General features: G+C 37.9%; 1 protein-coding gene across 1 annotated transcript; it reads right to left on the bottom strand.

Annotated features, from left to right (window-relative positions):
* Positions 1–1,711: 1,711 nt before the first annotated feature.
* Positions 1,712–33,464, bottom strand: LOC103780411 (dedicator of cytokinesis protein 9-like; the record flags this gene model as incomplete). Its single annotated transcript, XM_008948081.1, has 13 exons — positions 33,351–33,464; positions 24,981–25,097; positions 18,887–18,976; positions 17,153–17,235; positions 15,961–16,030; positions 11,314–11,409; positions 10,579–10,713; positions 7,932–8,106; positions 6,615–6,682; positions 2,794–2,868; positions 2,546–2,686; positions 1,995–2,195; positions 1,712–1,834 (listed from the first exon to the last, which is right to left on the bottom strand). Coding segments are annotated over exons 1-13 (1,488 nt in total), but the record flags the coding sequence as incomplete, so codon positions are not given.
* Between the last annotated feature and the right edge of the window lie 21,167 nt (positions 33,465–54,631).

Raw genomic sequence — 54,631 nt, 5'->3', positions numbered from 1 at the left:
AAGCTCCTGACAGAGCAGTAGGCTCTTCTTTTCCAGAAATCAGCTTCTTGTATGTGCCTACACAGGGCAAAATTATTTGCCAGAGGCAGAAAAACAAAGAGTAAACTGACTGAATAATATCCCTGACCTATGCTGTTGACATTATAAAGAGCTGTTTCTATTAGTGTGTTCTTTGAGACAACTCTCCATTATCCTTTCCTGTAAAAAGGGAGATATTGCTCTCAGAAGCATGATAAGTAACCAACATTAATTCACTGTATTCAGTGTTTAAAGGGAGAACAAGTGATATCTTGGCCATAGAATTTGCTTCTTCCATTTTCCATTTTCCTGGTCCAGAGTAGTAATGCTGCAGGGAACTGGAATTTGCTCATTGCACTGACAACACAGAGATTTAAATGGCTGATACTGTTCTGTTTTGTTTTAAATGAATACAGCATAATTCCAGAGAACAAAAGCAGAAAAAAAAATCAACTAAGTGTTTAACTGTATAACATTATATGCAAATGAATACCAGATATGGACAGCATAAGTTAATATAACTGTGAACGTTCTATTGGCTCCTCTTGCAGCACAGGGCAACCCAGGCCAAGCAGTCAGCATCAAATTTGGGAACACTTGGGCTTACTTAACCTTTCCATGTGGCTCAGGCCCAAGACCACCAGAATCAGTTACTCAGCTCAGGTTTGTTTTAACTCGGTAATGGTCAGAATAAACTTCAAAACCAGACTCCTAAAATATAAAGCTGCTGTTTTCCAATGATAGCTGAAAAAAAAAAAAAATCTCAAGTATTCCTGAAAAAGCAAATCAGTAGTCTGATCTATATTAAGACCAAGTGAAAACTGCAGGGTTTTCTGTGTAGCTTAGCCAGCATTAAATCAGTAGGAAAGAACACTGTTCCTGTGCAGAGACTGAAAGTTAACCCCTCTTTACTTCCTTTCACCAACTGAAAACAGGAAGAATGTCAACAGTAGCTGACACTGCTTACAAAAACACCTTTTCTCCTAGTATCCTGGTCCTACTTAAGACTTCACTATTTAAGAGTAACTGTAAATCAGCAATACTAAAATTCTTTTTCTTCAATGACAGACAAGAAGCAGCAACTGACAAAGGTTCTTGTAGCTATCTATGTTTCCAAAAACATTAAAATGTTATGTCATTCTAGACTCCTGTAAACTTAAGATGTTTCAGTAGTTTATTTCCTAAAAGTGGTTGGGAGTTCTGTCAAATCTGCAAAGCATGTTATACACAAAACAGAGGTTTAATGAGCGTGATGGTTCTGAATGAAAAAACAGCAAGAGGGCAAACAGGGTTACAGTAAACTATGGTCACCAAAAAGGGACACAAAAGAAGTCACACAGTAAATAAGGCGCATTGAGCCATACAGTTCATTTCTGACCTATATTTAAAATTTCTTTTTTTCAATAATTCTCATCTAAACTTCCACATTGAAGTCTAATATTCTTTGGATAAACCACTTTAAGGCCATTATAAAAATTATATAACAATTGTAAAAAGCTAAATGTTTCCCAATAATGCCTTAGACTTTATCTATAATGATTCAATTCATAATAGTTACTAGCAATAACTACAACTCACTAAATCATCCAATTATCTGAATTTCCTACTAAAGAGCTAAACTTTTTATGAATATTTCTTCATTTCAAATCTTGCCCCCAGCATTTTTTCCATGCCACAAAAGAAGACAACATACCTTTGAAGAATCTGAACTTTTCATATATGGTTCAGCACAATGTGCAATACTTCCCTGTAATACTTTTTCTATTCTAGCCACTAGGAAAATATCAGTATGAGGACACGTGACTGAGAATATTCCCTAGGAAAGAAAACACAAACAAAAAAACCAACAAGAGATAAATATAAAGGAAAAATGCACACAGATTTCAGATTATATGATTGAAAGACATCTGAAGCATGCAGGAAAAGTCTCTACCTCTATCAAAATGCTACTAATTCTTTAGGTTACTAGTTCTTACCTGCTTTGGATATTGTAACACAGTTTCATGAATGTCTTGGATTCTGTGTAAGCTGTCACCACTGCCATTCATCATCTGTTGAGATGCACTGGATATCATGTGCCTTACTGAAGCATGGTTCAAATCAACATGGAAATCTGCCGAAATCTTTCGGTTGTTTTTAATATCAAAGAGTGACAACGTGACAAAGAAAGGTTCTACCTAGACATTTGAAAAAAGAATCAAGTGTCACTGTGGGCATCTGTGTTACTGTAAAAATGTGTATGAAAGGAACATAAGTAACACTTTTATGAGTAGTTACACATGGCTATCACTCCAGATACTACTGACAAGATGTAAAAGAAAAATTCCACTTTCTACAACATAACAAAAGGATAGTAGCAAAGTTATTTCTTAAAGGATTGAGAATCTCATTTTGATTTAAAGGAGTAGGAAAAATGCCACAATATGTTTTGCAATCGCAGCAAGGAATTCTTGCCGTTAAGAATAATGCCAACAAAATATTAAGACCTTCATTACAATTAACATAAAATAATTAGATTATTATTTACATTTGTCGTTGGTCCTTCTTCATTTTCCGCAATGCAACTTTGCAAATTAAAAGATAAATCGTTACACTTGACAAGAATTTTTTTTCCAAATTTCTCTTCAAATGGTTTCAGTTCTGGTTCAATACCAGAAAAGTCAAGTTTCTTTAAAAAGAGAAAAAAAGAGAAATAACCATTAAGTTAAGTTGTTTCTCATTTCAAAAGGATCAACATAAAAGAAAATAACATGCTTGCTTGTAAAAAAGTCTAACCTGTGCATCTGGATCCAAGGCAAAAAGTTTAACTCTGCTTTCACTTTTCAGCTTGATTTCTGCCTCTCTGGTACTCTGTTAAAGTAAGAAAAAAGTCTCAGTATCACACTATTAAAAGAAAGTAGTTTTCAATTCTGTTTCTTTTTCTGTGGTGTTCAAAAGTTTACACTGTTTCAATTCATGGACGCTTCTCCCCCTAACTGAGCTTTGCAACTCCCTAGTTTAAATCACTCCATCATGTTTGAGTAAAAGACTGTGAGAAGGCTACTCTCTTCTAAAGGCTTTTCCAGGCCTCAAAACACAAAAAACCTTCCAAGCTCCTGGGAAGTAAATTCCAGTGTAGCTCATACAGCACATTGCCTCCTTGAATAATAAAGAACTTTCATAACAGTATTTTATTATACAACAAAAATGAAGTATGAGTGTAGGTTAGAGCTCAGAGCTATCCTGAGACCATAAGATTGCTCAGGAAACAACAGGTTACCTAAATTAACACACACCATCAGAGCTCTTTTTCTTGGTTTGTTTTGGGACTGGTTGTTGTTGGTTTTTGGGTTTTTTGTTTTTTTTTTTTCCTTTCTTTCCTTTTCTTGAGCTCTACTGCCAAAGAAGTGGTTTTCCTGTGGGTAGATGGAAAAACCCCTAAAACCTCCAGAAGACAAAACCCTCACACTTAGAAGTACACTGTACACTGATCCTGCCTGGGATTTGTGGATACCTACCTATTGACAGCAAAACAAAAGTAAAGTGGAACAAAATAGAATGTGAAAACTGGTGGTATGCATAGGTTACTTTTTCTGAAAAAGGTATTATTTAAAGAGTGTTCTATGATTTTTAAAGTCACAGGACAGAACAAATGCACATATGCATGCACCAAAATTAGCCATGTAGGAGAGTTGCCATTCCCAAAGTAGTAGCTAGCTAAACAGGGATACAGAGTATTACATTACAGACAGGTGTCTAATTTTGGATCAGCCCATACAGGTTAAAAGAAGATACCAACCCAAAATGCCCATCACTGACCACCAGCTGGAACTGATTTACTGTCTACATCTGCTTTGCTGGAGGTTGAAGAAACTCCTGCTATGTCTTAAGAAAACAAAACAAAACAAAAACTCTAAGAGCTCAAAATCCTATTTTAGGTTAATAATAATAATAAAAAAGATTTTGACTTAAAGGATGTATTACAGAAGAGGAACTCCTGAGATGTGATTTTGAGTGTAGATGCTCTAATGGATTTCATTCTCTTACTTTGTTGTCTTTAACACACAGAGGAGGAAAGAGGAGTTGCTGTGGAAGCCACCACCCTGACAGTGGCTACCAGCAGCATATTGGCAGACTCTGTGTGTTCAACAGCTGCTAGGATTGAGAAATAAAGGACTTAACTCTGAACAAGTTTAAAGATGGCAAGAAGGTTGCATGTACATTTTAGAAAGGGCAGAGCCAGTGGCAAGAACTGAAGAGGAAGATGATGTAGTCACAGGAAGAAGACAAAGTGTTTCAGCTAAAAGATCTTGAATAAGTTTATATTCTTCAGTGGTTTGCACACTAAAGACAAGTCAAAAATATGCATTTTTGACTGACAGATCAGGGCCAGTCGGTCAGAAGTCAGGAACTGAAAATGTATGTGGTCATCAACCCTGTCTACAGTATAGCAGTGACTCTGTAATTCCATTTCCTCATCAGCAAAACAGGGACAATGTTTTCCTACCTTGAGGAATACTGGGGCTCATAACGTTTAAGGAGGTGCTTGTGCAGACTGATCATAGCAGTCACATTATTTAAGGTAGAGGTCTAATTTGGTTTCTCTGAAGATTAAAAAAACAACCAACGAACAAAAAACCCCACAAAACCCTACGTTCACTCCAGGTACTTAAGTTACAGGTGTAACATGAAATAGGCATGACAGACATTGAGATGTAGGTGCACTTCTGTGCACTGAAGCACACAGCACCATCTTATTTAGTTTATGTTAGAAATTAACAGCTGTTCATAGAAAAATGAAGGCTTAAAGGTGTACTCACAAGGGTTAAACCCTTCCTTGGAAGACTGTTTTGTCCCCTATTGCCAGGTGCTCTGCAATCACCCCTGAAGGAATTTCTCTTTCCTCATAAGGATATGAGGTCAGCTATTCTGAAAATCTCATCCTAGAACTAACAAAAAATAATAGAGCAACTATAAACTCTTCTAAAAGAAGGCTCAATGCCTTGTAAAGTCTTCCACTGGGGAAATAAAGAATGAAACCCAAACAACAGCTGAAAAGGCAATGCAGAAAGGAACAGAGGGGAAAGAAAAACCTCAAAACAAACAGCATTTATATAAAGCAATCAAGTTAAAGACACAAACTGTGTGAATGGAAGTGGGCCAATTTTTCCATATACTTTTCCACATAGAAAAAGAGGCTAGAAAAATACATTAGAGCAAATTATTTTGAAACGTAGTAAAGATGAATTAGAAGGGGAAAATGTAAAAACCATGTGCTTAAAATGCTGAGAAAAATAACACACAAAAAAACCCCTAAAGAACTGCTTGCTTCCAATCAGCAGGTTATGGAATCAGGGAGCAGCATTTGTAGCACTAAAACTATATGCAGGTGCTGCAGCCCTGAATAAAAGTCAAAAGTTCCCTCTGGAAGTCATATGGAACGTAAGCATTCCAGTAACTCTGACTATAAAGAAAGAAAAACCTTACTTACAATAAGAGCATCTAATTCTATACTTGCTTCTGAAAGAACTATTCAGACCCTCATGTAAGTATGCTGTTTGATGCTTACAGCTCGCCCAAGGAAAACCTCATTCATTGTATGCACCACAATCCAAATTAATTTCCAAATACAGCCGTAGCTAGAGTTGGATTATCACATAATAGCTTCTTGTGTACATGTGCTAAATTGATTACAAGGCAGTAACAGAAAAAATTAAATCAGCCAACCAATTTAGGTGCTAAAAGCCTGTTAATGTATTCTGACTGGATCTTTTGATATGCTAGCTGTTGTAATAAACAGAATTTGTTTTACTACTTGTTCTCCATTTATAAGCTGCAATTCCTTCAGGAGTAGTTACTAGGTAACTACTTTCCTCAGAAAAGAAGGGAAGAACATTCCAGAGCATGGTCAAGCAGGAAAGTTTCAAGACTGAAGGCTATGCTACACAGAAGAAAGAGTAAGGAAGTCACAGGAATAAGGTTGGATTCCGCAACTTCAGTAGAGGGCCACCAGCTCCAGTCCTTATGTGAATTAACAAAAATTTCTCCCTTCGAGAGCTCTCAAAACTTACTGCAACACACACACAAGTTGCTGATTTAACAGAAATAATGTCTGCAAATGGGCTGAGGAAGAGCTACTGTTACTATGTCAACACAGGAACCACCCATGAACTTGCCAGCTCACTACAAACACAAGCATCTTAAAATACTTTTGCATCATCACTACCATTAAGCTCCACTGCCTTCTAACTATCAAAATAAAACTTGACTATAGTGTAACTAGATTTCTACAGAGATACTTTAGCACTTGCCTGCAAGCAATAATGCAATACAAAAAAATGCAGACTACAGTAAATTAATGTAAGAATAAAACAAACTGCTTTTAAACAGCATGTCACGATTTATATTACCACCTTTAAGACAATAGCTGATTTGCTTCCAAAAGCAGAAAATGAAGCTCAATAACCATGTTTATTCACAAAAGAACTTCTGAGCTTTCAAAGCACCACAATCTGACTGGAAGCTAGAAGCCAATACCTTACCTTTATTGACAGTTCATGTGGCTAAGTTATGGTTAGTACTTTATATGCTGAGTTGGCATTTACAGTATACATTACCTTGGCAATTTCAGGATAGTAGTTATCAAAACTACTTGATGAGCTTTCCAGTTTGCTTTGTTCATCATCTGAAATTATAAAACCACATTAGAAAAAAAAAATTAAAAACCAAACAAAAAATACAGAACTACTCACAAAACGCTAGTAAAAATATTTCTGATTTTTAATTTTTATTTTAACTACTACTCCCTCAAAAATGACAATTGTTAACATAAACAGGTTGTTGACAATTCTATCATTTCACTTTGATGCAGTGTCTTCTTGGAGGATGGAACCAGTTACATAAATTAGTAAAGTTGCAGTTATCTCTAATCTTACATGGAAAATAGTTTGAATACACGTTTTGATATCTGCACGGGGAAAGAGGATACTCAGTGCAAAAATTTACATTACTCTTTCCACTATGCACTGTAACTTGATGTCAAAACAATTTCTCTCTGTTCATTAGGTTCCCAGTTCTGCTTTCTAGTGGTTACTGGAGTTACACAGCAACCATTCAGCCAGCTATAAGCATTTCATATTCTAAGGTAAACTGAGGACCACTGACTAAAACGTCAGCTACAGGCTTCTCATTTTTCCCACTTGTTTCAGTTGCAAACATGTTAAATTCTGGCAATCTTCACCAAAGACTATGATACCTCATTTTAAAACCTTTGATAAGCTCATCCAGATTCTTCTGGATACGTATACACTTAGTATCACAACAGTTTCCCTCCTCATCCACTCTCAACATTGAAAATGCACAAGAGGACATCCAGACTAACCTTTTGTCACCAAACTATTGATTATACCTACATCAGATTATCAGCCTTACTTATTCTTAAAGAGTTCCAACATAAAAGATTCTATACCCAAGCAGTCTATTTCAGTAATTTAGGGAAACGTTTGTGGTCAAACATCTAAATTTAAAGTCCCTCATTGATACCACAATTTCTTATTCTTCTACCTTCAGTGGCCACAGAACAGATTATTGCATTTTTAGCAGCATTTTACACATCTCAAAACAAGTTCCTCCTAAGTTCTTTTTTCCTTAAACAGTCTCAGTCCTCATTTTTCATTGTAGGTTCTATTTTTCTAGGCTTCTGATCAGTCTCATTATTCTTTTCTGGACCTAACTCAACTGGAATCAATACAGAACAGTGCTATTTTAAATGCAAAATGTCAACACTCTCATCTGTTCAAACAGAGTGACAAGGTCTACAATTTTTATGACCAAAATCCAAAAAAAAATTAGCCACAGTAAAACCTTGATTTCCAAATGCATGTATGTAAACGTTGCCACATGACTGTATTAGCATTGCTAGAAACCCTGCTTACCTTCATGAGACTCCCCATTTCTTTTTTCTTGCATTGCAGCCTCAAAGTTAAGCTGAAGGATTTTATTCAGAGTGTTTATCCATTCTTCCATTTCAAGTTCACTATCTGCAGCTAGAAGGTAACTACTCTTGTCTTGCATCTTGAGCTCAAATGCAAAACGTCTGACTTTATTATTCTACAAGGGAAAAAACCAGATCTTTATACTATCTTTACAGACATCCTACTCACAAAAGAAGTTTATGTATTACAGATCTTTTAACAAAAAAATACACTGATATTTTGAATAAGTGTATTTTAATTACCCTTTTTCCTCTCTGACATTTGACCTTCTGAAGTTACTCAGAGCACTGCAACAAGTGTTATGAAAGGTAACAGCCCATTTCTCAGTTTCCCCTCATCATTCTGCTTGCCATCATTTTTTAAAAAACAAAAATCCCATTTCAAAATATTAAGTCTTTACATACTTGGATCATCTAGAACTGAAGCTAACTGAGATCTACTGACTTTAATAACTATTAAATTTTATTATTATTTGAATGATAATCACTTGCATGCTGAGATTTTATACTGAAGGTTAAATCATGACCAACCTCAACCCTGAATGCCCTGATAGTGTTAGCCCTTTAAACTTACATGAAGTTGGGAATCAATTCCTCCTTTGCTCCTCAACCATTATGGTCATCCTATTTGCAAAATTTAAATCAAGGCTTCAAATGCTACCTAGCTTAACTCACGCCCCTGGGAATGGATTCACCAGTCTTAAAAAAAATAATTCTATATTATCATCCATTTAATTTTAAAAAATGATAATTCATTAGATAAAACATTAAAATAAACAGTGAGACAGACTTAATGGTTGAGAGACTTTTTTCCTTATTTGAAGTTAAATTAAATGCCAAATTACATTTTAGTTTCCGTATAGCTCAGATTTTTAAATTAAGAGTGACTCCTGGTTGGCAAAACAGCTTTTTCTCAAAGTTGAGTTTCTGCTAAGGAAGATACAAATAAATGTATGGAGACCAGATCTAAGGCAGCCTTACCAATTAAAATCAGTACTGAAATAAATGAAAAATCTTAGCAACAGTAACCTTTAACTTTCACAGTATAAAACCTTGACACAGCTGGTACCTGTCACACTTTGCAGTTTTCACAGATCACTGAATTAGAGCCTGTGTGACTGTATGTGTGAATATATGCACTGCATGTGTTATGTGACTGCACTGCTCTGTAATGCAGAAAAGTCTCAATACATTTCAACGTTAAGACAAACAGAAAAAAATCCGACAACAGACCCCAAATATTAAACAGTATTTTGGGAATTCCTGTCTTTTAATTTAAGATTTTTAAAGGGGGTGGGGTGCAGTGTGCAAGCTGGGGTGAGACAGACACTGGTGGGACGATACATGGATGCATTCCCCTTTGCTGCAGCGCCTTTCTTTTCTTTTGCAACTTTTGAAAATCTCAATATTTTCTGATGACATAGACTAATATTGTAGTGCCCACAACAGTCTGTGCCACAGCCACAGGCTGCAAACCAAAACTGAGCCACCATCTAAGTGTGAAACAAAAGGGGCTAGGAGCAGCCCAGGAGATGGAGAGTTCACGCTGCCAGAGGGATGCCGAGGCTGAGGAGCAAAAGGTAAGAAACATTTTAAGTGCAAGATAAGGACTACAATTGTGTTTAGGAACCACTTCTTTTTTCTTAATGGTTGGTTTGAAAAACTCAAAAGCAAGCTCCTTTCAGTTGAGTTGCCTAGAATTGTATACCTAAGGCAAAACACTGTGTAAATCTGTATATAGAACTTGCAATATCATTAAGCTTATTACAGTTATATGACTTTCCAGGCAAAGTACCTATTAAATGTGTGTCCAAAAACATTATTACTTTATTTGGAAAAACATAATCCTCTATAAAGCTGTTTTATCTCTCCGTATAAACCTTCAAACAACTTCATACTCAAAATATTATTTAATAAATACATTTTTATTAAAACTTTGCCGATTTCTGTCCAAGATAATTTTTTTCCAGGTATGCTGTGCCTAACAAAACAGTTGCATGCTGTACTATAAATATATAACAGAATCACAAGGAAGAAAAAAGTAATTTAAAAAACCCTTTCTTTTTGGCATTTGCTACTGACAAAACATTTTACCAAAGCCTTTAACTTTCTAAAATAAAGGGACATACAAGTAACATTATAAAGGTCAAATGAAAGCATCTGGAAGGGTGATCGAATTTAATACAATTCCCACAACACAAATCCCACACAGGAAGCTATGCAAAACATTTTACAGCTCATATAAGCACAAAAAAGTAACTAAAATGAACTGTGATTTTGTGCTGTCAGTACTTTGCCATGATTTAAGATTGAGAGGTTTTGTGAGTTTGCCTTAAAATCATTCGGTGTTTTTGGTAAATATTTGACATCAACTAGTAACTTATGTTCTTTTCATAAAGACTTTTAAAATTCAGTTTCCTGCCCTTTAAAATCTTGTTCACTCTTTTTGCAAGATGCAGCATGTCTAATAGTTCCTTTGCATAATAGGCACTCACAACTGAAAAAAAAATCTGTATTTAAAAAGAAGGCAAAACATCTGCTATTAAATACAGAATTAACTGAAGAACAGACAGGATAATTATAATTACCTGAACCACTCCCATGCATGAATCTAGAAATATTGATCCTTTAGGTTCTTTTGATATTTTTTCATCTTTGTAGAAATTGAGATTATAGGATCCATCACCAAGTTGGATTAAGTGGAAAAATCTTCTTTTAAATGACTAGTGAAAAGAAAGATGGGAATTAAAAGAATTAGAATATTAATCAGCTTTATAAGACCCATAAGTGCTATCTACACAGCTGGTAATAGGAAAAAGCTTTTATTTATGCATAACCTAATCAGTATCCTCAGAAAACCAAACAGAAATCATTATTTAAAACAAAACAAAACTTAAAGACCTCCAACAATACTGTACTATTTGATGGTATTTATGACCCATTGAAAGGTATTTAAACCAGACTGCAATATTAGATATTTATTGCAATAACTGTGAAAATAGCTTGCTTTTTTCTAAATAGAGGCAATACAAATAAAAGCTCATATTAACTAGTCTTTTTTCTGCTACTAACACACTAAGGTCCAGTTAAGAAAATTATTTAAAACATTAGCCTTCTAATGCATTTTTTTTTTTCTGATTTAACTAAGGAAAAAAAAGGAAAGTAAGACTTTGCAGCTGTAAATTACATATAGGACTCCCTCTTTCATCACACACTAATTTTTTCCTTAGATGTAAACCACACCAAAGTTGACTTTTCAAAGGCAGAGTGATATTTAAAATTGGTGTTCAGTTTGTACACGCATAGCACATTCTTAAACTTACTCTCATTGTCACACTGATTGCACTATTCATGTTGCCTTTGTACAGCCATCCTTGTTTTGTTATTCCACCCTTCTGAGACCCAAGAGACGCTGCATCCTGGAGATGAGACAGACACATGTGGAAAAAACAAGAGGTAAAGTTTTGCATCACAGTCTGAAATCGTTGTATTTATTGAAAATTTCAGAAGTAGTTTTTAAAAGATGGAAAAGCTATGCATATTACATAATGATAACAATGTACAGCAAGTCCCTGCTGAAATTCTATAGCTTTCTAATTGCAATTATTTTATTTAAAGATCAGGGATAAGATTGATTTCATCTACCTTTTAATAGGTGACCTGGTCACCTATATAGACTTTCTCTATGCCCAGCAGGATGATCCAACTTCTAGACAGCTTAAACATTAGCCAAGATATATCTCATTGAAACAGGGGAAAGAGGGAAAACTGAAAACTCAAAACATTTCCTTACATTTATGCTGTAAGTTTTTTCATATATTCTCATCTTCCAGTGGAAGAATTTTTACCAGTTTCTACTACCAAGAACAACGTAAACTTGTGCTTGTCCAAAACTTCTGTTGAGATTTCTCAAACCATTTTTACTTTATGTTTATTACTTCAAAGACATTACTTCAGAATTTACAGAGAACTAAGTCTTCGAGTCTTGAATTAGACCTGTCCTTTCACAGATCAGAATCAAAGCTTGCTAAAGAGAACAGGACCAAACTTGGCAGTAATGGCAAGTTCACAAACAGCAGATGCAATGCATGCATCATGCACCACCACCCACTGCCTGTATGCCACTTCCATCTGCAGCTGGTGGAACTTACTAACTACATCAAAACCCAGTGGACGTTAACAAATACCAAAAAGAAGTACCCTATTACCAACACCAATCAAAATGACAGATTTAGAACTGCCATAGAATAAATATTAAATCACCAGTTCAAGTAATGTTTTAGCTCAGTATCAAGCTGACTTCACCACTATTTCCAGTTGATACAACTCATTTTGACCAAAAAAAGAAGCCATTAATGAACTAGACCTATACGAAGATTTTCAGCCATCTAGAAGTGAAATAATCCTGTTAATTTATTATCCAAACATTCAAAATCAGCTGATCATCCAGCTGAAAGCAAAACCACAAAAAACTTCCTCAAGTGCCTCAACTACTTCTTCTAATTCCCTTTCTCAGCTATTAATATGCAACAAAAAAGTGACTCTGTCTCCCATAGGTAATCATTAGTGCCACAAGTGAATATTAAAACCAAATCTTGGAATAATTTTAATTACTTTCTGGAATTAAATCAAGAAATATTTTGTAAAAAGTTACTAAGTAATTTTTCTACAGCTTATTTAGTCTGTTTAGCTTGCATATTCATATGCACATGTGAACTTCAAAAAACTGCAAACAAACAGAAGACCAAAGATAGATCAGCCTGTTCCTTCAAAAATTCTAGTCAGCTTGATACTGTGGAAGTTAGGTCCACTAAGGATGACACGGTCATCAACTATCAGAGCACCTGAAATAGCCCCCCAGGAGCACAGATCAGAAATACTCTGTGACTTTTCATATGCCCCAATGAGTCTCACTGTCTGAGCAATACAGTCTACTTCATATTTTCATGTCATTAGCCTCCACTCCTGTTCTATTTTTTAGACAACCATTTTTTCTGAACAGCAATCAAGCTACAGAGACAACAACTTAAAAAAGTAGGTTTCTGACTGTGATTCCCCACAGGTGGAAGTTATACCCAAGGAAAGGATGGTTTAAAACCACCTATACAAGTTTAAGATGAGACTCTTAATTAAGACGCTTTTTTTCCAAATCAAAGTCTCTCTGATGTGCACCATTTCCCAAACGTGTTGAACTGCATGATGTTTCCTGCAATAAAACTGTCATTTGGTCCTCTCTAGTTAAAGTGCTTCTTTCTGTCAGACAGAATTCCTGGCTCCAGAGACAAAAAGCTACTGAATCTTTCCAGCTTACCACCTGTCAATACAAAGGAACCCAGAACTCAGTTGTTAACACATGGCTTTTACACTGGAAATGTACTTCCTGTTTCCAACTGGCAAGTTAATTTCCTCACTTTTATTATTACTGCTGCACACTGTGCTTCACTTTTTTTTTAAAATGATCTTTCCCACAAACTCAGCTCCAAAATTTATTTCAACAACAATGTTTCAACAACAACAATTCCTTATCTTAACCCCACACCCCAGGCTGATCTAAAAATTCCACTTAGAAACGTCAACCTGATTGTCTGATAGACCAAATTAGTTTTGGAAAGGTAATTCTCTCCTTTCTAATGATGCAAGATTAAACTAATCTTTATCTGGTTTTCTTCCAAATTCTATCACTTGCAGCACTTTATTTTCTAGTATTCTCTTAAAAAAAAAAAAAAACAAAAAAACACACCACAACAAACAACCGTGAAACAAAAGAAAAGCAAATTTTAATCTAAGCTTTGCATCTATGCCACAACAGCCCCATGCAATGCTACAGGCTTGCAGAAGAGTGGCTGGAAAGCTCTCCCAGCAGAAAAGGACCGGGGGGCTCAGCAGCAGCTGAACATGAGCCAGCAGTGTGGCCAGGAGACCAAGAAGGCCAGTAGCACCATGGCTTGTATCAGAAATGGCGTGGCCAGCAGGACTGGGGGAGTGATCACACCCCTGCACCCAGCGCTGGTGAGGCCACACCTCGAGTACTGTGTTCAGTACTGGGCTTCTCACCACAGGGACACTGAGGTGCTGGGGCAGGTCCAAAGAAGGGCAACAAAAGCAGTGAAGGGTCTAGAGAACAAGTCTTAGGAGTGGCTGAGGGAACTGGGGTTGTTGAGCCTGAAGAAAAGGAGGCTCAGGGGAGACCTCACTCTCTACAACTCCCTTAAAAGAGGTTGTAGTAAGGTGGGGGTTGGTCTCTTCTCACAAATAACAAGTGATGGGAAAAGAGGACAACCACAAGAGGGCTAGGTTGGATATTAGGAAAACTTTCTTCCCTGCAAGGGCTGTAAAGCCCTGAAAGAGGCTGCCCAGGGAAGTGCCAGAGTCACCATCCCTGGACGTATTTAAAAGACCCATAGATGTGGCACTTAAGGACACAGTTTAGTGGTGACCTGGCAGTGCCAGGTTAATGGTTGGACTTGATTTTGAAGGTCTCTTCTAACCAGAACAATTCTATACATGTTTTTTGGCATACAAAGACATTAATGTTTAAAAGAAAAAACCTCTTGTACTAATTCTTCCCTTGAAGAAAGAATTTATGGTGCCCTACCCCACTCCCATCAAGCTCCCATTTCTAGCTTGCTTTCTTCTGGTGTTTAGACTTTCAGTTCCTCAGAGTAACAGATTTGTTCTCCAGTGACTGTACCTCCGAAAGAGATACAATGTTCTTGCCTGCTGGAATAGGAATCTGGGCACAAGGAAACAGGAGGTCCTTCCCACTTATACCTCCTGGCAAAAAAACCATAACTCCTGACAATAGCCAAGCTATGGTTTTCAGTGTTTAACTCTAGCCATAATTATTTTCCCTTGTAACTATCACAGTCAATGATAGCTTCATTTAACTTTTTTTCATGTTTAACTCCTCTTGTCAGAAATATCATCACAGTAAATAATGCCAAGTCTTCTTAATTTCAGTATAATGGAAAACATTATTTCCACCTTACAAATAGGAAGATTTAGATACAGATGCATATTTGTCCAATTATCACAGCATAGATTAATAGCAGCACTGGAGAGTCAGCATGTATTTTGGGATCTACCTATTCAGATGCACTCCCTGGACTATTTTTTCCTGTTTAATCAGGAAAACTTGTAAGGAAGTACTTTTATTTCATATGCAGGGGTTCTGAATATAAAACAAGGAATTTAGAAGCAAAGTGATTGTAAAAGAGTAAAAAAAAAAAAAAAAAAGGCCTTTTATTTTAATTCTTTTTGATGATGCAAGAGTTCAAGTACTTGTAAGAAAAGAAAACATTGCCATGTAAACACTGTTTTGAAACAGGGTGTGGTAAAAATTAAACAAATCACACAAATAACAGAAGCAATTACTGAAAGAAGTACTTGGCATTTGAAATATACTTGACAACTGCTTGAGGCTGTAGGTGTCTTTGGTTTCCCTATGCCAACGACAAAAAGAAAATGCATTTTCTTTCATCAATTTGTTTAGCTTTTGTTTCCATGATAGATGTCCAGGTCTTATCTTATGCTCAAATTTGTGACAAACTTATTTTATGTCACATTGTATGCTATACTGTCAAGCATGCTTGTTTGTGTTGTCATATTGGAACAGACTCACCGACGATTTTGCTCAACTTTGTGATTAAACTGCACAAAATATTTCCCTCTGTATGCCCATATATATATATGGAAAGGTGTAAAACAAGACAGATTTTATGAAAGCTGAAGAATTACATGACACCAAGTATTAAAACTTCAATTTCACCATGTGTCAAAACTTGTACTCGCATGACAGCTCTCAGAAGTACAAGGGTATTTGAATGCAGATAGGTGAAGTAACATTTTTTTCCAATAAAGCTGTTCAAGCTATTCTTCATTTACTGACATCAACACTTAACTTGTAACCTCTTCTTACCCAGTATTCTTTACTGAAAGTAATAGGAAGTAAGGAATTGCTATCATCTCACCTCATCTTTATCTGCTTCTTCATCCACTTCATATAAGTGAACTGGAAGCTTCTCGGGTTTTGCCCCTTTACTAAGAAAGAAAAAGCTTCTATAATACTAGAATTTTTGTGATTAGTTACATATTTTATAGCTGCAAAAATAAAGATGTTATTTTCCTAACTGAAGAGGAAAAAAGCATAAGAATAACTGAATAAAAGAACGTATTTTTTATTAAATGTATTTCTTAGCAATTTTTCCAATTTGCACATCTAGGCACAGTCTTTTTTTCTGCTTGTCACTGTCCTTATGTCTAACTGGAGAGAACCAAACGCCCTCTCATTCACTGCATTCCAAACACCTCAGGAGCAAGAATTCATACCTCTAGCCATTGTCTCCTTTTAGGACAATGTGTTTATTTAAAATCCTCTTGACTAGTGTGGTTTCCATTCATGTTCAGGGCAAGTAAAAACCAGATATTGACTTTTACAAAACCTGTGAGTATATCAGAACTTTCCACAGGCAAAGCAAGCTATTTCTTAACTGATAGATGCAGAAGAGTACGTAGGAAAGACATAGATCTTCCAGAGCTATGGGATTCAGGGATATTCAGACACTCTCAGATATTTTAAGTTAAGGGTCTAATTTCTATACTCTCCCTATAAAATTCTGGAAAAGTCAGAAAAGATTTCTCTAGCAGATGGTTTAGAAAGTCTGTAAGAGATGTGGACTAGGCTTTTACTTTGAATTATCTTGTCAAAATCTGCACGAGTTCAAACATTTGCTCTAAACATCTCAGTTAGGTTTGATTCCCTAAACTACTAAAGAGATTTGCAAAAGCTACCTTTGAAGCTACAAAAACAGGATATCACCATTTTAGTTTCATCTAAACATTTGCCTGTTTTAGTTACAATACTTCTATTCACATTGTTGGTGATACCATTTCTTGTTTTGATCTGCCTCTTAATAAGGCATTGTTAAAACACTATCTTTCCAGAAAATGGTTTAACAAGAATTTGCACCTTCAAGTTCACCAATATAAATGCCCATTCCAAAAATCCTGACCATGTCTACTGACTATTAAACATTGATATAACATATTTCAACTTACGTATTGCATGTATTAATAGGTTTCTGTAATACATTTATATTAAATCCTGTTAGATTTCCTTCACAAATTCAAAATCTTTATTATACCACTAGATAACATACTTACTTTGGAAGCTGTCGAAAGTCTCCCGAGTAATCTTCATATCTATAGTTAACAACATGCCAGTCTGAGTTGTAGGTTTTAATGCACTGTTTTAAGAAAAAACAAATATCAGTATTAATTGGAAGAGGATTAACAGCGTTCCCTAGACAGACACACAAAAGAAACCTTTCAAGACTTGGCTGTTCACCCACTACTATGATTACCTGCTGATCTCTGAGAATTCTGTACACTTCCCTTCTTTTGCAATACAATCTAGTGTAATACAGCTTTTTGCAACAAGTGATGAGTTTCAATATGACATTATCAACTGCTAGAAGTGTATCTTATAAAACCATAAAATATGAACACACTCAGCATCTGGATTAACCACGTTCAGTTGTCTGAAAAAATTAAAGCAGCATTTCCCTGCAGCTGAAAATGACCGAGCCTTTAGAAAAACTCAGAATTAAAATAGATGCATTATAGAATAGAATATTCAGTTTTGCACTTACCAGATACAAAAACTAAGAAACTAGAACTATTTTTTCCTTATATTTATACCTCTAGCACAATTAATGTTTAAAATACATGCTTACAGCTGCTAAAAAGCAATTATGTCATTAAGCTGTGGTCTAGATCACAGGAAATACCATTTTACTCCACCCATATTGCTACATCACAACAGTACCAATTTATCTTGGCTTTGACCAAAGTAACATAAAACTGACAAAATCTATTGCCAGAAACTATCCAATATAAAATTTTATATGTTACATGAATAGACTTGCATATACACAAACACAGCATCTAATAATTCAAAAATATTTTCTTTGTATTTTAGAATAGAAATTTAATATTTGCCAAGCAATTATTTCTGCAGAAACTCATTAAAATTCTCGAGTTACCTATAACACTTCTCCTTCCTTGCTACCTTCTTCAAATTTATGTTAAAACTATTTAGGTTATATATTAAGGGTATGCGTCACTGTTGATAAATCACTTTCAGGTAGATCCAGCTGTTTGGAGCTCATTTGTTTTCCTTGGAATTGCAGGACATTTACTTGTTTCAGATGTACAAATATCCGCTTAAAGTATACCAGTAGAAAACCAGTAGATAATATACAAGACACAAAACCTGTAAACCTTTCATTCTAAAGGGCTTCAACAGGACACTAAATAAAATGCAACATCACAGTCAGATCGAAGGGAATGCTAACAGAAGAAAGTAGTTATGAGAAACTTTAGGTTTGAGGATGTTTCTTCTACATATAGCATACGAATTGAGCAGTCATAATGAATTTTGGCCTCTACAAGTGTTATAGTTATGAACGTCTCTTGCAACAAACTATACAAGATTTTTATGAACAAACTAAGAACAACTGATGTGAAGCACTTTATCAGGAAAACCAAGTCACAACAACTTACTCCAGATTCACTATTGCTCCCAATATTATGTGTAAAAATCACATGTGTTCATCTGGGAAAGCCAAAAGCATGAAGAAGGTGGGGGAGAAGCATCTGCAAAAGCCAATTGCACAAAGAAAATAATTCAAAGTTGTCTTATAATCCTCCATTTCCAGCCACCAATGGCGAAAAATACTATGCTTTCCTGGAAATTTTTCCTTGAAACCCCTGACAAATAATTGGCAATAATATTTAATATTATTTTCAGGGCTTTTGTCCCTGTTTTTTAAATGGTAAACAAAGCAGAAGAAAAACAGTTCAGCTACAGCCAGCCACATGCAAATCCAGTATTACCTCAGTTACAAACAAGCTTTGTGCTTCCTTCTCTGCATTTTCAGGAACTGTTGAACGAATGTATCGACTCTGCCGCTTCAGTAACGCTGTCTGATAAACAACAAACACAATTAATCAAACTTGCAATTAAAGATGATACATTATGGTAACACTCAGCTGCATCACCATCACTAAGATGGAAGCTCAGGAGAAAACATCTGGTGAATGTTTCAGAAGAGTCAATTAATGAGAACTTGCTTTCATTTGAAGATTAGCAATGTGTTCTTCCACAGCAAGGGCAAAGCTGTAATCATGGAGAGAGAGATGCCACTGAAAAGCATTTGCTTCTGTTCTATTAACACAGGCAAGAAAATGCTAGTAAAAATGATTCCACCATGACACTGTAACGCCAGTATTTTGAAGACAGATGTTAAGGTAGCATTATTAGTACAGATAAAAACTAATTCTCAGAATTCCTGCAAAATAGCAGTGGGATAGCTTTGTAATGGCATATTTCATTTGGGTTGGAATGTACCAACATTGTACTTGCTACAAGCATACTTACCCTGTATTGGGATAAATATTTCCTAGAAGAAGGGTGCTAGTACTCAGAATTTACGTACTTTGAAATAAAAGCATTTAGACACAAGCTGTCTTATTGCAAAGCAATCACTAGCATACTTTTGGGATAAGAATTCTTTTAATAATTCACCTAATATGCAGCTAATCACCAATTTTGCAGTTACTTAGCATATGCTTTTCATACTACCCATGAAGGTAGTCTTTTTTAAACCAAGGCTATTTACTTATGAAGCCATTTCATTATTGAATAAGTTACTGAAATTCAGGTGAGTTGGAATAATTATAGAAAGCTATGAAGAGACACAAAATTGGATACAAGAGTACCCAGTAGATATAAGGCTATGACAGAGAAGACTCTTTCTTCTTGGCAAGAGTCTAGAAGAGTACAGCCTTGAATGACTGACAGCATTGTAGTTGAGAGTAGCAAGAACATTAATAGATGTTCCAATGGGTGGTGGGAAGGGGTTCTATCATCTTAAACATACTACATGGTGCCAGAATGAAAACCTAGCGATGACAAAAAAAAACAGCTAGAAATGAACAGATTAAAAAGCACAAAGGTATTGTAGGTTTAGACAGTCCAGTCATGAAGAATTAAAGTAAACTCAGTGTTGCTACAATAAAGAGGCTCTCCAAACAGAACATGACTGCCCCTAAAAACCTGATGAGAATAAGTAAGGGAATAACCTGATTAGTAAATTCAGTGCAGAAAACAGAGCTTGTGAAAAAGCAACTATCTTGAAGTGGTAAAAAACAAAATTTGAAAAATTCAATTGAAAAATGACCCAGTATGTGGGAGAAAGTTACTGATAAAGAGCTCTTTTGTAAACTATAGAAAAGCATGCCATTATTTGGATATAAGATCATTAAGAAAAACACAGAAACACAAAAGAAAGAAAAAAATTATAAGCCTACTAATTTAGATTTGAAGATCACCACAAAGCAGGACAAAAATCATACTTTACTAAAAGTAAGTGAGCTGCTACCAAGCACATAAAATGAGAGAAAACAAGACTCATAACTCCAGGTAACCAAGTTCAGGATGATGGCAAATGCAGCTAAGTGGAAATCTGGAAAGATCCATGTAATTAGATCAGCTAGATGAAGAACGATCCTTCAACCTTTATAAGATTTCCCAGAGCTGAGCATTTTCTGTTCCATCCTTGCTCAAATATTTCTTTGGTAGTGGTTTGAGCTCAGAGCTACCTCTGACAGCATATTTGGAGAAGAGTCACAGCTGAACACAAGTAGGTGACTTAGTGGGTTTTCTTCCTTTCCCTCAGTAGGAAAATAACTTTCATCAGGAAAAGGGAAAAAAAAAGGAAAATGAGGGAGGAAACAGGAAGGAGGAAAAAGAAGTAAAGAAAAGACAAGGAGGAAAGAAAAGGCCAGAAAAGCAGGAAAGAAAAGAAAATAAAAGAAAGCTTTAGGTGGTCCAAAGAAGCCAGTTGCTGTGCAGCCTTTCTTTTCTGATATGGACTAACAGTTCATACCAGCTCTCCTTTAATATCTAGCTTCTCTGAAGTGGCAAGTTACAAACTGAACACAGCACTGACCATGAATGACTACAGAATAAGACATTGAAACATTTGTTACAAAAATCTTGCCTCTAAATTCCTGCAAGCAATTATATAAACACCCCATCTGATTACTTTTCAGTTATCTAACTGCATTACCTGAAAAAAAAAAAAAGTTATCCAAATTAAGCACAAGCATTTGTCTCAAATTTCTCCCAAAGTAATTTCAACTTTAGCACATATTTAACAGTGATGTCAGTTTGCCTCTTTGAAACTACTCCTAACTGAAAACTGTAGAAGTGCTATCTAGTGCTGAGAAGTAAATATTTTCTGTACCATTTGAAGTGCTAGCTTTAGGGCCGTGCTGGTAACAAAACAGCCTTACTCTTAATGTCTCTATAAACGAACAGGGCTTGGCTTCCTTTTTAGGCAAGTGTTTTGTAGATTGTAATCAGTTTACCCGAAGCACAAAGAAAAACTCCTGTAAAGAACTGAATGCTCTAAGAGGAAATGGCTTGAGCAGGTTTTTAGACAATGGTAGGAGTTCCCACCTATAAACTGTTCTAAATGTCTATACAGGTAATTCAAAATACCCTAGCTCACTCTTGTAAATTCATCTTGTGGGGAATGGGGGATGAGGGCAGTATCAAACATTTGAGCAGAGGCTTACCAAGAGCTCCCCACACACTATGTGCCCACAACAAATTAGGAAAAAGGAATTAAGAGAAACCACATGTGAAGCAGAATGGCTTCACTCAGTGCATAAGGAATTGGCTGGATGGCTGCACTCAAGGAGCTGCAGTCAATGGCTCAATGCTCAAGTGGAGACCATCAACAAGTGGTGCTCCTCAGGTATTGGTACTGTGACCAGTGCTGTTTAACATCTTTGTCAGGACACAGAGTGGAATTGAGAGCACCCTCAGTGATTTTATGGACAGCACCAAGCTGTGTGGTGCTGTCAACAAGCTGGAGGGAAGGGCCCAGGTCAACCTCATGAAGCTCAACAAGGCCAAGTGCAAGGTCCTGCAGCTGGGTCAGGGCAATCCCAAGAACAAATACAGGCTGGACGGAGTATGGACTGAGAACAGTCTTGAGGAGAAAGACCTGGGGATGCTGGTTGATGAAAAGCTGAACATGAGCCAAGAACATGAGTAGAGCCCAGAAAGACAACCATATCCTGGGCTGCATCAAAAAAACTGTGGCTAGTAGATACAGGGAGGTGGTTTTGTGAGACACCACCTGGAGTACAACATCCAGCTCTGGAGCCCCCAGCACAAGCAGGACATGGACCTGTTGGAGCAGGCCCAGAGGAAGGCCACAAAGATGATCAGAAGGCTGAAGCACCTCTCCTATGAGGACAGTCTGAGAGTTAAGGTTGTTCAGCCTGGAGAAGAGAAGGCTCCAGGGAGATCTTACTGGGGTCTTCTAGTATCTGAAGGGGGCCTACAAGAAAGCTGGGAAGAGACTTTTTACAAGAGCTTGTAGTATGAGGAGGGGTTAACGTCTTCAAATTGGAAGGACATAGAATTAGATTAGAAATGAGGAAGAAGTTTTTCACTATGAGGATGGTGGGACACTGGAGCAGGTTGCCCAGGGAAGCTGTGGATGCTCCATCACTGGAGGTGTTCAAGGCCAGGTTAGATGGGGCTTTGAATAACCTGGTCTAGTGGGAGGTTTCCCTGCCCATGGCAGGGGGATTGGCACTAGATCATCTTTAAGGCCCCTTCCAACCCAAACCATTCTACAATTCTATGATTTAAATGATTCAAATTGTATTGGCAACCATAAGAAAACTACTGGTTTCAGAACTCTACATGTGATTACAGAAAACTGCGTAGGGTTAAAAGGTTTAACTTGAAAAAAAATCACGTAAGGCGTTTCTGTTCTCTGAATTTATAACAGTTTCTTAATACACTCAATGACAGATTTAAATGCATTGAGTTGCTGAAAACAAGCTAGATAGCTCAAAGCAGTGTTGGAGAATCATGTGTACAATAAAAATATTTGGACAAAGTTCATGCCAGCAAATCTTAGACAGAAATAAAAGTTTGATAGCATAATAATAAAGTTTGATAGTACAAATCAGTCTTCATATAAATCAAGTATAAAATGAGACCGTGCCAAAGACTATACAGGGAAAATCCAGAAAATGGATTCAGATATTACACTGCTGAGGTACAAAGAAACAAGAGATCTGACCATATTCCAAAACTGTGACTACCTGAAAGAAAACCTCTGATATAGCAAACACTTTAATGATCTCCTCTTTGAAAACTGGACCACAGAATCCAAACAAAAGATAGCAAAAAGGCATTACAGTTTGGGAACAAAATTCAGCCACCCCCTTTAAAGGATGAGACAGAGCTCTGTACTAGCTTCGGTCATGCAGGTCTGAGGTGAAGAACTGCAGACAGGTCTGACAATGCCTGAGGATATTCTTGACAAATCTGTTTCTTCTCCATTGATAATTCAGAGCTGTTCACTAGAATGACCCCCAGTAAGTGAATTGGTCAATTATATAGGAGTATGCTCCGCAGAAGTATCCTTGATTCCTCTTGCTCTGCAATACTGAAGAGCCACACTGTAGAAGGGGATCTGGGTGGTATTATAACCTGCTCATGCTCTTCAGTCCCAAAGCCAATACCTGATGTAGGACATCATGAGTGCTCTAGCATTCGAACACTAGTATCATTAGATAATGGTCACAAACACTACAACTTCCTTTTGTAAGATGTCTCACCCTGAAGTCCTTTAAATTTTAACACGTGGCTGAGAACACAAGAAGCCCAAACTACTCTCTAAATACCTGTGGCTTGCTAAAACCAAAATTTTTTAGCTCAGAGTGGGAAGGCTACAAGTAGAGTTATTCATCTAAGAATCAGTGAGAATCAGACTACATTAAGAACAGAGTCCAGCTACACTCAGGTAAATACTTTAAAAGGCCAGAGAGAATTCATTAGACTCAACAGATGCAGTTTATGGGACTTCATAAACCTTCTGTAGAAATACACCAACCTATCAGCAGCTTTCCCCACAATAAACAAACTTAGCTTCAACTACTTTGTTGAATAAGGTGCACAGCTTTTGAGGTAGGTTTTTACAGAGCAATTCTAAGGTATTTAACTGTGACACAGTCCCTAGAAGTAACTAATTTACAGACAGTTCAGATGCCTGCTTACTTTTGAAATAGAGGTGGATATTTTGACTGCAGGTATGGGCGTGTGTGAGAAACTCTCCTCACTGGTTCCAACACTAAACTCCAGTGTCTGTTTGGGACTTATCCTAACTGGATCTACAACAATATTCAAAAAAGTGTATTTAAACTAATTATTTAGATAAACACAGTTATTTTATAGAAATATATCAAGATGATCACAAATCTTGGTTAAGTCTGGCTTAATGACGTCACAGCCCTGTTATGCAGGGGATATTCTGGAAAAACCCAGCTTTGCCTGGTAAGACACAGCTGAAAGTAACAGCTTCCACTGGAGCAAGTTCATGACCTTAACTGTTAAGAAGAGGGCCAGGGGGACCAATTTAAGAATTAAAACACAAAAAGCAGAGGCTTTTTTTGAACAAACATCACATGATTTCCTATATCAAAAAGGGGGGGAAATATAAAAAAATGACTCATCAACTACTTCAAAAGGCAGTAAAATTGCTGAGTTGCAGAATTAGGCATTAGAATCTGAAGAGATTAAGAAATTGTACTATTTCTTCTTCTGCAACCTGACAGTTGTAATTAAGCAGTGTAAAGGGACTCATGGCAAAGTTGTTGTTTTCTTTTTTATTATTATTTTTTAGCTAAAGATAATTAAAACACAAAGATATGCAAAGTTATCATTTCCTGACTACTACTGCTAAAAATTGGTCTTACCAAGGAAAAAAACAAAACAAAACAAAAAAAAAACCAAACCAACAAACAAAAAAAAAACACACACCAAAAAAATACGAAAAAAAAAAAAAAAAAAAAAAAAAAAAAAAAAAAAAAAAAAAAGACAGGAAAACTAAATTACCTGGAAGTCATCATAAGGGAACAGTAGCATCTCACGTAAAGCATCATTCAAAATCTGTGTTTTCCTCTGAACGATGACATTTTCATAGTCTATTGGTTCTATGACCTTTGGTTTTGCCTAGAAAAAAAAAAAAAAAAAAAACAAATAAATTCAGGAATACTGAGGAAAAATTACAATTGTTGACTCACTTTAAGAAATTACTCTTAGAAAAGTTGGCAGAATGAGATTTCATCTACATCAAACAGCGTATTCAAAATGCAGAATTTATGTGACACTATATCAACTGGATAAGTGCAACTGGTAATTGCAACTAATAATTACAGACAGGCGTGCTATTTCCCTCAGAAGGAAGAAATAGCTATTTCACAAAACACACCAAGCCAGAGTTTATCAGAATAATCATGTATGTAATTTCCTTGAAAAAAAGAATTATAAAGAAATGACTAGTGTCTTATATTGGTGGTTACCTTTGCTTGATAGTGCCCAGAAAGCTCTGATCTGGGTTTATCAGGGATTGTAATATTCTTAATTCAAAACTAAGACTGATCTTTGTTTTAATTCAATAATTCAGTAGTAGCATGCCATAGAGGTGGGCTAATCGACACTCCTCCTTCTCTACAGGTCTTACAAAATTCCCACAGGCCATTTACCTCCTCTGAATTGCACGAGTAGCTTTCACCAGTTACCACAGATTGATTCAACTTTTAAACCCTATCCTGCTGTCAAGACACAGCAGCTGGCTGTGCACAACCAGGCAGAGAAGAACCTTCCCCCTGCCAAGCCCACCCTGAAGTGGTCAGATGGCAAAGCAGGGTTAGAGAGCTCTCAGTGGGGCAGCACTGCCTCGGAGTGTGCAAGCCAATGCAAACCTGGAATTATAACCTAGCTTGCACTTTCTGCAATTAAAATTGTGCATCATAGTATCAGACAAAATTACCTTTTTCTCCGCAATTACAAGGGACTTTCCAATTGATACTTTAAGATCAGTGGTATCAAAGTAAGGTATGCTAAACACAACAATAGCCATTATTATAGGTGATCAGACAAGTTTTAGATATATTTTTGCTTAACTTACATTAATAACCTTTCAAATTCCACCTGTATTATGCAGAATAAATCTTTATGTCTAGCACTAACTGTTATTAATTATTTGCATATTGATAGTATTCCTGAGAAATGTTACATGTTTTTCTCATCCAGAAGTGAACCAAATAAATTTGTTTTTCAAGGAATTAGGAAGGCTTTAGTCAGAGAAAGGTACCAAAGTTTCCAGGGTCATTTCATAGGTTACTGAAGTTACTTAAAGTTCCTACTCCACAGCAGTTTTACTTTTAAGAAAAATGTAAGAACATAACAGAACATAACAGCTAAAAGGCAAAAAAAAACCGAAATCTGGAAAACAAATCTAGAAAAAATTATGAACAAAATGTAACTTTGTCAACACAAATATCTACCATTTACAATCACACTGGAAGGATTTAGTAAAAGTTCATAAGCTATCTAACAACGTGCTCAGCACAGACCCATGCAGCTAGGAGCCACAGCAGAAAATGATTATGTTGAGTTTGTCATCTTTCTCCTCAGATGAGGAGGACAGTTGTTCAGTCCACCATATATTGTACCCCAAAATATTTTGAGGGCTTAGCACCTGAACCACAGCTGCTGTTACATATTTTCCTCTTGTTCCTGAACACAGCTTATCACAAAGCCAAGTATTAACACCAGTGGCCATCAGAAAAGGTAGAAATTTATATTCATGTACCCATCTGCAGCTGAAGTGGTTGGACCATTTAGCTCAAAAAAGCATAAGAGAAGCACGTAAGCACAACATAAGCAAAGTTTATATTTTCTCTAAGGTACTAATTTTAGAAAATATTCTGGTGACAAGAAAACTTCCTGTTAAGTTTGCCTTGAGCATTCAGACTGCTGCCATAAATCCCAGACTGCTGTGTGCTCCAGGCTTCCTTAGCATGCTAGAAGGCCAGATGCACCTTCTTCAACCAGCTACTTGACACACACCGTAGGTACAGGCTCTACCAAAGTACAGCTTCACAAGATTTCAGGCTGAGTAGCCCCATTGTGCAAATTGTAAAAACCAGTTCTGATTCCAGTGAAACTCCAGTAAGTTCATCTACTCTCTCCAACTCTTCACCAAGGCAGTAACTGTCCAGTACAGATTCTCCTCCTTAAGCACATGAGACAGTAGCATGAAGAGCCCATCAAACTTTACTGCTCTGCAAATGACAACACATCATTCAGAAAGCAAGACACCTTTTGCTCACCTTTCTCCCACTTCAATCTCAATAACAGGTCTCTTTCTAACTACCCAGGCAAGCAAGGTGCTCACCTGTCAACCACTGAGCTGGAGCTCTTGCACAGTACACTCTAAGTTAAAACAAGGTTTAGAGACTACTGCAGTGCTATGGCCAAGTCACTCTCCACTTGGTCAAGTCTGCCTTTACCACATGACTCCTCCTTCTGAGCAGTCTGTCAGGAGAAATGACACACAATGTGCTGCAGCAATAGGTTGATTTGAGTGTGAGGCAGGATGACTGACCTTTGGGAGAAACAAATAAATGTTCCAAATTAAACTAGGTCTAAGAAACAAGTAGGAGGGAAAGACCACCTGAGTTCTGCACACAATCAGTCTCTTCTGTTAGCTAAAGATTTAGCTTCACAATTGGCTTAAATTAATTGAAAAGAGGACTGACACTAGGACACTCTCGTGGCACATTCCTGAGCCTTCTCACACTAGTACCAGCAACGAAAGTCGTATTCAGAGACAGATTAGGTGGTGATCTGGCTTTAGAGGGTTCCTCCCAGTCAGAAAGCTTTCAGCCAGATTGGCTCTCTGAACTGCTGATCAGGTGGCTGCATCACCACTGGTGCTAATAGATGGGAGCTGACAGGACCTTTTCAGATGCAGGAGATCCAGATGATTAAACAGAACATGAAACTCTGTCCTCACTAAAAGCTGTTGCAAAAACATTTTTAAATTCTGCTGCTCAGCTTCAGTGCAGCTCACAATTTTTAAAATGTCCTTAAACTAAATTATTCAGGCCGCATATTTTAAGATGCTTAGAAAGCTATTTGGGATGCCTTTTAAAGAAGAAACGTATACATGGTCAGAGTCAGGAAGTTCATGTATCAGGACATCCACTGTCTGAACCAGCAAGCAGGCAGACCACAGTACCAACTCCACTAACTAGGAGCAAAGGAGAACAGTCACCTGAAACAGGTAATGGACTTTTATGTGGCACTGCACATGAGCAGCATTTACATCCTTTTCTCCTGGTGCTGAAAAGCTACATCCATCCTCCTGTTAAGTCTCTTGGGAAGGTGATAGGTGAAGCCTGGAAGAAAGCTAGCTCTGGCTCCTCTCATTTTACCAGGAAAAAACAAAGAGAAGTATTACTCTTAAAAACAGAATGACTAAAGTTATTTTATGTGTGCACACACAAAACATCACCTCTATAGCACAGCTAATCCAAAACCTAAAGATACATACACACTGCAACTTCAAGAAAGCATCCAATTCATTGCAGATACATGTCTCCTATAGTCACAAAACAGGTCCACTGCAACCACAGAATGGATTTTAGAAGAACCTTAAAAGACACCGAGTTTTGCTTATATGCTGTAAACACAAGATTAGAAAAGAATCCTTCCTCCTGAGAAGCTTTTATGGCATCTAAAGCACTCTGGAGCTCAGTTCCTGAGTGTACACCTCTCCTCTAGGCCAATGGTACACAGAGGGAGTCAGTGGTACCAGAAAACCACATCATCTTCCTATCTAATCAGTAGGGTACCCCAGTTGCAGAAATATAATTTCTATAAAAATTAATGAAGAATTTGCTTCCTCAGGTTTCCCCAAAGTGTTGCTCATTTCTTTTTTAGTCATCTGTCAGATTCAAAAGGAAGTGGATGTTTTATCAGTTTGAACCAGATATGAAAAAAAGAAAACAAACAGCACAGGGACGTTGGCCTTTAGCCAAACCTACAACATCACAAGGAAGCAGATTCTCTTTCAAGCTCTTCAGAAAAAAAGATTTTCCGGGCTATTATTTCACGTAATATAAAAGAAAAGATCCTGGGTAGGTATGGTATTGTTGAATATGATTTATGGACCAGCTGACAGATAAAACTCAGCACAGTCAAAACTGCAAAATCAAGTTCACAGGCACTAAAAGTCAATCTTTCAATTAAGGCTTAACTTTTCCCATTAATTTGCAACAAACAACAGTTTTATTGCCATGATCTAAGGAAATGCTAAGAGCATAGAGCTTCATGGGGTCCAGAACTCAAGCTAGCCAATGCTGTGCTTGTAAGAAGATAAAAGAGCCAGTTATCTGCCATACCACTTTGGGTTTTGCCAGTGTATTATAGATAGGGAAATTCCTCAGAAATAAGAAGCATTTCAAAACAGCAGTCATGACGCCCACACAGTAATTTGGACAAGCAGTGTCAAAAGTCATCAGATAAAATGAATTTTAAGTTAGGAGTTCAATCATTGCCTTCATTATATATTACAGAAAAAATAATACAGTACAATTTTTTTCTTTTATGCTTAAATTGAGACAAATATTATCTTCCTCTTGTCTTCTCACAAAACAAAGGATGGTCAGGTTAGACACACTGAGTACTGGTAGCCTCATGCCCCAAAATATAATTTACCTTATAAAAACTTATACAGTACACACAAACTAACAAGTCCCCATAAAGAGGAGAATGGAGCTTCTAGCACTAGCAGCCAACACAACATAAAAATTGATGAATATAGGATGTTATGTATATCTCAACGTTGGCCTGAGGCACGCCACTTTAGAAAGATAGTAAGACCACTTAATCCCAAACATTGGTAACATCTCCCTGTATCTTACTGTCCCACAACCACAATAAACCCAAAAAACATTGCCCAGGTTGGGTTATTTTTGAATCAACTTTAAAATCTATTTTAAAGAATTAGACATATCTATGAGTATTTCTTAAATATTACACTACTCATTATCTCCCTTCTTAGGTATAGTTAACATTGTCTTGTAAATGCTGGGAGGGAATAAGCTGCTATACATTTATGTAAAAAACTGCTACTCCGCACATATTCAGCAACAATATACTCTCATTGACAAATTCAAAACTTTTCAGTCTCTAGGACCTGAAACAATGAAATGCACTAAGTCAAACTGTTTCCATGCTTACAGATGAGAAGTGCTTGCCATGGCTGCAAACATGAAGTGAGCCATAGAAGAGTAGACAGTTATAGAGGCTTTTTTGCACAGTGTTTCTTTGGGAGAAAAAACAAACCAAAAAAAACCACTACACACAGCACCCAACCCTTCTTCCCCCCCAGCCGAGTTTAACTTGAAAGCCTGAAAACTCTTGTCCTATTATTCACCCAAGTCATAAGGGGCCCCACAAAAGAATAGAAAGGTAGTTTCCAAAACTCGGCAAACACTTTCTAAATTTCAAAGCATTGTGCTTTTATTTATAAGAAGTATTTCATTGATGGTCAAGGTCCATTTAAACACAACACCACTTTGCAGAGCTCAGACATTTTGATAAGACTTTCTGTACTGCCAGTGTTTACCTCAGGTTGTTAATAAGGGTGCAGTTCCAGATGTTTAATTCTGTTCTCCTCAATGATTTGATTTGCCATCAGACACCCTGTAAGCACCCTGTGTCCTGTGAAGTTCTCTTACCAGCACAGAAACATCTAACCCTAGAATCAGACTTGGGCAATGCTCTGCTGGACAGAGGAGCTCTGGTGTCTTACTTTTCATGCTGACAGTGTGCTTCCAAGCAGCAAGCTGGCATCCAGAAGTTATAACTTCCCAGAAATTTAGCTGCTTATCAAAGCAGATTACTAGTTCTGACTATCAAAATGTAACTGGACAGCACATGTACTAATTTGGGAACTTCTACAACAGCTAGCAGAACAGCAGTTCATCCCAAGTAAGGTTCTAAGGCACCACCTGGAAAATCTAAACACTTTTTCTATGGGCTCTTCTTGCTTAACCTCAAAAGTAAAGTCATGACACAATCTAACTGAAATGATAGGAAAACAAGAGAGCACACATACTAACATCCTGGCACCAAAAACAGCAGATGACTCCTTTTGTGAACCTACCCACCCATCCAGGAAAAGTTAACTCAGGCACAGCACTCAAATAACATTGTTTCAGTATCACAAGGGATGCTTAAGGTTATAAAAACTCAGTTACCTCAACACTCCAGCAGATTCTCTGTGAACTACATTTAAAAGAATAAAATGAATATCACAAAAAACTTGTGGCTTCCTTGAAGCCCTGATAGCTAATGCTGTCTGATCTTTACAAAGAATGCTCAAAAAACTCCGAGTGCACTACTAGAATAAATCAGAAGCTTCCTATATCAAATGTTTTTGAAGATTGCTATCTAACATAACTCTAAGTTTTCTAATCCAGAAAAAAAAGTTCTGCTGTTTACATTTTGTTACACCAACCAGCAACATCATCAGTCTCACTTACTACCTTAATGCACCCCGTACCAGTGAGAAAGTACCTACTCCCACTAAGGCAGTAAACATCTACTGCAGCTTTTCAACCCAATGAAATAAAAAGGGACACAAACGTGGACGTTAAATGAAACACAGGGTCGTACTTTTTCTTCATGTCTGGTAGTAGACTTAGTGCAAAATGTCCTTGCACCATTTCATCTAGTTTTTCCTCAATAAACTACACAAAAGCAGAAGCAAAAAGCGATATCGCACCATCTATAATTATATGCCATGTATATGCTGGTCTATATATGTAAGAGATTAAGACCAAAAATAGCAGCTGAATGACAGCCAAGACATTTTTTATGTGACCTCTGTGGAACCTAAATACTCTTCCCTTGAAATATTCACCTTTGTTTTGAATGCAGCTATTTTATCTGAAGATAAAAAAAAAAAGGAGGGCAAACACTGGAGGTATATTAAACCCTGAACATTAAGAAAATTATAAGGATATAGTTCATAAGTCGTTACAAGTAAAGCCAGTAATGTTTTATACTTTTGAGTAAGCCAGAGGCTCGCTGATCAGCTGCAGTACGGGTAAGTATTTGCAGAAACACTAATATCCTCTCCGAGTAGTCACGGGGGAATAAAAACAGTTCTAAATAAAGTTAAACATTCCAAAGGCAGGAAAGCACACACAAGATTAGCTCATATTGTACTGATGAAAATCTGGACCAGAAATCAGAACACACCCATACAAAAAAAATCCCACGTTTTACTAACAACTTTGCTGAATGGAACGAAACCAAAGAAAACAGTGTAAAGGAGAAGAAAATTTGTCTAACGCACATGTAAGCTTTCAGTTACATACAGTAACAATTCCCATAAAGTTACAAAGTTACATGGTTTAGTTCAATTCTAAAATGTGTAGCATGAAGCTCAGATCAGGGGGGAGTGGCGGTGGGGGCAGGGAGAAGAGACACACAACTCTGTAATTTAAGTATCACAGCTCCCACCAACTTCAACTACAGCCAGACAAATAAAGAGAAGACTGTAATCTTTTAATTCAGCAATTAAGGATGAGATATTACTAAGTAAAACTGGAAATTTAATAAGAATTATCAAAGTACTTCTTTTGACTGATATATAAGTTATTAGTTTAACAAGCCTCCTCTGTTATTTGAAAAGGTCTATTGTCCTGCCTGGAGAGAGTTGGTGGACTCATTACAGCTTGCTTATTATGTTCTCGTGCTGTACTATTAAAATTCCAACAGAACTAAGTGTGTAGCAATATATTAAAAAAAAAAAAAAGTTATTTGATTGCTTCACCCACATGCATAAATATTCTCTTTTCCTTCACTGGAAGTTACTTTAAAACTTTATGTTCCTAAATAACGTGCATTGAAGGCACTGAAAAACAGACCCTTTAACAGAAGAACACCTGAATTTAGACAGTTCTTAGAACATTTGAATAAAATTTAACCATTGTGCACACAGTCTTTAGAGCATTCAAACGTTTTAACTGAAAGACATGCTAGGCAGTTAAAAAAAAAAACAGAGGTGCTAGAATTTATTTTAAATCCTAAGTAGTTTTCCTGGTAGGTTCAAAGAGCTGTACAGCTATGTTGGACAAAGCACACACTGAAAAGCAGCTCATACGGAAACTGAATTCCAAAGTCACACTCAGAAACCAAAGATTTGGTAAACCAGGACAAAGCAAATTTAATTAAGAAGGCAGACAACACACAGAGAATGAAACCTCAATCTTCATCACACCTTCTTCACAAGTAAAAATGCTAGAACTTCTCATCAGTGTCAGATTAAGCAATTTTTCCACTGGCAGACAGAAGTGGAACTATTAAAGGGAAGAGACAGCTGGTTTAAACAATTCTTACCAGCACTACCACAGGACTCTCCTCTTCTGCTTCACAAGGACCTGCATCCTTACGCTGCTGCAGAGGCTCTATAACAAGCTCTTTCTTAGGATTTCTGTTTGTTCTTGCCTGCATTCTTTGACTGTAAATACAAACAGCAGCAAACCCCTGTGCTTTTTGGCATCAGAGGAAACAACATGCCAGTGATCCAGTGAAAACAGTCACTTTTTCCCCAGCACAAGCAGCAGAAAGTACAAACTAGCCTAACTTCTCAGCTGCAGCTTGCTACGTCTGTGAGGGTGGGAATGCATGACAGACAAAGGCCAGCCCCTGCGCGGGCTGTATTCCTCTGGAAAAAAAAAGTAAATAAAAAAAAAAGGTGGATCCATTTTAATGCCTTACGATTATGAGTCAAACACAAAAGAGAATGTGCATTTCTAAAACGACCGTGTAAAACAGTCCAAGTCTTTTACAGCACTCATCAAATCAAAGCTTTAATACTTTTTATTGTAAATATCAGCCACTTTTTGACAATTAGGCCTTTTTAGAAGTAAAAAATAATGCCAGTGTTACTTTTTTTTTTTTTAATATCACTTACTCAGGTACTATCAACCAACAGCCACTAAGCAAGTATATTGTCCAGTACCAATGCCTCAGACAGATACGTTGCTCTTTTTGAGGGGTAGGGTGGGGATACTTTTTAATCTTAGTGCTAAATCCACATTAAAAATCTACCATAATGTCAAATTCTCTTCACAGTAAAAATCTTGTAGACTTTGCAAAAATACTAACTCAAAAATTTTTAAAATCTTTATATACCTTCAGTTGTGAAGCACTTAACTCTTCCAGTAAACTACCAGTCTCCCTCAGCCTCGCTCCTCACTTGAGCCAGCTAGCTCACTCTTCTCTTACAGAGTTACAGAATCACAGAATGTTAAGGGTTGGAAGAGACCTCGAAAGATCATCTAGTCCAAGCCCCTGCCAGAGCAGAGCCACCTAGAACAGGTCACATAGGAAAACATGTCCAGCTAGGCTTTAAATGTCTCCAGAGAAGGAGACTGCACAACCCTTCTGTGCAGCCTGTTCCAGGGCTCTGTCACCCACACTGCGAAAAAGTTTTTCCTTTGGTTTTGCACCCATTGCCCCTTGTCCTACCTTTGACCATCGCAGAGAAGAGCCTGGCTCCACCCTCCTGACACTCGCCCTTTACATATTTATAGACATTAATGAGGTCACCCCTCGGTCTCCTCCAAGCCAAAGAGCCCCGGCTCCCCCAGCCTTGCATCATAAGGGAGATGCTCCACTCCCCTAATCATCTTTGTGGCTCTGTGCTGGACTCTCTCAAGCAGTTTCCTGTCCTCCTTGATCTGAGGGGCCCAGAAATGAACACAATATTCCAGGTGTGGTCTCACCAGGGCAGAGTAGAGGAGGAGGAGAACCTCTTGACCTACCAACCCCACCCCTTCTAATACACCCCAGGATGCCACTGGCCTTCCTGGCCACGAGGGCACATTGCTGGCTCATGGACATCCTGCTGTCCACCAGGACCCCCAGGTCCCTTTCCCCGTGCTCCTCTCTAACAGGTCAGTCCCCAACCTATGCTGGTACCTGGGGTTATCCTTTCCCAGATGCAAGACTCTACACTTGCCCTTGTTGTATTTCATTACATTTCTCCCTGCCCAACTCTGCAGCCCGTTTAGGTCTCTCTGAATGGCAGCACGGCCTTCTGGTGTGTCAGCCACTCCTCCCAGTTTTGTGTCATCAGCAAACCTGGTGACAGTGCACCCTGTTCCCTCATCCAGGACATTGATGAATATATTGAATATGTTACACATTATTAATGCTCTCAGCTCATTCCTCCCTTCTCATAATCCTCCAACATTGTAGATGTCCATCACTGATAACTGAAAAAACCCACTGAGAAAACAACGCAACTAAATCTTCACACATTTTGACTGAAGTCACTTGAGAGAACCTCAGCTCTCCAGCCAGCCAGCACTTGCTGCCTTTGGCTTCCACAGGATTTGGGGTTTGCTAACAGCACAAAACACTGGTCAGGCACCTCCTCTTGTCTTGCAAACAGTTTTCACAAGTGTCTCTTGGCCTCAAGATTCAAGGCTTCACAGTGTTTGTATGCAATCTAGTTGACAATTTTGCTAATTTTGAAGGTTTGACCAAGCCAGCTCCCCCAACCAATAGTTTTAGCATTTGATTGTATGCTGAATTCCACCTGAAAAAAGTAAATTGTGATGAGCGGTTTGCTCCAGGTTTTCAGAGGGGTATTTCGGTTTTCCCTTTGTGTCTTTTTTAACACTAATGAGTTGCCACCTCCAAGTGCACAAATCTCAGCAGCTGTATTTACCATGTAAAAATACATCAGAGAGAAAACTCAACTCCCCCGAGAAGCAAATCCCTATTTTAGACTGACCACGGGAGCAACCAGACAGCTGTGAAAAGTAAGCCACCACCTTCATTCAATTTTCAATTCTTTTCTACTTCTTTGCACAGTTAATTAGCTAGCTTCAATATAACTGACACCCTAAATTTAGCTTGACATGGATTTTTCTCTGTTCTCTAATAGCAAAGAAAGTCACCTTAACCTGCAGAAAGCAGATCAAGTTGCGGAAAACCACAAATATCCTCTTTTATTGCTCATATTTTTAAGAAGGCACAACTTCAGGCACAGTTTTCTTACTCTTCAGAACTAACAAGAGGTTAATAAGCCTTCTCTTCCCCTTCTCTCTGCTCTTGTGCCTGCATAAGCCATTGTTATTTCAGCTTACTACAATGCTGAAATTGAGTTTGACCAAGAGTTTGCCCATTCCAACCACAGCAGAAGCACATTTCTAATGAGTGGACTGAAAGAAATAATAAAATTAACTATTAGTCCAGGCAATAATGATTTACTATGCTGCTTTTTCTCTAGGAAAAACAAGTTCAATGTATTTATACTTTAAGCAGTTATTCTAATATATAGACACAGAACTCTGGAAAACAATATTCAATAAAGCTTCTTTAAGAGTTAAGAAGGAAACCAGCTGTTTAGTCAAATTTACAAAAACATATCTTCCTGTGTAAATCAAGGTAGACAATAGTTCAAGAACATCTAGTTACACTTTACTTGTATTTTGCACCAGCCCCTTTTGTTTTCAGCAAACGGAAGTACAGAACAGCTTAGACTAAATTATACCATTACTTGAGGATGCAGCTGCCAAACAGGAATTTGGTTCATTGAGATGGGCTGTAATTGTACTTAACTGCAATCAGAAACTCACCACGTTATTACACACAATGCACTTGCAAACACACTAATAAAGAATTAAAAATATTATATACTTAAATTAACCAGAAGTAGTCCTGTTTAAACAAAGGATTCCACTTTTAACCTACAACAGTTTCATCCTGGGCAGGTACCTCTCAAATGCATCTGGATCACTTTAATTCAGCATAAATGTGATTTTCTTTCCCCATCATTCTTCCCTATTCTTCTCAAAACACGATGGGGCACAAAAAAAAAGCCAACAAGACAACATTTTTATAACATCAGTTTAAAGATCCTACTGAATGTTAAAGTAATTCCTAGCTTGCATTTCATTAACACACATACACCATTGGAGGAGGTTCTTCTATCTAACAACACCACATGTGAAACAGGACCTCTGGAGCTAAATCCTGCATCAAATAGCCCTTAATTGCTAAATGGATGTGTATTTCACAGAATCATAGAACATTAGGGGTTGGAAGGGACCTCTGGGGATCATCTGGTCCAACCCTCCTGCCAAAGCAGGTTTGCCTAAATGAGGTTGCACAGGAATGTGTGCAGGAGGGTTTTGAAAGTTTCCAGAGAAGAAGACTCTACAACCTCTCTGGGCAGCCTGTTCCAGTGCTCTGTCACTGCCAAAGTAAAAATGTTTTTCCTTATGGTTAGGTGGAAATCCCTCCTGTGTTCCAGTTTGTGCCCACTGGCCCCTGTCCTATCACTGAAAAGAGACTGGCCGCATTCTCTTGACACTCCACCTTTAAATATTTGTAAACATTGATAAGATCCCCTCTTGGTCTTCTCTTCTCCAGGCTAAACAGCACCAGGTCTCTCAGCATTTCCTCACAAGAGAGATGCTCCAGTCCTCTATTCATCATCTTTGTAGCCTTCCAGTGAACTCTGTCCATTAGTTCCCTCTCTCTCTTGGAGAACTCAGATCTGGACACAATATTCCAGCTGGGGCCTCAGTAGGGCAGAGTAGAACCTCCCTTGACCTGCTGATCACACTCTTCTTAATGTACCCCAGGATACCATTTGCCTTCTTGGCCACAAGAGCGCACTGCTGGCTCATGGTTAACTTGTCCACCAGGACTCCTAGATCCTCCTCCACGGAGCTGCTTTCCAGCAGGTCAACCCCTGACCCGTACTGGTGCATGGGGTTATTCCCCCCCAGCTACAGGACTGGGTTATTCCCCCCCAGCTACAGGACTCCACACCTGCCCAATATTTATATGCTTTATATATATATAAATACATCATTTCCAAAATGTATTTTCTGCTGAGGACTTAAGTGATTACCTCAATAATTTAATTTACAAAGAAATCATTATAGGAGAAAAAAAAAAAAAAAAACAAAAAAAAACCACCAAACAACCAAACCATGAGATATTGCTTACCTGAGCACCAGAGAGACAAAAGAGTTAAATGACTTTAATCAAAATCTACATTACAAAATTCTACCTAATACACATTGTGATTCAAAGAGTGAAATATAAAACCCAGGACTTTAAGATATGCTGAAAATTTATCTTGTTGCATGACATGTTATTTTCAAACATTTAAGTGCAATTTAAAAAAATAAATGCTATTTAGTTTATCAGGCAGATACCTGAATAAGGATCAACAGAGAACCCACAAAAACAATGCATGTACGAAAAGAATGTCACTGTACAAAAGTTGTTTGCATTTCCAACATGGCTCCCAAAATTGCAGGAAATTACTAGCTAAATAGAGACCTATCCACAAAATAACTCGGATTATTATGGAAACAATGCATTTAATCTTTTTACAAACACAATTGCTTGAAGGACTTCCCGTGGTACTTCTACCAACAGTACTTTTCATATTACTTCCCACAGGCAAATAGCTGGCTCTTGTCTTGCACCACACACCCTTAGGGCACTACCTGTGTAATTACAAAATTACATAGGTAAAAAAAATCTCTCAGTATTCCCAGTAAATCCCAGTGACTCATGCAGCAAATTTACTGTCCAAAAGACAAGTTCCCTACATACAACCTCTCACTCCTTCAAACCCCTTTTCACTCCAAGGGCTTGCTTTCCTAATGCACAGTACAACACAATGAAGAGTGACAGCAAGGGAACATGCAGCATATGATAATTTCTTCTAAACTTTGATTGAAGAAAGGATAACTAACCAGCCTCACTGTAGGACCAATCTAAAACCTGAGCAGTTTGGTTTAATGGCTTCTTCTGCTCCAAGTCTCATTTATAACTTGCATCAAGCTCGCTAAACCCTGTTGAGTGGCTAAAATCAGCATTCCCTAAATCTACCAGCTATGACTACAGCCACTATTAGCTGTTCTCGGGAAAGAGCTGTTGCTTAACCTGTAGAAACTGGGAGGAGAAGGGGAGGAAGGAATAATCTTTCTGTAGGTTTGCATGGACTGTAGGTGTGAAAACAGAAGGATTTGGCATCATCATTTACTAAAATCTTAAACATGTACCCTACTCTTTGTGGCTCTTTAGATTCCCTGGCAACTCACAGCATTTCTTAACAAATAATTTTAAAAATGAGAAAAATTGACAGAATGGTAGGGTTTGGAAAGGACCTCTGGAGATCATCTAGTCCAACCCCTCTGCTAAAGTAGGTTCACACAGAGCAGGCTGCCTGATGACTGGAGAGGTTTTGATGCTTTATTTTGTTGAAGAGTTTGGGGATTTTATTTTTTGGTTTGTTGGGTTTTTAAGGCAGTAGCTCATATGAAAATATGGGCTCACTTTAGCAGGACGACAAGCACCACTAAAAGCCAATACCTTTCACTCTCCCTCTGTGTTAGTAAGGGATATTCTAGCACTGCATCCCCACACTTGGCAGCCTGCCCTGCAGCTGCACGAAAGGCAGAACATGTCACACGTCAGTGGAGGATTCAGAGTTGCAGCCACGCATCTTAATACTGCTGAGCTTCAGAAGCTACCCACAGATACACACCTGCCTTGGAAGAACATTTTCATAAGTTCAAGAGAAAGGCTCAGCCAGCTGATATGCCATTCACCTGGCGACTCCCTGCCATGCACACTACATCCAGATGAAATGGGAAAGGTCATTAAAAAGTCAGTTAGGAAGACTCAATCCTCCTATGGTAAATACTGCAAATGTGTAACTTGCAGTCCCACCAACAGGGAAGACATTCTCTAGCAAGAAAATTGGAAAAGAGACGGGAAGAGGGGAATGGAATAAGATAGAAAAAATAAATAGGAAAAAAAAAAGGAAAAGAAAAAAAAATAAAGCATACAACACAGATAGAAATGTGTTACATATCACATAACTTTTCATGTTTTCAACCTTGTAACTAAAATACTCGCTGACTTTTCTTGGTAAAGCAAGAATTAGACCCATTCTGGAGGAGGTAGAATCACAATTCCTTTTTGAGCAGTCACCTCTTTATATCAAAATGAATTGTGTAAATCTTAAATTCTGCATTACGGTTAAAATTACTCTCAAAACATCATTTTTAGGGAGAGAGTCAAATAACGTGGGCATGCCAAAGACGCTGAGATACCACATGGAAGAGGTCTCTATCATAGGTAGGTTGCCTTGATGGAAAAAGGTAACACTGATGTACAGCTCTGCACCACCACTTAAGAAGCTGGAATAAAAAAACTCATCTGCCCATTTTAGTGGCAGCATAAATTTAAAGGATTCTCCCACCCAGTGCCTCTATCAAGTCCATAATGGTTTTGTACAATGCTTTTTTTTTTTTTTTTAAGCTTTTTTTCATGGAATATGAATTTGACTAGTTATTAACACCAACATGTCTTATCTCATTAATATCCCTCAGCTAGACATCACTATCTGGTAGAGAAGATACCATACCTTAGTTTGTATAGTCTTTCTCTGTGACAAAATAAATTTAAAATCACAGTGGAGCTAAGCAAAATGCAGATTAACTTCAGCCTTATCCATGTCACATCTTTGAATACTCCTATCTATATTACGAAGTATCAACTTCAGATGTACTTGCTTGACTGCCTGGTGACTGATTCATTTCATGCCATCTCAATAGATAACTTTCAGTTTTCAGCAAAATCCTGACTTCCCTATGGGCCCAAGGAAAAGACAAAAAATTAAAAAAAAAAACCACAAATATAATTTAGTCAGGACAGGAGACTTCACAGTTAAAATCCTTTGGCAGAATTGTGGTTTAACTACTGTCCAGACTCACATCCTTATAGACAGGCCATGTACAAGCAGACTGACTCTGAGAACAGTACTGGACTACAGATGGCTTTTTTCATCCTACCTGGACAGTATCTTGCAATTATCAGAGACTGACTGGACAGCACAGGCACTAAACGAAAGATCAACAGTGAGCCAAGATCCCAAGTCTGAAGATGTCTCAAATTGAAGCATTTCTGTGCCAAGGAAGCCTGAGGTAGGAAGAAAAGGGTCTTCCCACTGTGTAACACCAATCTTACAGAACTTTTTCCAGGAGCACTTTGCTCCTTGAGGAGATTGTTAATTCACCTCTGCTCTTGGGCTGAAGTAAGAGTGTACCTTGTTTTGCCTCTAACCTGAAATACAAACCTGTCTTTGACTTCACACTGTAGGGTTCTAAGAAACGAGAACATTGCAATTGCTACAGTTGGCTCCCAGCTTTACTGAAATGCACTTAATCTCATGACAGAACAGGATACCTGCACCTGCAGACAATTCAGATGGGCACTTCAAGCTGTTCCTAGAGCAGGTGGAACAAAGGATTAATCAGGAGGAAAGAGCAGAGAAGTCAACTCCTTCCTGTGTGTTCACTAAGTCCAGACTCTGGTCCTGAAAGCATCACCCATGCAGTTCCTCAACCACTGAAGTTTTCTTCCAGTTCCTCAAGATCATCAACCTTTAAAGGTTTTTTTGTTTTGTTTTATTGTTTTGGGTTTTTTAATTGTTCTGGTGGGTTTGTGTGTGTGTGCGCACACGTGCGTTTTTGTTGTTGTGACGGATTTTTTTTTAACAGGGTGGGTTTGGAATTTTGTTGTTATAGTTTAGGGTTGTGATGTTCTTTACGGGTGGTTTTTGTTGGTTTTTTTGTTTTGTTTTGTTTTTGTTTTGTTTTTTTTTCACTCCAGACATTTTGCTTGCTTTCAAAGCAGGGTATAGAGCTCCCCGAAAGGGAATATCCAAAGAAGTATGCTTTCTACCTGGATGTAATTTAATGTCATATTTTTTGAGTCCAATATCTTTCTATGCCAGTCCAACATATATTGTTAGGGATGAAAAATGCCTTATGCGTGTAGGCTTGACCAACTATCCACTGATTTTACCCTCAGTCTTAAAAGAATTTTTTCATGAAGATACAATGTATAATCTTATCTTTTGTATGCCAGTGCACTGAGTGCCTGCCAACCTATGTCTGACATTCCTCACACGTGTGTTTCTTAAAGAAGAGTATTTGCTGCAGGAACTATGCTTTTTGTGAATTTTGCTGCAATTTCCCCTGCTGAGAGGGCAGAGGGATACCAGACATGGACATTTGAGCATTCTTCCTAAAGGAGACTAATGAAAGGTTAAACCAAAAAAAGCCTACAGAAACCATCAGGACTACAAGCCGGCACATAAGACTCTGGGGTTTCATTGACAGACAGCAGTCAAATAAAAGGAGATAAAAGAAGTGCTCTCATTCAAGTGACCCATGAAAAACTATGCAAAAGTTAGATGCTATACTCTTATATGTCTCTTTCTTCCTTATTAAGAGGTCTAATAAGGTCTAATGCTCCAGCTGCTGATGAATAAAATCCACTCGTAATACAGCTACAAGTTGAAGCAAGTTGTGAGAGTGGAATAACAGACTAAGCCATCCAAATTATCTGCACACCATTAGAGAATTGCTGCATAAGCTGTTTAAGTACATTTAAAAAAGACTTGGGGAAGAGTGGCTGGAAAGCTGCCTGGCAGAAGAGGACCTGGGGGTGCTGGTGGACAGCTGGCTGAACATGAGCCAGCAGTGTGCCCAGGTGGCCAACAGCATCCTGGCCTGTATCAAAAATAGTCTCCATCAGGAGCAGGGAAATGATAATGCCTCTGTACTTGGCACAAGTGAGGACACAGCTTGAGTACTGGGTTCAGTTTTGGACACCACAGTAGAAGACAGAGATTGAGGTGCTGGAGCAGGTCCAGAGAAGGGCAACAAAGCTGGTGAGGGGTCTGGGGAACATGGCTTGTGAGGAGCGGCTGAGGGAGCTGGGATTGTTTGGCCTGGAGAAGAGGAGGCTGAGGGGAGACTATGGCACCCTACAACTATGTGAAAGGAGGCTGTAGTGAGGTGGGTGTTGGTCTCTTCTCCCAAGCAATCAGTGACAGGACAAGAGGAAATGAGGTTTGTTACACCAGTAGAGGTCTAGACTGGATATTAGGAAGAACTTCTTTACTGCAAGAGTGGTGAAGCATTGGAACAGGCTGCCCAGGGTGGTGGTGGAGACACCATTCCTGAAAGTGTTCAACAACCATGTAGATGTGGTACTTTGAAACATGGTTTAGTGCTCATGGTAGTGTTGGGTGATAGCTGGACTTGATGATCTTACAGGTCTTCTCCAACCTTAATGATTCTATGAAAAAACACCCTCCACTTACTCAGCAGAACTAATTATTTCCTTAGAATTTCTCTCTCCTTTATATGTTTCTACTAAACTTTTCCACTTTCTATAAACAAGTTGATAATAATCTGTAATCCAGACATCAACAGGCCTTAATATAAAGCCTTCTAATAAATGAACATTTTCAGGTTTATTTTAAACACATTACATGTTAAATCAAGAAGTCTTTTTTGAAAACTTATACACATGCAATTTAATATTCTGAAATCAAAATATTTGCAACTTGTCTCCTATGGAGTCATTTCCAGACTGACACAGCTGTCATTAGTCTATCTTTCCACATGCACAGACTTTGGTTTATCTTAAAGATGTCACAGTTCATTAATAAACCAAACGACTCATGAGCAGCATAGAAAAAGCAATCACAAAAACTCAGTAACACCTAATGACGACCTTGCTCAAGTCAACAAGTAACATGGTCTCAGAAACTGCAGTTACTGAAATAAAAGATTAGTGGTTCTGTTTCTAGCAAATATCTAAATTATCCTATGAAAAGCTGGACACAGAGTACTTCAAAATGCCCTGCTTTTCTTGGAAGTTGTCTAAGCACAAATTAAGAAGCAGTTGCTCAAATTAAGGATATTTTCCACATTGTACTTAATAAATTAAAAGACTACTCAAAATTATTGGGCCACACCTCGTACACGCTACAGCTACTAAACTGCCTTAAGTAGGTTTCCCAAACTACAAGATTCTGAAGCTTAATGAGAGAACTGGCAGTGTTGAACAGGCCATTGGAAGCAAGCTGAGCAGAAAACACTTCATACATGAAAACAAAAGCAAGTTGTTTTCTGCAATTTTCACACAAATATGAAGAACAAAGTGACTGTCCTTCAGTCCAGTCTGACTCACTTTAGAAACTTTTGCCTCCTCCCTCGGTGTTTCTACCACACTCACCTATCCTCTTCCTTCACTGAATACTTCAAGGTGCCTGTTAGCAAAACCCACACTTTTAAATTGTTGTCACTTTTATTGTCACCACATCATTCTCCTTTGCTCGTTTTCCATTTTTGTCTATCACCTGAAACAGTTATTTAGGCCCTGAACTGTACAGTAACACTTCAGTGCTAGACAGTCTTTGGTTAGACTGCCTTTGTTAGTTACAATTACCAAAATAAAGGAAACTTGAATATAAAAATAAAGGCCATGAAAAAGCCTTTCTAATTCTAACATACTGGAACAAAACAGGAATAACATGTAATATCTTTCTGAAACTGGATTAAAGAAAAAAAAAAAAAAACAAACAAGGGAAAGTCAAAACAATGTAATGTAGATCAAGCATGCAAGCTAATATTTTGCAACTGTATCCTTCAACTTCCTATAAAAAAACCAAGGAAATTAGAATTTTTTCTCAATATTTTCAGAAATTAAATATTCCCTAGGAGGACATTTGGTAAAAAGACATTCGCATTAATTTTGATGCAAGTTTTACTAGTGTCTCAACTAAATTTATAATCTTTTACTAAAATATTGATTTTTATCCATGGGATAGACCTGAAGGCCCTAAGAAAGCCTGTGTTATCCCCTATGGAGACAGCCTGACAGATTTGGAGTTGTTCAGTCTGGAGAAGAGAAGGCTCCAGGGAGAGCCTTCACAACGAAGGGAGACCTTATTGTGGCCTTTCAATACTTAAAGGGGGCCTTCACAAAACTTTATCAGGGAGTGTAGTGACAGGACAAGGGGCAACAGTTTATAACTCAATGAGGGTAGATTTAGATTAGATGTAAGGAAGAAATTCTTTACTGTGAGGGTGGTGAGACACTGGAACAGGTTGCCCTAGAAAGCTATGGATGCCTCATCCCTGGGAGTGTTCAGGGCCAGACTGGATGGGGCTTTGAGCATCCTGATCTAGTGGAAGTTGTCCCTGTCTGTGGTATAGAGGTTGGGTCTAGATGATCTGTAAGGTCCCTCCCAATTCAAACCATTCCATCATTCTAAGTTTATTGCAAGATAAAGTGTACATGACAGGCTAAAAATGTTCCCAAAGATAAGATCACAGCACTTGGGTCGCAGGTTTGAATGACATCAGATGGATAGAAATAAACTGTACCCCTGAAAACACATTCTAACACAGATTTCATTTTATCTTTCCTTCAAGCAATTAAAAGAGCAGACCTGCTTAAGATGAAACTTTAATTGCATTTAATTAAACTTTATATATCACCTCCTGACCTCTGGATTACAGGTTAAATAAGAAAAAATACATGCTAAATTAGCATCTTCTGCCTCCTTAATTCTTCACAGAACAAGAGATTTTTCCTTTAAGGAGAACTACTTCCCAAAAGCTTTCTGTTCACAGGAAATTTTCACATATTTTCAACACAAGTTTTGCAAGAGAATCAATGCGTTCTTAAATGAAAGGACTCCCTGAAATTCACTTCAGTGGCTCTGGATCAGGAAATACTTGATGCGAAATAGCTAAACAGACCAGATAGCAGGTACGGACAAAAAAAGCCAAGGTAAGAAATTGCAGCTTAAATACGTTTTACAGGACAAGCAACTAGGTGAGGCCATACACCTACATTTGCATCTGTTGCAACAAACACCAAAATAAAAGAGAAAACAGGGAAGTGACACACGGCTACTCTCTTTTGGTCTTGGCCATACAGCATCTCTTCAGAGAGGAGGATTCCTGTAGTCTTCACCTCGCTGCATGGCTCATCAGCGAGCAGCAGGGCAATTCCTCCTCCTGGAAGTCAGCCCTTAAGAGGAGGAACTGCTGGCCAAATTAAGAATAAAAAAGTATGCAATTTAAGAGTTCTGTGTATATACTTAATCACTTCTCAGTGTTGCCAGGATTGCAGTATCTTTCCCCCCCTCTCGCCACTCTTCAGAGAATCCTGCTCTCAGGGGTAAGTCTCTAGCAACAGCTCCCCAAGCTCAGACAATGTCTCAGAAAAGTGACAGCCAGTGCCAGCTCAGATTATCAAGAGTATGACCTTTTAATGAAGCCTCTTTTTTCCCTCCCCTTTGGAAAATTCTGACTTTTGTTCCTATGAACTCCACTAGTCCAGTACAAGGTGCAGGAAGTCATTCTGACCCCTCAGTTCCGCACACTCTTCCACACTAACCTTCGGGTATTTATCTCTGGAAGAAAACTATTTTGATCCACTGCTTCCAGTACAACCACGATGACAAAGCCATACAGGAAAACAATATTTTTAAAAGCATTATTATTATAATTTTTTAAAAGCATCTAGAAATTTTTTAATTAAAAAAAAAAAAAACAACACCAACAAGTAACAGATGTGGAACTTTGGTTGTAAACAGCAGACTAAACGTATTTGGTGCTTAATCCTGCCAGTTTGAAAATCAGTTCTGTAGGGCTAAATTAAAGAGAAATTATTGCTGGAACAATACCACGTGGAACAGAAGAAAAAATTAAAAAAATGTCACTGAAACCTCCCAAGTTACAATGATTCATCTCATTTATTTTTTTTTTTAATTAAAAGGATTTCTTCACTCACCCATCTAACTATATGTACAATTTAAGGCTAGTAAAGGTGATAGGCCTGACAGTCAAGGGAGCACAAAAGTTATGGAAAGTATTAATTGTTCAGAGTTTAACAAATGTCTAACAACCATCTGGTAAGAGGCTAATTTAAAAATGGCTAACATAAAAGGCTTCTAATACCTAGAGGAAGCCATTTTATTTTTAATATCAAACCATATGAAGAATTTATAAAATGCAATGCTATCAAGACACATAGTATCAGTTATTTTAAGCATCTGAAGACAGTCAGATTCTCCTGTATTCTTTCCTGGAAGCTTGTGTGTATATCCATGTACATAAATATACATACATGTGCATACATATACATACAGAAACACATTTTCTTATATTTGAATTCAGCAGAAAGGACCTGAACAGCACAAAGACAACAAAGCTTTGTGAAAATTCTACAGGCTTTCCATAACTGCAATTGCACAGCATGGGTATGTGAGCAGACACTACAAGCTTGTCAAAATCTCTCCAGTTATTTCAGTGTACCACACCCCTCTTATTCCAACTATCTAGGCCAGTGACAAAGCAATTAACAAGTAACTCCAAATTATACTAAAATATTTAAATGCTTAACTAGTGCACTGCTGAAGCAGGTGGTGCACGTCAGCTATTGCAATTCCACCCCCTCAAGCCTAAATGCAATATATCTGATGCACAAATGTGTCACAAACCTGGGGGGTACAAAGAAGACAGTCTCACTTCAAAACCTGTTTTCTTTAAATGAGGCAACACCTAAAAAAGCCTTTGAGAGAACAGGTTTAGGAAACAGTTTTTACTCCCTTTAACCATTTTTTTTTTTTATTTCTAGAATGCTCCTGCATCCCTTTCAGGAAGTTAAACAGAAATAGAATAGTTTCAGAGGGAAAAAAAAAGGAAAAAATGTGCTCAAATCCATCTGAAAAAAAGCCACCTTAATTCCTGGGTTATTGTTTTCCCAACAATGCATTCCTTAGTTTTTCCAAATAACATAATCATCTGTTGTTCCTCAATTGAAGTGCCAAATACATTCCAAGAATACGTTTAGAAAGATCTAATGGCAGAAAACCTTCTACAACAATCCTGTTTATGGAGTGCAAATTCTTTAGACCTATCAATACAAATCTAAATGATACAACATAATGAAGATGAATATTAACATTAGAGCTGCATGCACACGTGTATTACATGTCACATACATGCACTAACATCCTACAGAATCAGGACAAGGTATATTCACGCCTGTACATAAGTAAATGTTAAATAAACATGGTATCCCTGTTTTTAGTTTAGCTTTCAATTAGCAGACAAAATTATTAATGAAACAAGTTTGTATTTACCAGGGATGAATGAATCAATATTCCTGAATCTTCATTTGGCAAGCTGAATGCTGTGTATTCAAGGGCATTGTTTTCCCCTTGCTGCTTGCAAATATAACCACAGTTTCTCTCAAAAACTGTACGAATGCCTTTAAAGAGAACCACGCTTGTCGTGCAACCCATTCCAAATCTGTTGAATTTTGCATTTCTAGCAGCCCTGATTGCATTTGCAGAATGTCTTCTTCCTTCGCTCGACTCGGATAATTTTCCTGTGCTTCACAGAAATATTTCCTTGTACAACCTCCATGACGTCCGACATTTAGGATGTTCCTCGACTAGAAACCATCAGCTACTGAAATGTAATCCTATTTGCTTAAGCCAAACACTGCCAAAAATCCAGTCACAGGAGGCAAAAATCAGAGGCTGATGAAAAGCAAAGGATCTCTCAGCCGGAGAAGACAGGAGGCTTTCAGCACGTGCTGTACTCCGCAGAGGAGATGAAAAGGTGTTCTGGAGGGTCAGGGGAAAGCTCCTGCATCTCAGAGATCCTCAGAACATAATCAAAGATGAAAGGAAACTGCAAAGATACTGCTGCAGTTTCTGCTGCCAGCCACAAAGAATCTTCATCTGCTGCAAGAAAGCACTCTCCCAGAATGCTCAGCACAGAGTTCGTACTGGCAAACATTTCTTCACTTGACCTATATGTGCTTTTTAGTATTTTAAACAAAAAGGCTTCTAAATAAAAAAAATCAAAATATGAGGGGGAGATTCTTAAATCACTGCTGCTATGGAAAAAAATCCCTAAGTGTTACATAAGACTACTTCAATCAAACCTGTATGTTACCAGCATGCTACTATCAGTTCAGACAAACCACAGGGGAGCTGAAGGTTGTCTTTAACTTCTCCCTCTCTTCCTCACATGCAAAGCCATCAGTCAATCCCCACCTAACAGAAAATGACTTTATCTACTTCTCGAATGCAGTCAATAGTCATAAAAAAGGGAAGAAAAAGAACACAGCTGCTTATCTAGTTCAGATCAATATCCATATCTAAAACAGAACAGGAGAATGAAATTTAAAATACATTTAAAACATATTTCTTGGCTTTACAGTGAATCACACCTGCACTGAATGAATTTATCGCTACAGGATTCTATTCTACATAACTGCTGGTATCTGTCATACAAGTCTCTAAATATCTTCAACTGACACTGAGAAGAAGTGTTAAATCTTTTAGCTACTTTTAAAGGCAAGGAATTTGCAAAAATAACCATCCAAACCTACACCATAAGAGCATTAATCACCCTGGAAGAGAATACTAGTTAGTTTTATACTCCTGCTAAATGGAAAGCACTGAGATGTATTTATTATTTACTTACCAAACTGTAAAACTGGATGAAGGAGTGAACTTACAAACTCAAAAATGTTGCAATGGAGTTAAAATATATTAAAAGGAAGTGTGAAGAAAGGCAATAAATTGATTAATGATGTCAGCTACAGATTTACCTCCATGCAAACTAACTTTTCTCAAGGAAATATTTGCACGCAATAATGAGACATGCAGAAGAAATATTTATTAGCATTCTTCCCTAAGATCTGGATACTTAACTTATCTCAGTATGCTTCTCATTATGTTTCTAACCTAAGTACACTATAATAACTTACAGACACATTGATTTTTTTAAAATAAAAAAAAAAAATCAATATTTGACAGTGATCCAAGTAGTTCCTGCCAGTCCCATATTCTCAAAGGCAGCAGTTAGCACATTCCTCACATTGTAAGAAATACAAACTGTGTTAAGGCAGTTCTGTTAATAAGAAATGGCTTTTTGAGAGGGAAGAATAAAGCGTATAATGAAGAAGAATTCCACATAAATCCTGCTCTGAAGGGCAAAGATATTTCATATGTAACCACAGCCCTTGTACAGCAATGTCTCTCTACCCATGCTACCTTCTTTGAACACAAGAAGCAGGTCAGCAAGGGAAATGCTCTGCTCCACTCATCAAGGCTGGACAAAGACATCTTTGCAGACATGTAAAGGAAAACAGTCATGGGAATTACCACGGATGGAACCCCCAAAAAACACATTCAAGTTAGACACTTCTAGTGCAGAATACGACTTAATTCCCAACTGAATGTAGAATTATAGAACCCTAACAAAGTTCAGGTTCCAAATGTGATATAAAAAGTTCAGAGATTATTAAAAGAAAGCACTCTTTAGAGTGTTTTCCATGCAATTTCAGAGACATCATAATAGGAAATATTTCTAGCAAAAAAAAAGTAGCTCATGCTTTAATGTATAAAAAAAAAATAAGTCTATTTACAATAAACTATCATGCACTAAACAGTTCCTTCAAATGCCTAGAAAACAATCTCACTTTTAAAGCACTAGGAAGGATGTGAAGAAACAGGAAGACAAAAAGATTTCATCTGGAAAAATAAACATGACTGAATCATAGACTAAGTCACGTTGGAAGGGACTCCAGGATGTTTTCTATTCAAAACCAATTAAGGGCAAATTTAATTCCAACTATTTCTTGAATAAATTTAGCATCATATTTCTACAGTATTTTAGAAAATGCAACCAAAGATGACTTGACTCAACACAGTGGCAACAACAAAGACATAAAAATCATTCCAGATAGAGCTTGAAAGGCAGGTAAGTATGGGGCCATGAGGGGTGGAAAGAAACCACACGGAGGAGGACTAGATTGCTTCACCAGAAGATTAAATATTAACATTACAAGACATCTACATAGTATGCAACGTAAAGCAGTCTGCCAACAAGCAGACTTTTTCCCAAGACATTCATTTGGTGAAAAGTGGAAGTTTCCAGCTTCACTGAGGAAGTTCCTGCAACTGTAATGAGCAGCCACACTGCAGAAGCAGTGAACAGCCAGGCAGAAATGTGACACAAGGTAATATTATCCATTACAGTATTACATCCCAAAGTGAAACAGGAGGCTGGAAAAAAAAAAACCAAAACTTGCAAAGGCCCAACAGAATTTTCTCTACCAACTTAAGAGAGCTAAAACACAGCCTAGGGTAGGTAAAAGTCTTAATCCAATGGTTAAAAAATAAAAATCAACCTATGAAGAAGCCCCGACTGTCCATCACATGAGCAGCACGCTAGACATTGCCAACTGCCTCCAGCTGAGCCTGGTGCATGGAAGGATCTTCTGTGACAAACAGTGAAGGGGAGGAAAGGAAGACTGTGAAAAGGAGGCATCACTACTGCTTGTTATTCTTTTGGTTTGTAAAAAAGGGTCTGCACCAAGAAGCATACAGACTTATGAAGAACGATTTGAGTTAGTGTACACTGCAAATATTGCAGCTCTAACCCAGACAGCCTGTTTACAGAGGAAGCAACGAGCTCCTCGCTACACACCATGCTGAATCTGCACCGGCTACACTGGGAGATTCCTGAAGGCAGGTTAGTTAGTTTTGTTAGCTCCAGCAGCTCACAATCATATCTTTTTGAGATGTGCTCTCTTGAACAGGTAATGAAGAAGCTCTAGCTCCCCTTCCAAAAGTTGATAACAGTTTAACAGCACAGTTATGCAATTGCTTTAAGTGTCTAACCACCAGTCCTCCCCGATTACAGCAAATGCCTAACAATTGCTCTTCACTTGGGAACTGGAGGACTTCAAATTAGCATATTAAGCAACCCTTTGACAACCAAATGAGTTCCAACAAGCATAATCACACAAGTACAAAGTGAAAAGTGTTCTAACCTGTGTTTAGAAGTTTCCGTTTGACACTGGTTAACATTTACGAGGGTAGAAGTCTTACAAGGAGTCATTACCTGGATGGATTTGAATCTTGAGGAGATCCTATAAAATTTTCATTAACAAAATGAGAACCTATTACAGGCACCTAGACAGAAATCAAACAGTTGAGAGCACAGATCAAGCTAGGGAGACCTTCCAATCGGATGCGTTACCACAAAGCAACATGGACGTTCTGTCTTCAGACATGCCATGACTAAAACAACACATTTCATAAAGACACAGGCCCATATCTGCAGGAGAACATACTTCAGGTGGAATTCAAGCATCTAGGTCCTAGTGCAAAAGCCTCAACAATATCCTTTTTCTTTTAGAACACTGCAAGTGGGTACTTACATTTTTACCCAAAAAGTTGTCCTTGATATTTAACATGCCCGAACTGATGCCATCTCAATGGGAGTAAGCATCTGGTTCTGTCGAGATTTTAAAACACGCTGGCTGAATTCAGCTTTTCACAAGACATGACAGGATTTGTAGGTGGAGCCCTACCTGCCATCTGGCAGCTGCCAGAATCAGCTCAGAACGCTAGAGATGTGGGCCTAAAGCCTCCTCAGCCCAAAGAGATTAAAACCAACATTGCTCATCACTCTTTGGAGTGCCTTACCAAGCAGCTGGTACCGTGTCAAAGCCAACATACTTGATTCTGCCTGATAGAGCTATGCTGCAAGAAAGAACTGAAGATCCAACAGCCCTGCAAGAGGGAAAAGAAGCGTCTATACAACAGTTCATACTTCGTAAGAATGTTCCTAGAGAAAAGGAAGAAGAAAATTCAGGTGCTGGTTCCTGTTGCAAGGACTGTTTCTACAGGGACTCTTTCATGCAAATTTCATAGAAGAGCTTTGTCAGGTAATTCTCTCCAAGAACTGTTTGTTTCTTCAGAAAGAAGGAACTGTGCTAAAAGCTGCTTTGTAGCCACAACAGCGATCTTAAGCACCTGATCTGTCAAAGCTCTTGGAGAGTGTCTGTCTGGATATGGATTACTCTTTGTAGCCCTCATAACCACTTTCCAGAATGGCAAGAAGAATGAGATGTGGAACCACAAGCTAGTCAGATTCACTCCAGTCTCCAAGAAAATTAGGAAGCCACTTTACAACATATAAAGAATAAGAGGAGAGTTTCAAGTAGACAACCTGGATTTACCAAGGACAAGTTATGCCTGACCAACCTGTTTGCCTTCCGTGATGAAATGGCTGCCTTTGTGGACAAGGAGATAGCAACAGCCACTTGAGTGTCAATGAAACAAGGCTTCTGACACGGTGTCCCATAACACCCCTGTAGCCAAATTAGGCAGACGTGGTCTGAATAAGTGGATAAGGATGATGTCTTGTTGGACAGCAAGTTCAATGTGCTGAGCAGGCTTCTCAGTACAAGAAAGATATTGACATATGGGACTGAGGCTAATGGAGGGCCATCACAATGGTTTAGCAGTATGCAGCACATGCTGTATGAGAAAAATCTGAGAACTCAGCCTTAAGTGAAGGCTAAAGGGAGATCTTATTGCAGTTTGCAGCTACCTAATGGAAGAGCAGAGAGAGGAGAGAGCCAGGCTCTTCTTAAAGGTCCAGTCATAGGCCAAGAGGCAAGAGACACAAAATATTACATTTGCATACAAGGGTTTATGGTTTTTTTTCCAACCATGAGGGCTGTCAGCTGCTGGAGTTAAAAGTCCTTCCACCTTTGTGCATATTAAAACCAGATAGGCATAGTCTCTGAGCAGCCTGCTCTAACCAGACCTGTTTTGAGCAGGCGATTGCACTATACAATTTCCAGAGGTCTTCCTTTCAACCTGTATGTCGTTCCATGATTCTGGGGCATTACACTGGATAGTCACATGCTAACCACAGTGACAAAGAGCAAACCTCCAAGAGAATTCTATCCTTCAGAAGAAAGCCAGTATGATAACTCCAGGAGTCAGCCTGAGGGACAGGATGTTTGAATTCCCATGTAGTTTTGACTGAGAATATGAACACTCAGTAAGGCCCTAAGAAGAGATTTGCATCCAACAGAAACAAAAAAACCACCGTGACATTAGAAATACTAAGTATACCACCAGGCTAAAGACCAGAAGCAGTTTATCATTAATATGAGATGCTCCTAATGACATTTTCATCCACAGATGAGCACTGGACGCTGCTGGTAAAGCATTTGCCTTAAGTTCAAACTTAACTCAAATATACCTCGAGGACAGACATACCAAGAATAAACCAAAGAACTTTAGGAAGTTCTTTAAGTTAATCACGGCTGAACAAGCGAGCATTTATCAGCATGAGGCACAAAACACCCAGCCCTTTTAAATGTGTGGCATTTCAAGCTATAACACAGTAATGAAATATGCTCACTGGACTCCATCTAGTGGTCGCATAACTTTCAGCTCTCTGAATTTCAAGTGATTATACTGGGCTCTTAAGTAACTGATAAGATAATCACAACACAGACTTGTTACTATTAGAGCACTACAGGACAAGTTGCTGATTATAGGATATTATTTTCGGAAACACTGATGAAGCCATGCCAGAATAAATAATGGTCAAGAGTACAGTGGACCAGGAAAAAAAGTTAAAACCCAGGTTTTGAACAACTTTACCATGAACAAGGAAGAGCAACAGAAACTTCAGGGCTCATATATCCCTTTATACTTTTAATCCCTCTACTGAGGTTATTCAGATTCAAGTTTTCCTCCTTCCCTTTGTTCCTAGTTCAGTCAGGAATGAGTTCCACCCTCCCCTCCAGCAGACCACTAGCTGCCAAAATATTGTGCTGAAGTATTATCTCTTGAACTTTAGTAGCAAGACTGTACACAGGAGTGGAGAGACAGACAGAGAATACTCATCACAATATTGAAAAAA

This window comes from Merops nubicus, unplaced genomic scaffold, assembly GCF_000691845.1.
Source record: "Merops nubicus isolate BGI_N331 unplaced genomic scaffold, ASM69184v1 scaffold5279, whole genome shotgun sequence".
NCBI classification, from domain to species: domain Eukaryota; kingdom Metazoa; phylum Chordata; class Aves; order Coraciiformes; family Meropidae; genus Merops; species Merops nubicus.
The sequence above is the reverse complement of the archived record's forward strand: the minus strand, read 5'-3'. Positions and strand labels throughout refer to the sequence as shown.